The sequence below is a fragment of the Cavia porcellus genome, unplaced genomic scaffold, assembly GCF_034190915.1.
Source record: "Cavia porcellus strain 051 isolate PalLab524CR breed Dunkin Hartley unplaced genomic scaffold, mCavPor4.1 scaffold_2, whole genome shotgun sequence".
NCBI classification, from domain to species: Eukaryota; Metazoa; Chordata; class Mammalia; order Rodentia; family Caviidae; genus Cavia; species Cavia porcellus.
Genome location: NW_026947485.1, coordinates 22,840,892 through 22,901,839, shown reverse-complemented (window position 1 = coordinate 22,901,839; position 60,948 = coordinate 22,840,892). Strand labels below are relative to the sequence as shown.

The 60,948-nt window shown below is 36.0% G+C and overlaps 1 protein-coding gene across 1 annotated transcript; it reads left to right on the top strand.

Moving 5' to 3' along the window:
• Nucleotides 1-1,479: 1,479 nt before the first annotated feature.
• Polr1f (RNA polymerase I subunit F) lies at nucleotides 1,480-11,249 on the top strand. The gene is made up of 4 exons (XM_003469829.5): nucleotides 1,480-1,778; nucleotides 4,569-4,710; nucleotides 7,090-7,298; nucleotides 7,731-11,249. The coding sequence occupies exons 1-4, from the start codon at nucleotides 1,525-1,527 to the stop codon at nucleotides 8,140-8,142; spliced, it is 1,017 nt and encodes a 338-aa protein (XP_003469877.1). The 5' UTR covers nucleotides 1,480-1,524; the 3' UTR covers nucleotides 8,143-11,249.
• The last annotated feature ends 49,699 nt before the right edge of the window (nucleotides 11,250-60,948 follow it).

The following is a 60,948-nucleotide window of genomic DNA, read 5'->3' as shown; positions in this document are numbered from 1 at the left end:
CTGGGGGATAGTTTGTTACACAGTAAAAGCCACCTGATACTATGGCAATTTCATGTAGACTAATCTTCATAGAAAACATGTAAAGCGTTATGCAGTTCTTAATTCCAGTGCTTCACCAAATTCCACTGTAATACTTTCAGGTTTTTAAAAATTTTAAAAATCATCTAATGGACACATGAAGGATAACAAAACCACTTCAAGGTGCTCAAAATAATTCTTTGCTCAAAATAATTACTGGAGTAAATCTTTTGCTACCATTGTTGAACTGTCCAGCCTGATTTTTGCTGAATTGCATTTTAACAATGTTTTTGTTTAAATCATCTGCAGCCCATTCATATCCATCTTACCTGAAGGGTGTAGTCAGTGACCAAGAGATGACTTATGTAATTGTCTTTGTGGAGGAAAACAATGTGAAATCGATCTAAAAAATAACATGAATTGAATTTACCCATATAAGAGAAGCTGCTTTAGACTCTTATAGAAGGAAAAGCACAAGACTAGAGGCTGGAAGAGAGTTTGTGTTTGTGAGAGTTTAAAGTGGACACACAGCAAGAGTGGCATGCAGATAATCTTGATTGTGATAAATCTAGGAAAGCAGTGGAGGTGCATCATGCAATGGCCTAGTGATTTAGGAGCCACCACAAGGAGTGCAGATTACCCTAAGGAACATGTGCTTTACACAGGGCACTTTATGATCATATTTTTCTTCAGATATCAGGTTGCAGTGATTTTTGATTCTTAAACTGGCCTTCTACAGGCAGAAAAGAAGGCTCGTAGCTTTGGCAGTAAAAACAGAGAGGTGTCCAAATGGAGCAATGTTTCCGCTTTGAGTGGCACAGGCCTTAGGGCTGATCAGATGCTTAGGGGCAAGACAAAAGCCCTGAGAAAACAGCTGGGCTGAGCCACTTGGAAAGCAGTGATAAAATTCTCTGATTTAGCCATTGCAGAATGAGAAGAAAATCTGAATGTGAGATATCAAACTGTTGCATTTGAGGCAGGCATGTGGGTTGTTGCATAGGATTGTATTAAATATACTACACAGTTGTTGTTGTTGTTGTTGTTGTTGTTGTTGTATAGTCCATGCTTTCACAATTTCAGCAAAGCACATTACTGCTGGACATGGTCAAAGTAAGCAGCTCATCACCAACATACTAAATGTAGTGAGGTCGTTTGTGAAAACACACATTTGTCCTCCCCTAAAGAAACGACGCAATATGAGCATGTACCAACTTCTCATGTTGAATGTATTTATTGCGTATCGTAAATATGTACTAAAAAATAAAACAAAGGGGAAAAAGTAAGGGGGGGGGGAATTGGTATTGACGCATGCTCAGTACATAGCACAAATTCTCTCCAAACCCGAAAAAGCAGTTGCCCTCTTCTGGTCAAAGCTACACAACGCAGCGAAAGGAGATAAAATTCCTAGGGGCGTGGTCGCTGCTGCTTGACGTAGCGCCCGGCGCCAGAGAAGACGCGCTTGTGCTTACGTCACTGGAGCGCGCCGGAGGAAGCTGCCTCAGCCTCATGGCTGCTGGGTCCTCGGCGGTCCAGCCGCCAAAGGCGGCCTCTGAAGGGATAGTGGCAGGACCGGCTGGCGTCCTACCTTGTCTCGAGCTGCCGACCTACGCCGCTGCTTGTGCGCTGGTGAACAGCCGCTACTCGTGCCTCGTGGCTGGGCCGCACCGAAGACACATCGCCTTGTCGCCCCGCTACCTTAACAGGAAACGCACCGGCATCCGGGAGCAGCTAGATGCCGAGCTCCTTCGCTATTCCGAAAGGTACCGGTCTCTGCCTTTTCATTCTCCGAGCTGGCGACGCCGGGGCGTAACCTGACGCTTTCTCTAAGCACGGGAAAGTGGAGCGATTGCACGTGTTAATGGTTCAGTGAAAAGCCACACCAGCCACCCGGACCTTCAGTCCAGGTTTGAGTCCAGGTAGCCCAGCGAAGCCGTGCTGCCCAGGCCCAGGGGTCCCTTTTTATAGGCAGGAAAGAAAATTTAAAGGTGACGTGTAAGTGGCGTCGGCGGGAATGTGGAAGCTCGCTTAGGGAGGAAAATGAGTATAAACTAGGTTCAGGAGACCTGTTAGGCCGAGATCGGGTTGGCATTTAACTTTTTATTTAGCTCCTTCGGGGTGATGTTATCTCATTAGACGGGGAAATTTTGGTACTTGTACTTGAAAAATCTCTCATTCCGTAGACGACTACATGTAAGCACCCGTGGAATTGTTTCATTTTAAAACAAGATAGGCAGTTGTTTGGCGCTGATAATACCTGGGTTCTCTTCCCTTGGACATGGTTGAGGATGAAAGTAATATTTTTAAAAAGAGTTTATCCGGTCTAATTGGTGAGCTTGTTGGTCTTGGGAATGAGGAAAAAAAAGGTGCATTATATTAAGTCCTACGAAAGTAAGTTGAAATTACAAGTGGATATGTGTCTTACTATTCCTATGAACTACTGTGGCTTAATAGAAGAGTTCAGAAAATAGGGCAAATAGATTCCCCGAAGATTCATTGCTGGTCCTTAATTCTATGAACCCTCAGATATTGCAGGAATTTCCTTTGAATTTGTTAAGCAAATTACGTAAAGCTTTCACCTCTTTCTCAGTGGATCTTGCCCTGAATTCCCCAAGCATGTGTAGAATATACAGCACAGCAAACATTTGTTTTATATCTATATTACGTACTAGGGACTTGGGGCATAAAAACAAAATAGTGTCTTCATTTTAAGGAGCTTTAAGCTGTGGTGGAGTTACTCACGTAAGAAATCCAGTGAATTTTTAAAATTTGACAAATCTAAAGTTACGATAAGAAAATAATGAATGGGATCTTGTGACCTTCTTTGATAGATATAACTACTTACACAATTTACAGGAAAATTTGGTGCTCTAATACAGTATAGTAAACTTCAACGTGATGCTCAACATGGCTGTCTGGGAAGACTAAAGAAGTTAGGTTCTTTCTGCACCACTACATGTGAAGCATTGTGAATATGGCAGTAAAATGTGGATTGATGTGGACAGTTGACATCCACGACTCAAAACAGTTTCCCAAGTCATCAATGCTCTTTTTAAATAATTGAGTGGTTCTTGCGAAAGTCTTATAGAGAGTATCTTTGAATTTACGTAGTAATCCATCTAAAAATTTTTAATATATGCCAAGATGACTTAGTGTTGATATATTTACTTTTAAAAAGTTAAATTCTTTACCCCAGCTATTTATTAATGCATTTGTCCCCATATTCAAAAAATTGGGCAGAGGTAAGACTTTTCCATCATTGTACAAAACTGTCCTGTGTATATAGCAGACTTCCTTCCCTGGCTTTTGCAATTTTTTTTGTTTTTTTGGTTTACTTGTTTTTTTGTACCAGGGATTGAACCCAGACTTTGCATTTGCCAAGCAGGCACTTATGCCCAGAGCTAAACCTCCAGCTCTTGCAATGTTTTTAACAAACATGAATAGCTCCACAAATTTCCAACTACCTTCTAAGAAAAAAGCAAGGATCCCTCCACTTCAGAATTACTGATAGTAAAGAAGTCTTTGATTAGAGAAAATGATACAATTTTTTTCAGTCAGTTTTAGCAATTACTTGCGCTCATCCTCTTCCTCCTGTTTCCAGTGCCTAAGATTTTCTCAGTGAGAGGATAGTTTCTGTTCAGGAAAGCCACAAAGGAAAGTAACAACTCAAGAGTGCTTTCAATTATAAACTAAATTTATAATTTCCTTTATAATAAGTTATTACAGTTCCTTTCCTTTGGCTATTTTGGTATAGTAAAAGCTACTAGGGATAAATTCTTTCTTTTATTCTGTGTGTTTCATGCTAGAAATTTGAATTCAATAAAAAAGTACTCTCTGTAAGGAGCCTGAGATTTGTGTGTGGAATCCAAACATACACAGTGAATTGGACAGACCTAGATTTAGAACAGTGATACATTTATACGTAAAGTAGAAGAGTGATTTTAACTTTTAGCTTTGGTTTGGAGAGTCAGGGAAATTTTCCCAAGTAAGTAATATGGTAGTGAAGCCAACAGTTCTTTGGCCTGCATAGTTAAATGATACTTAGAAATAATAGTAGTTTGCTCATTCTGAGTATGAAATACTAAAACATTAAAGTCAGTTCTCAATAAATCATGTAGTTGTATGTCTTGACATTTCCATTTATAAGCAAGAGTTGCAATTTGGGATTTTTGTTTATTCATTAGCAATAGTAATGCTTCCTTTGATATGCTATCAAATACAGAAATCCAGTAATGGTGGAAAATATGAAAATCGTGTGTGTGCAGTAATATAGATATTTTCCTTATCCAAGTTACTTTGTTTCCCTAGCACAACTAATTCAAATGAGGAAAAAGGATCAGTTTATTTCAGTCAACATATTAGAAACATTTGTTGAAGACAAACTGCTAAAGCTGTTACAGATGAGGCATACAGTATATGTTTTTGATATGACTGATCATTTAGCTGATGTATATTTTTTGGACTCTTAGACTGTGTCTAATTAGTATGAATTGGCCTAGTTTAAAAAAAGATATAAGGTATCAGGAATTATTTTCTTTTTTCTTTTTTAACAGCCTTTTAGGTGTCCCTATTGCATATGATAATATCAAAGTTGTGGGTGAACTGGGAGATATTTATGATGATCAAGGACACATTCATCTTAACATTGAAGCAGATTTTGTAGTTTTCTGCCCTGAACCAGGGCAAAAGCTTATGGTATGTATATTATTTTTCCCTAGCTTCTTCTCTGTAATTATATAACTTAGAAAACTTGAAGAGACCATACACACACAGATATAATTTCTCTCTCTCTCTCTCTCTCTCTCTCTCTATATATATATATATATATATATATATATATACACATATGTACAGAAAAGATGTGTAGATAAAGATATATAGAGAGAGGGAGATTCAAATTTTGTAAATACATAAAAATTTTCTGTGAATCTGTTTGCTTGGGTACAAGTATAGGTACCCTTTGCTTTTGAGTATCATATACAAGGAATTTCATTTTCCATATTTTTACCATGTGTCTTCATGTGTCATTACAGGTGAGATGACTTTCTTATAGGCAGTATATTGGTGTATTGTTGGGTTGCCAGTTGATGTCTTTAATAAGAGAAGTAAGTCTCTTTGCAATTTGAGTAACTATTGAAAGTTCTTGAAATTTTATTTTCTTCTAGTAGTTCTGAGTATTCTTTGTTCATGTCTTCCTCCTCTATCTTTTTGGTTTGATGGGTTTGCTTTTGATAATGCTTGATTCCTCCTTTTTAGTATATCTGCTCTTTTAGTGGGAGTTATTTTTTATGCTCTTGTGATGGTATCTTTCTTCTACTTCTGAGTGTTAGATTCACTTAATATTTTTGTAAGGTTGATCTGGTTGTATGAATTCCTTTCAATTATACTTATCTTGGAAAGTTTTCCTCTTTTACTTCTGAAAGATAGTCTTGTTGAGTGTGGTAATCTTGGTGGACAATTCTTTTCTTTCAGTACATGAGGTACATTGTTTTGTCTATGCTCTGTGCCTTCCTAACCTTTAAGGGATCTAATGAGTTCCTTTAAATGCGGCACTTACCTCTTGCAGAATTTTACACTCTTCTTTCCTATAATTTTGATAATTTGACAATGTGGAAGAACTATTTTCAGTTGTTTCTAGGTTGGGTTCTAGAATCTTTGTATGCCTGGATGTTCATGTCTTTAAAATGATTTGGGAAATTTTCTACTGCTACTTCACTGAATGGTTTTCTGTGCTGTGCTGGTGACCTGTGATTGTTGACTTGACTGGATTGACTCAGTTAACAAACTCCTAGCTTTGGTTTGCCACATCTTTAAACTGTGTTTCTGCTTTGGAGCCAACCATGCACTGAGCCCTCAGGAATTATGAGCCAAAATAAAACTCATTTGCTTTGAATTGCAAGTTTCAAGTATTATAATAGTGGAAAAACTGACCAATCTATATCCCTTTTTTACCTTTATCTCTTCTTCAGATTGTGAGTTATGCAGATCTTTGATTTTTTTTTCAATGATGTTCCCAACTCAAATGATCCATTCTTTTTTGTATATCTTATTGTTTAATATATCAATGTAATTATTATTTTTAATTGTTTTCTAGCGCCCATACTAAAGGTATGAATGGTTTAACCATCATGCTTAAAAATATCAGAGTGTTCTGAATTTGTTTTTAATATTTCAAAGGACCTGTATTGAAGCCCCAGTAGTCAGGGCAAACTCAAAACAACAGGTCTCTTCTGCTGCTGACATGGCAGGGTGCTGGTTTCTGTGCAGATAGAGATTTTTGGGACTCCCTCATTATCACCTTGTGGGAGGGAAAGTCTACTCATGGGGCCAGTTAATGGGTGCTAGTGTGTTTTGTTTCCATTGCTATGCTGTTATACTGGGCCTAAAAATCTTGTAAAACACACCTTGGTTTCATTGTTTTTGTGATTTAGCTAAAACGCCATCCTCAATATGTATACACATAATGGGTAAACAGTCTCTTAATAAAGACTGCTTGTATCATGCTAAATTGAATCACTGAAGAATGTATTTCTAAGCTTTAAAATGTAGCCTGCATCCAGAAATGTAATGTGGATCCCAGTGATAAAAAGCATATTCTTTTTATCTTGAGATCTTCTTACATGTAGGTTGTATTACAGTATTTTCTGCTTTGTTTATAATCTGTGGTTGTATTACAGTATTTTCTGCTTTGTTTATAATCTGTGGTTATAGATTAATCTAGTTCCAAGGAGGTCTTCTTAGGGTTTTTTTGTTTGAATCAGGCCTGTTTGAACCAAAGTGACTTAGTTTGAACCAGAGTGATTACCTGTTGTTTATCTAATTAAACAATTGACATAAAATTACCTCATAAAGTTTGAGCTTTCTAAAAATTCTGTAGTATGCCAAAGTTATGTTTTGGTATGGCATATGGTAAGTTGTAATTGAGTTAAACTTTTTTCATATTAAATAATGCTATTAAGTGGATGTATTCATAAAGGTTAATTTGAATGTTACAAAGTTTTATTCACTCATTAATTCTTTGGATTTCTTCTTGCTGTTTTTTGTTTTTGTTTTTGTTTTTCTCTTTCTTCCCAGGGTATAGTCAATAAAGTATCTTCTAGCCATATTGGCTGTCTCGTACATGGATGTTTTAATGCCTCCATCCCAAAGCCTGAGCAGATGTCTACTGAGCAGTGGCATACTGTGGAGATAAACGTGGGTGATGAACTGGAATTTGAAGTATTTCGTTTAGACTCAGATGCTGCTGGAGTGTTTTGCATTCGAGGAAAACTAAATATCGCTAGGTAGGTTCATCATATTTGAAAGGAGGATTAAAGTAGTAGCCAAAAAACTCCTTTGCATTAATATATATAGAAATTGTGTTTCTTATCAGATTTTCTGTATTTGGTTTATAAGCCTGAATTTAATGTTTAGTGACAAATTTTTCTGAACCAAGCCAAAACTTAGAAATCATGTTTTGACTTCTTGAGAAATACCTTGGAAGCACAATTTAACATTTAATGTTAAATTTACCATTGAATTTAATGGTTCAGTAGCCCATAGATGTATTGATAGGTGAAAGATAACAGGATAGAATATGTGAAATTATGTCATTGTTTTGGATCTTATAGTGTTATTTAGAAAATTTTTGTATATTGACTATTCCTCCTCTCATTTTTTCCATTATTTTTCCTTGTTACTGTTAATATAACTGATTTTTTTTTTTTTTTTTGCAGTTTACAATCTAAGTGCATTGGAATGTCAGAAGAAGTAGCAGAAACTGTCACAGATGAAGCTGTTGAAAAAATTTTGAAGAAGAAAAAGAAAAAAAAGAAAGCCCCAGAAACAGATGAAGTGGATGTTAGCATCACAGAGCTCACAGATTTAGAAGATGTGACTCCAAAGGAAGAGGCAGACCTGCAGATTAGTAATCCTGTGAATGATCTCTGTGAAGAAGAGCCAAAGAAGAAAAAGAAGAAGAAGAAAAAGCAGCAGGAGTATCAGGATCAGGACCCTGTTCTCCAAGGTAGTGACTCCAGTGGTTACCAAAGTGACCATAAAAAGAAAAAAAAGAAAAGAAAACACAGTGAAGAGGCTGAACTCTCCCCAGTTCTGGAATGCTCACCTAAAAAGAAAAGAAAAAAGTAATTTTATTTAGGACTTTTTAAATATGATAACATTTGTCAAGACTATACAAAAAAGAGAAATAAATATTTGGAATGATATGAAATGCTTATGTGTGCCAATAGTTTATAAAACAGGGAATACTCAGGTAGTAGTTGGAAAGTTTTTGTGCTGGGTAATGCCAGTATTAAAAGTACCATTTTATTGTGTATAGAAAGTGATAAATGTTGCTCTCATTCTTGATTCTTAGAGATGTTGCAATATAAAATTGTTTTTATACCCTCAACAGTAGCAAAAAAAGCATATTTTTTTTTTCCTGGTAATGAGTTTTACCTTTAGCCAAACACTGTTTTTAGTTTGCTTTAAAAAAAAAAAAAAAAAAAACTCAGTACATTTTTCAGTTTTTAGTTTTCTTTTATCATAGCTACAGTGTTGCTGTTGTTTTTAACATAAAATCAATTGCCAAAGGAACCCCTGGAGTTTAGATTTCTTAAGTACTATGTCGCTGTTGAATGTCCAGTGAGAGATAGTATTCACTATTATATCCTTCCGTCTTTGTATATTTTAATTCTTGACAGATGGATATAAACAGTTCTTGTAATGAAAGTTGTACTTCTTTCTTTTATGGAGTGCAATATTAAAGGAAGAGCATACATATATACATACATACAATACAAATATGGAAATACAGATAATTAATAATTGTGGCATGTGCCATGAAGAAAATGATCAACCACTCCAGTTACCTACATTAGTATTGGCAGATAGATGAATGATTGCCACTTTTGGTGCCGTTCTATCTAATACAGACAAAGCACTAGTCTCAAAGTTTAATGTTTGATACCGAGCAAATTCTGCTAGTGGTATACTTGGTCTAATCTGTAAGAATATGAGGAAGACTTCTAAGGTGTTTGACGGTTCACAGCATTGGTCTACAAGGAGATGTGTCAGACACTAGAAATATGCTAGCTAGTGTCTTTCATTACAGTTGAATTTTTGAAATGACTTGTCCAAATTAAGATGTTATTAAGTATAAAGTACTATAAGGTTTTCAAGATACACAAAAAAGATATACAAAAAATGATTTACAAGATACGCTTTTTAATTCAATTTTTATACTGATGAAATCATAACTATTTTTGTATAGGGCGTTAAGTAATATACTAATTGCAGTCTGTTTTCAGTTCATTTTTCTACAAAGGTTAAAGATTGTATAAGAGTCCTCATTATCTTTCTTAGAAGTGTTACTTAGAACAAAATGAGTGTTGAAAATGGGTTGAAACAAAGTAAGTTACCAAGATTTAATGTAGTGAAATACCCACAAAATGTTCACTTTAAATTTTATAATTGAGATTGTTGGACAATATGGGAAGTAAGTGAAATAATTCTAAATATTCCATGCATATCAAGAAAAATAGCAAATTAATGGTACTTATGGAAAGAAACATTGCAATTTAGCAAAAAAAAAAAACCAAATCCCATTGTTTTTATTTTGCTTCGGGTATTGTTTCTGCTGTGTTTTACTTAAAAAAAAAAAAAAAATGCCACTTTGAAGAAAGAAGGGTGGCACCTGAGATTTATTATCTTAATCCTCATGATTAAGGATTCAAATTTTTCCTCTGTGTCTATTATGTTATGTGGGTACAAAGTTTTAAACACAGAGGAATCCAGGTGGACCTAATGCAATCACATGGCGCTCTTTAATACCAGAAAATTTTCTACAGCTGATGACAGATGAGGAAGTGAGAAAGTTCTGGAATGTGGAAAACATGATAGAAGGTAGGCGCTTTCTAACTGAAGATGAGGAGCTATGTGGCATGGGCCTGATTAACTGAGAAGTACCCCTGGTGAACAGCCAGCAGCAAAATTATACTACATACAACAGAGTTCTGCCAGTTATAAAAATAGTCCAAGAAGTAGATTTTTTTCCTCAGATTCTCCAGGTAAGAATTTAGTTATTAACAAGTTAGTATCAGTCGTATGAAATTGCAGGTAGAGAATCTACCCCAAGCCTGTTAGACTTCTGACTGATACAACTTCAAACTGCACAGTAGTTGTTCTTTTAAGCCATAAGTCTGGTGATTTTTTTTTTAAGAGAATAAAACCAAACAAAACAGAATAAAGCCAAGGAAAACAAAACAGTGAAAGCCATACAGGACTTCAAAACAAAATAATAGGAGATTAACAATGGCTGCCATAATGTCTCTTGTTACCTTCAAAATAGCTGCCCATACCATCGGACCTAATAAAATCAAATAAAGAACCAATCAAAACAAAACCGAAAGTGATACAGGATTTTAAAACAATAGGAAATTGACATTGGTACCATGATACATCATGTTATGTTCAAAATAGCAGCCCATGCCATCAGAAAAAACCAAACAAGACAGAGTAAGGCCAATCAAAACATAGTAATGAAAGTGATACAAGACCTCAAAATAATAGGAAATTAACAGTGACTACCATCTTCTCTTTTTAGATGTTTCCTCCCCTTTCACTCTCACAATGTCTATTGTACATTTTGGATTCCACTAACTCCTTTAGCTTTTTATACTAGGGAGACAATATGATGTTCAACTGTGTGAATCCAAACCATTTCACCCAAGAGCACAATCACAAGTTGTATCCATTTACCTGCAAGAGCTTCATGTTTACTTTTCTTAATGGCTGAGTAGGTTTCCATTGTAAAAAAGTGCTGTATCTTTCTTATTCATTCTGTAATGATTTGTCACAGACACATAATCAACTAATACAGTTGTGTGATATATAATAGTTCAGTCAGTGACTGACCACATTTCTGAGGGAAGCTATGCCGGATAGCTTAGGTGTGAAGAAGGCTGTGCCACTTACCTTTCCGTAAGTGTATTTGCATAAGTACCCAACAATGAAATAAACACATTTCTCAGAATGTATTTCAGTTGTTAAACAATATATGACTAAAACAGCCTTATGATACAGTTTGATACCTAGTTACATTGTGTACTTACAAAATTGTATTGATTAATCTTTATATATGTCTTTTGGATGCATGAAAAAATTGATTTTATCTCAAAAATGCTTTGGGGCCGTATCCAATGGCAGTACAACCGTATTCTGTAGTTTTCCTCACCAATAAAAATGTTAAGTTCTTAGTCAAGTCTGTTGAGTCCTTCAGTAAGATTGAGTTTTACTCTTTTCAAGTTCTTTATATGTCTTCCCAGAATTTTACAGTATTACTTGTTTTTATCAGTGAGGTTTTCTGGCATATGTCATAGCTAATTCTCATAGGACAAAAGCTGATTTCATATACTAACCTGTCTGATCAGACATGATAAAGTTTTGTGTTTGATAGACCTTATCAAATCATCCCAGATGTTCTGGTTTTCTTCTGTTTGTCATTAATTCCTAGTCTTTATAGACTATATAAATCCTGTATATAGTGGATTCCCTCCCCCCACCTTGGCTTCTTAAGTTGCTAGTTACTATTTAGTTTCAAGTGTTCTTGGTATTACAAGCATTTGCTTTAACATTTCCTCTCTGATTTTTATATAGACTGAAAGTATTCATCATGCAGTGAGTGTTCTTATTTCTGTCTAGATACTCTAATATTTCACATTGGGATTCTTTCTCCTAGGATTAATTTATAGCTATATTTTAAAATTTCCCACAAATACATAAGTTTCTATTTTAGTTGCTATCTTTTACTTGTTTGTTTCTTGCTTTCTTGCACATTGTTGTCTTCAAAGATGTTCTTTTGGAAGCTGAAATCTTTTTGGTGCAAGTACACATTGCATTTTTTAAAAAATTCTTAGGCACTTAATGTATTTTTTAAAAACTGCAAAGCACTATCTTAGACATTATAGACTGTGTCAGGAAAAAAATTGAAAACTAATAGATAATTCTGTAGTTGGTGTAACTCTTGGCATATCTCTTGGACAACTAATGAAAAGTTCAACAGATATATATCATTGGCTCCCCTTCCAAAAACAAAATGGAAAGACATTGGTCTAAATTGTATTTTTTCTGAAACTTCTACCTTGGCAGGAATAGCACAGATTTGTCTGTTATGTTACTGTTTTGTCTTCTACTTTTTTTTTTTTTTTTCTTTTATCGGTACCAGGGATCGAACTCATGACCACCTGCTTGCAAGGCAGGTGCTTATGCCTCTGAGCTAAATCCCCAGCCCCATGTCTTCTACTTCTTTCAAATAAATATTTGGTACACTGGATTATCTTAAAGCTAGATAAGTTGTCATGAATGTTTGAAAAAACTTAGTAAAGCAAAAATTGGGTAAGTTATAAAATTGGAATAATTAAGAATAGAACTAGAATCAACAAACATAAATATGTGCCCAGGATTTCAATAACAAGCTTTAGTCTATCAAGTTGTGGATAATTAGTTCCATATTCTTTAGATATAATTAGAAAATGTTCCGCTATTTACTGACTCAAGGAAAAACTAGGACAAGTGAAATCCATGCCAATTCTTAGTAACACTGGAAAGACAAGGTAAAAGATTTATCATAGAGGACTGTAAATTAGAATTTAAAATTAGATTGTTACAGTAAATCAAATGACAGAGTTTTATGAGATTATGAGGAAGATAGGAGAAGTAAATGTGCCGAATATAATAGAAATCCCTATTCATTCTGCATCCCACCCCAGATAATGGTTGATGAAGCTGATTAACTCCAGGTTCTTGGATATAACAAAGAATTGCAAGTGCACAGTACAATGGCAAGTGAAAAGCAGCTGCATTTATTGAAGATCATAGGAATGTGTGCTCCAGGCAAATCTGTGCTGATCACAACGTGGCATGAATAGCAAAGTGCTGGGACAACAGGAAAGCAAAAAGTACATAACACACGGATAAAAAGGCTTTTAGATCTTGAAGGATGTGCACCCCAGCCCGGGTCTTTAGGCAAGACTGATAGGAATGATTAACAGGGTGTTGAGTCATTTATCTCAGGTCCTTCAACCCAATGCTTGTTTCAGAATTCACTCTGATCTGAATTACATAGATGAGATGTATTTATGAATCCCTATTAAGTTTCAAATAGGATAAATGTGACTCAAGATCAGTCCAGGGGGTCCAGCATGCAATTGCTCTCAGAACTACAAAGATTTTCTGATTATTTGTTACACCCCTTAGGACAGTGGAAGGAGGTGCCGTCCAAACTAACAAGTTTAGGAGAGTGATTTCCTAAGCTCTCTTCTACCTGTATTAGTTGTGTATGGACCAAATCAGCAGTTCAAATTATATAGGTATGAAAAACACCTTTTATCTGTCAGTGTATTTATAATTATATGCAAGAAACCTGAAAAAATACTAACTCTAAATTAATTACCAAAGTATTTCTGTGCTCATTCTAAAATTCATATCTAATTCTTTATTCATTGCTTTCAATGCCACAGTTTCATGGATACTAACATAAAAGATACAACTACTAAGTCAAGGACAAAAACTTTGTTGTACATTATGAAACATGAACTTCATATTTATTCCACTTCCATTTGACCTATGTCAGATGACAAACCTTTTAGACACTAAATGCCAAACTGCAACCCAAAACCCACTTATTTATTGCAAAGTGCCAACACTATGATGAACTCACATACTAAACTTGGTTTGTTGGCATCGGTGGATGGAGGTGCTATTTTTATTTTCCAAGGCTTTATTAAATATCCTTGAAAGGTTGGTTTGGAACAAAATCCAATTCTAGTTATTTTATGGACTTTGTGGAAAATTAATCTTCAAGTTATTCATTTATATAGGTGCCAGAAAGGTATGCCTGTTCACTGTAAGTAGTTACCCTGTTGCACACAGTCATGCTTTTTTATTTATATGTTTGTACACTCACAACATAATAGTATCTGGCAATTTTCCCAACATCATTTCTGTAAACTTATTTACCGCATGGTTTCACATGGGCTTGTGAAATCACTGGACCCAATCTTTGGCTCCTTTGCGACCCCATCCCATGAATCATGTGTTCTGAAATAGCCAAGTGATTAAACATGGATACCGGTGGCAGCTTTGGGAATAGTGATTTTGATCCTGTAGGAGAGTGAGCTGTGTTCTTACCTCTTGGATCATTTAACTGCTGTGAGAATGAATCCCACAAATGTTCAAACAGGGAAGTTAATTAGCTTTGGGCTGCACTTTGAAATCCATCACCACATCTGCACAAGGCCATACTTCCTACTGCCGTAACCAGCCAGTGCACACAAGCAACACAGATATGAAGACAGTCTTGTTCTGAGAGACAGGCCTCTTCTGGTGACTGACATGACTTGAAGATTCCCAAGGGTCCTGCACCAAGGTTTCTGTAGATTGCTTAGCAACCTGGAATTCTTCCAACTACTTACCTACCCTTCCCTCTGCATTTCCTTCGGGATCAGAAGCTTATCCTGTCTAGTTCCCTTCACATTTTTCTTCAGGCATTTTACCTAATAAAATTGCATTTTAAATTATGCTTCAGTGTCTGCTTCTAACAAATGAACTAGTAAAGTTCAGTGATTCCTGGTAGGATCCAGAGATGATTACTTTGGCCATTGTATGTAATAAGCCTGGAGAATCAGGAAGGCACAGGCACAACAGAGCCAGAGAGATAGAGTGAACTAATAATTATTTTTTCTGATCAACTGGAAGCCATAACTATCTCCATAGATTTCTGTAGTTCATAACCCAAGAACTCCCTTCCTCTTCTCCATGAGAACAGGAGCTCAATTGATCTAATTGACTCTGAATCTATAGTACCCATATAGTGTTAGTCACGGTAGGCAATCAATACCTATTTGTTGAATGAAATTTTAAACACTTACTTTTCTCCTTGTGACCTCTAACTATTTGAAGACTGCAGTATTATGTAGATACATGGAGCCAGTGTACTTTACTCCAGAAGATCAAGTAGAAAGAACAAAGATTCTTTCTACTTGATTAAATTAAAGCAGACTATCAAAGTAATCCATTCTCAGAATAGAGCTGATTAAATCTACTTTAAAATTAGAAAAAAATTATTTCCTCTCAAGCCACATGCCAGTAACACACACCACTACTTTTTTGTTTTGCATTCTTTTTCAGAAAAGCAAAGAAAGGCATTGTTTTCACCCAGCCAGATTTTAGAGACACTACACTGTATTCTACCAGTCCACATGTGAGATACAGCAAAAGAAATATTAAAATACTATGTGCTTACAGCTTAAATGGGACTTCTTTGTTAACTTTCCACATTTGAATTTAATTTCCAGTTATGAAAAACCTGCAATGCCATCCTCTGAACCTTTGAGAGACAACACATTTAAACAAATAATGAAAACATTTTGTTCTCCAAAATGAATACTTTTAGAGCAGAGTTGGAATACATGTGACAGGAGATGAAGAGGAATGAGGAAAGACTGACCTTTATTTTTAATATTTTGGTGTTTGTTTTGAATATAATTATGTAGTGAGATCTACATTTTAAAAATATATTTTCTTTGTACATATTTTTCTCATGTTTCAAAATATATTTCCTATGTATATGTTTCTTTATTCTACCAGCCATATGATTTAAAGAAAGAAGATGGACATATTATGCTCCTCCACTATTCCAAAGTTCTGAAGTGTTTGCAAGTAGATTTCATAGAGTAAAATGATTTATCAGTATGGAGGGACCCACAATTGCAATACATTGTGTCAACCTGAGAAATTTAGAAGCTTAACTAAGCAACTCAGCAGGGATACAGGGTCCTTATTTGTAAATATCCTCAGCTTGTGCAAGAGGAGAGCAAGAAGTGAGTAATACACCCACCCTGGGGTTGGTAGCCTACTTAAAATATAAGGGAGGATAAGAGGCTTGTTGTCTCCCTTTTTTGCTCTTGCTGTCTTTTATATTCTCTACTGCCTTGAAATATTGCCCCTGTGCTGTGTAACCCTGTCTTGGAGCCAGCTGATTATTGGCTGAAACCTCCACGAACTGTGAGCTAAATAAACCTTTCTCCCTTAATTTTTCTTGCTTGGTATTTTGTCTCAGCAATGAGAGAAAAGTAACCAAGACAAAATACCAGATAAGTGAGGTCATTGTTGTGACTATACCTGATCTTGTGGTTTAAGAGTCTTTGGAACAGCTTGTGGAAAGAGTTTGGAAAGGTTCAGAGATGTCACCTGGAAGAGTACAGCTGAAACACTTTAGGCTGTTCTGTAGAGGAGATTCTAGTCAGAGCTCAGAAGATCAGAAAGCTGATAGAAACTCTGCTTGGGAGATTTTTGCTGGGAACAGGGACTGCATTGGTTGTTGGATTCAAGATGATATGTGTTACAGCTTGGCAGAAAGTTTTTCTAAAATTTGCATGTTTCCTGATATTTTGCCTGAGACTGAGATTAAGGATGGTGGGCTAATTAATCTGGCAAAAGAAATTTCAAGGCAGTCAAATGTTGAGGTAGTGGCATGCCTATTGTTGGAGTCTTTTAGCCTGATTTACAATGAGAATCAAGAGCAAAAAGCCCAGCAGGGTGATTTAAAATATTGTGAGTTTGATAAGTAAAGGAGCTCCAATAAAGCTGTAGACTGCAAAGACAGAGCTGGGGAATCTCAATTGTCAGCAAGGAAGGAACAGAAGAATAAAAAAGATGGCTTGAAGGCATCACAAAAAGAAGCAAGTATCAACCCTTTGCAGCTTTAGAACTGCAAAAGTAAAAGACTTTGCTTTGAGGAGAAAGCTGCAGAAAACCATGTTCCAGAATGGTGACTAAAAATTTGTTCCTCAGAACTGGATTCAGAGTACCTAGTAATCCAGGCTCTTGACTCCTACAGTCCAGAGAAAGGAAAGCCCTGACTACTGCTCCACCTGGCAGCAGATCACAACATCATCCATATGGTGTTGGTTTTAGGTTTATGTAGAATTCAACAGTTAAGGGGTTTAAAAGACTTACATCTTGATTTCAGAAGGCCTAGGTCATCAGGTAGTGTGCCCCTCAGAGGACAGTGTGTGAGCTGTGAGCATGAAGTTGAAGGGGCAGTGGAGACCCCAGAAGTTAGAAAAGCAGCAAACATAAATCATCTAAGGAAACTTGCAAGGAGGGAGCAACACCTCAAGTCCATAGTGATGAAATCACTTAAGCTCATCAGATCTCACAATTAGCCACAGATTGCTTCAGATGCTGGACATAGGACTATAGGATTTAATGTTTGCCCTGCTGGATTTTGTACTTGTTTTGGTCTTAATCCTTTGTATCCCCTGTTTTTAACTTTTGGAATAAAAACATTTATCTTGGGCTGGGAATTTAGCTCAGCAGCACAAGTGCCTTTCTGGCAAGTTGTGAATTTGATCCCTGGTACAAAAAATTTTATCTTGTGCTATTGAATGTTGGAAGTGTTTAACTTTATTTTCATTTATACAGGGGGTTGTAGCTAAGAGAGTACCTTATATCTTGGAGGACACTTGGGACTCATACTTTTCAGGAATGTTTTAACTGCTAGAACTTCAGCAACTTGTAGAGATGGAGTAAATGCCTTTTACATAAAGGAATGTGCATGAGTGTTTGGGGAGCCAAGTGCAAAATGTTATGATTCTAATGTAATATGTTGACAGACTTAATGCTGTTTCTTAAGGATTGTTAAACCTTGTCAACTTGGTGACCAGTCCCTTTTCTTTAAGCCAGTTTTCAGATGCAAACACATGTTTATTATTATCATTTCATAATTTAGAACATTGTAACACAGCTTTAACAATGCTTAAGGACCAGCATTAAGTCTATCAACATTATATTACAGTAGCACCATAATATTTTGCCCCTGTACCCTCAAAGAATCATTTGCATCCCTTTATGAAAAAGGCATAGTATGGCTAGGGATTTAGCTCAACGTCATAAGCATCTGCCTGGAAAGTGTGAGGTCATGAGTTTAATACCTGGTACCAAAAAAAAAAAAGGCTTAGTATTATAATAAGGACATAGCATAAGGCAATGAGTATATAATTCAGAATCTAGATCACAGGTGAATGGTAAGAAAAATATGTTTTCCATTGCTACAACAAAATATCTAAGAAAATAAACTTAAAGGTGAGGGAAGGTTTATTTTGGCTTCTGATCTCAGAGGATTAATTCCAAAATTAGTTGGCTCCATAATTTAAGGGTCTTTTTCAAGACACAGCATCATGATAGATGGCTGTGATGTAGCAAAGCTGCTCTCCTCACAAGGAAGCAAAGAGGGTGAAACAAAGGTTTAGGATCCTAATAATCCTTTGGACGAAACACCCCAGTGACACAACTTCCTTCCTTCCACTTCCTAAGGATTCTGTCAGTGCAACAAGATGGCAAATGAGCTTTTAGCCTATGAGCCGTGAAAGACATTTAAGATCCAAACCATGGCATTCTACCTGAAAGCCCCTAAAGGCACATGTCTATCTCACAATGAAAAATGCTATCAGTCCATTTCCAAGAGTCCCCCAAAATTCTTCCAGCATTACTGAAAAGTCCTAAGCCCAAAGTATCTTTTGAAACCCGAGGCAAACTCCTGCTCTGAGCCCCTGTAACAAACGAGAGCCCCTGTAACAAACGAGAAAACGAGAGACTTCCAAGATACAATGGCATAGAAGAAGCTCATGTTCCAAATAGGAAGAAAGGGACAGAGAAAGGAAAGACTGAGCCAAAGCAACACTGAAATTCAGCAGGGCAAACATTAAATCTAACAGTCTCCTGGGCACATGGTTGCTGAACATGACTTCTAAAAGGCTTGGACACTTCATCTCTATGACTTAATGGCTGCAACCCACATTGGCTACTCCCTTGAGTGGTCTCTGCTAACTGCTGAGAGCTTCCTCCAGCAGGTTCCCTGTTCTTGACATCTCTAACACCCTGGGGTCCTACATCATCCTGCCATCACCTTTGCGGGAATTCTGTCTGGCCTTTCAGACTTCCTTTTGAAATCTAAGAGGAAGCCTGCTTGGCTGTAACTTGTACATTCTGCTTGCCTGTAAAACCAGCAGAACAGGTGATGTCAAAAATTTCTGCCAGTAGAATCTAAAACTTGGAGCTACAGGCTAAAAGATGGTTTTTATTTTGTTTTGTTTTGTTTTGTTTTGTAGTGAGGGGGTATAAGGCCATTATGGCTCAACTCTATACATGCTTCCTCACAGAAAAAACAAAACGAACAAACAAACAAAAACTGCTGCCAACTCCAGCTGTATCTGGCCCCACTGGAACCATGGCTGCAGTGCCCTCATACCTACATGGTTAAACAGTAGCAAATGAGTCCATAAGCAGCTTTGTGGCAGCACCATGAGGCTTTTCCCAGAAGAATGTGTTTGAAATGAGTTCATACTTTTACACCCTTGAGCCTGGAGTGAGTGGCATCTTCCTAATTAGTAATATGCCCCCAAAGAAATCTTTCCTATTATCATCATGTGAAGAATTCGGTTTTCCTTTGGTGGTACTAATGCTTGTGCCACCTTCATGTTCAACTTTAAACACGTCTGAAGCTTTTTCAAACTGGAGACTTTTTCATTTTGCCTTTTGCTTTCATTTTCATAGTAAATGTGGAACAGGTGTTATCAAAATACACGGGTTAAAGTTTAAATTCTAAAAAAATTGGTTACAGTAAAAGACATTGCCATTAATCTCCCTCAAAATTCTCCTTCTTCTTTCAAACATACTCTTGTATCTTTTAATCAAAACTGGTCAGTGCTGCTCTTAAGTACAATTCCCTCACCCCCAAAATTACAGCGTGTCCCTATCTACCTTGTTGACTGGACCTGGCACTGTGCTACATCTGACACTTCTGCCAAAAGATGACTATGAAAGGTAAATGTTTTTCATCAACTCAGGACATTTGAGGCAGCCATAGCAGTGCAGCTAAAGACATGAAAAACTTACAGATCTGCTTCAGAAAGTGGCGAGAATAATAGAGTGTGTTCAAACCAAGAGTATTTTCAGATTGATAGCAATGTATCTTTTACTATAATATTTTCTTAATTATTCCAATTATACCTTGAACTCACGTCAAAGTCTGAATACCATGTTGCCTTGAAATTTTCTTTGCCAAATAAACCTTTAAAATCAGCCTCATAAAAGGTCTCAGAGCATGATCAATTAGTAGACAAATTCTTTGCTAAAGTGTAACCTTAGTGGTTTCTAATCTAATTCCTAGCAGTCTTCATTTCCACCTGAAGGAAAACTTACCGGCAGCTTTACTGACCGCACTCCTTAAGCATTTGGATCTTCTGAGATCACACTATAACTGCCCTGTAGTTCCATTTACCATATCGTAGACTTTCTCTAACTGGCATCTCCAAATGTCTCTAGATCCCTCCACAGTCACCCCATTTCTCAGTACCAATTTTCTGTGTTAGTCAGCTTTATCTTGCTTTGCCTCAGTACCTCAGATAATCACTTTAAAGGAAGAGTTTATTTTGGCTCACAGTTTCAGAGATTTCAGTCCATGCTTGGTTTGCTCCATTCTTTTTAGGCCAGTGAGAAGGCTGAAAATCTAAGAGTGTGTATTGGAATAGATCTGCTCATTTCATGGTAGCCATGAAACAGAAAATGAGACAGGAAAGAACTGGGGTCCCCATTTCCCTTTCAAGGACACACCCTTAATGATCTAATTTCTTTCCAACTGGCCCTGCATTCTAAGTACTCCATTACTTCCCAATAGTGGTACAGACAGACTACCAAGGCTCTAACACATGGCCCTTTAGAAGATATTGAAGATCCAAACCATAACAATTCGGAACCATAAACTATAGGTTCCACAAAAGTCTTTTTCTCTTTTTTTATAAATATCCTATTAACATGAGCCATTTTTTTCAGCCAAAGAATGCTTTAATATAGTTAGGGATAGAGATAGTAAAGATATACTTTATGTTAGTAAAGATATAGTTTATGTTAGTAGGCTTATTGAATTTTTTAAGCCGGCTTTAAAATATTTTTTAAATATGGTAGGCAGTCCCTCAGATTTCTGCTGTATGTCTACAGTTGAAATAGGGATGTTTGTACTGATTTTCTCATTTGCATGATGTTGAGTTTATTGACTACGCAGTTGCATTTGAGCACTGGAGAGATATACTGGTGAGTATGTAGCATATTCAATATTTGGGGAAATATATAGACTTACACTTATCTTCATCTTAATGTGTCTACATGTGAATGGATCTCGTTTTTCAGTAATATAAACATATAGCATCTTTCCTCCTATGTCATTTTCCCCTTTTATCCCAACTTTATGATTACTGAGTGATCAAGGTGTATGGAGAATACTCATAAGAGAAATATTTTGTACTACAATTTTATTTTTAAAACTAAAAAGCAGTACAGTAAGTGTTTACAGTTAGCAGGTTTCCTGTTAAGTACTAAGCATGCTACAGATGTGATTATTAGATAGTAAATGTTTGCACTGTGATACCCTTATTATATAGAGGAACTTTCTGAACTACAGAAAATTTTTCCAGAACAATGGGCCACATTCTCTATTGTGTTATTTCAGCTCAAATTTTCTTCACCAGGATGACCAAATTATGCAAAACAGTTAACTTTCCTTTATGGGAGAGCCTTCATCTTAAGACCGCTCATTATATCATGTTTCTCACAAAAAGGCAAGGTTTTATAGGATAAATTAGGAAGTCATTTTAACATTACTGCCATAAAATGTTTAATAAATCTTTCAAAGAAGCTCAGAATGTCTTCATTCAATAATAAGAATGGTTAGTCTTTTAAAAACCGAAGGTAAATCTTGGATGTACAGGTAATAGAATGGATGAATAATATCTTCAATCATCAGTCAAACAAAAATTGCATTGGTAAATGATGCTACAGAAATACTATTTGCTTTCTGAAGTGGGAGATAAATTAATCTGTAAGAGTAACAATATTTGCATTTATATTCACCTTTCTACTCTATTAAGTGCTATAGAAGAGTTAGTTCATACCCTTAATATAATTGAGTCTTAATATTTTGTTACTAAGTTTCCAGTTTTATGAATAATGAATATAATGAATATGAAATAGAGATATTTTGGCAAAGGTTTTGGTAATTGTATTTTTGTATATGGTTTTTCTAATGTAAGCTTTCTTTAAATTTTATGGAGATCTTAAAAACTTAAAAAGAATTTTATAATTGCAAGCTATAAAAGCTATGTTGTTATGCTAAAAGGCATAATGCCATATCTCAAAGATATAAATATAGATAACAAATTTAAACTATTTTGAGTAGAGAAATAAAGACTAGAGAAATTTAAGAAAGATAAAAATAATAACTCAATGATAAGACTTAACTATTGTTACATGAATTAAAAAGTAATCACTAAAATAACTTGAACATGTAAAAAGATAGATGTAAAGTGAATTACAATAGTTGAATATTAGACCAAAATTTCCATGTATTAGGTAAAAACACAGTGCTATATTTCATCTGACAGACATTGCCTCCCATAAGAAATTTTTCTATCTATACAAAGGTAATTGCATTTTTGACAATTTTAGAATTTGAAATAAACTTAGTAAGTCTTCATACAATTTTCTGGAAGAAATTAGGAATTACATTTTAAAAATTGATGTTTTCTAAGACTAGAATTAAGCTATTAAAAGGGAAGTATGATGGGGTCCTCCCAATGATATTAAAGAAATTTAATTTCTGATCTTTTATTTAGTAAAATGGATTCCATGATTTTATTTTAATGTTTGCAGCTATAGAGAATTAAACATCCCAGTTCTACAATGAACGAGGTATTCTTGTGTCTTGTTGCTGCCTTTGGGTCAGCTCCTCTTACTTTCTCAAACTCTTTCACTGATCCTTTGTTTTGAGGTGGAGGTGGTCCCAGCAACTTCTGCACGTTCCTCTTCCACCATTTTCCCATCATATCATGATGCCTATATCTTTCTGTTTTTTAGACAGGATCTCCCTATATAGTTCAGGCTGGTCTTGAACTCACTATGTAGCTCACGCTGGCCTCAAACTCATAATAATCCTCTTGGCTCAGTTTTCTGAATGATAGAATTACAGTTATATGACATCACATCTGTTTGCCTGTAGCTTTTGAATACTGGAAATGATCATTACTATTTTGCTAGTTTCTGAGACGTACCTTAGAAAAATCAAAACAGAAGGAATGATTTATTTTGACTCATGGTTTCAATCTATGGTCAAGTGGTCACCTTGCTTCTTGGCCTGTGGAACACCATAGCAGGCAGGCATGGGAGAGGAGGTCTGTTTACCTCACGGTAGCCAGAAGGCCAAGAGTGAAATATCTCAGTATCCCCTTCAAGGTAACAACCTTGATGTCCTAATCTCCCCCATAGATCTCAACAACACCATAGAATGGAGACCAGTGTTTTAGCATATGAGCCTTTAGGGGAACATTTAAGATGCGAGCCATAAAATTTCATCCCAATATCCCATAGCTTCATGTGTATCTCACCATGAAAAATACTTTCACGAAATACTGGCTGCAACTCAAATACCCACTTCCTTGGGCTACCCTTGCAACTGATTATGGCTTCCTTTAACAAGTGTTCTATGTTCTTGGCATCTCTAATTTCCTAAGGTCTCCAGTGAAACTTCAGCTTCAGCTATTCACTTCATGCATTACCTTGTCAAAGGCTTGTTAAAAAAATTGCAAAACCTGCTATGCAACCTGCCCTCCCAAGCTTTCCTTTGAAACCTCCTTATCTTGGTGGAAACCTCCATGACACCATAACTCTTGCATTATGTATGCCAATGTTAGCTTGCTGCCACTGTGGCAAAATAGCTGAAAAAAAAGGGAGAAATATTTATTTTGACTCATGTTTGTACAGATTTCAGCCCATATCAGTTGGTACTATGACAAAACTGCTCACCACATTGTAATCAGGAAGAAAACAGAAAGAAGGGACTGGGGAAAAATACCTCTTTCAAGGGGACCCACCCCCACCCATAACTTACTTGCTCCACCATGCCTCTTTTTCTAAAGTTTCTACTATTTCTGAATGGTATCATCAGTCAGGGACCAAACCTTCAGTTTACAAAGAGTTTAGTTAGTATTGCATTTGGAAGTGGGAAGTACAAAGTAAGTGACAAAATGTTACATAACTGGCTACATGCATTGAGTCATGTATCAACAGACAGACTGGTCTTAAACAGATTCATTGAAACAAAGGAATTGTTTATCATAATACAGAAACATTCCAGGAATAAGGGAATTGGACCCTCACAGGGTGAGCACAGTTAAAAGTGTCTTTGACTGGCCCAGTGTTTCTTAAGGCATAGACTTTGACAGTGTCTGAAGCAGATCAACAGACCTCTGGTAAGCACTGAGTCAAAGTCAACTGAATTCAGCAGAAGCAGCCGAACCTTGGTCTCAATTGCTCTCTAGTTTGTATCATGAAATACCTATAAGTTTGCTATTTTATAAATGTGTTTTTACATTATAATTGTGCCCCCAACACTTTCCCTAGATGGTTTTCTCTAGTCCACATGTCTAAATTTTTAAAATTCAACCCAGGCACCAATGCCAAAGTTTTCTAAACCACATCATCAGGTATAATCAGAGCAATGACCTCTTTTCTCAGTACCAGTTTTCTCTGTCACTGTCACAGAAGAACTAAGAAAAATTAAAGGAGAAGAGGCATATTTCATTTCATAATTTCAGAAGTTTCAGTTTGTGGTTTCTTGGCCTCTTCGTCTTTAGCCATTTGGTGGGGCAAAACCTTGTGGCAGGCATTCGTGATATGAAATTGATGCATTTCATTGTGTCTGAGAAGCAAAGACTGAGATGCACAAAGGGACCAGGGTCCTAATATCCCCTTTGATGGCAAATTCTTCATGACCTAAGTGTCTCCAACTCAACTAGATCATGGAGTAACAGACAGAGATGCACAAAGGGACCAGGGTCCTAATATCCCCTTCAATGGCAAATTCTTCGTGACCTAAGTCTCTCCAACTAGATCATGGAGTCACAGACAGTGTAGCATCATTATGGATGCCATCCTGGAATGTGTGACCAAGGAGACAGGAGAATCCCAGCCCAGTGGTGGAGCCTGTTCCTTATTCAGCCCTCCAGTTTGAGCATTCTCAAGGATAACATGATAGAAAAGCCAAAATTGCAAATACTGAGATCCACACAGGGTACAAAACCCATGACATGGAGACAACTCAGGCGACTCACACTGTTGAAGCAATGGGGCCTCCCACCAACTCCTAAAAACATTCGTCTTGCTATGACGGCCATCATAGCCTGTACGCTGCTTCAACTGCTGTAATTACAAAAACAGAAAGGGGGAGAATGCTGGGGACACTATTATAAACTGAATCTAGAGACATCCAAGTTTCTCTTTGCCCTGCCCGTTTGGGCCAGATTAGAACATGGAAACGTCCTGCTGTTTTTGAGGCACAGCTGAAGGCCTTGGGCTAATGCCTGCTATGGCACTCACAGGACAAGGTAAGGTAGGACCTAAAGGTAAGGTAAGGTAAGACCTAAAGAGGGCAAGGTGCCTAGGGAAACTGTCATCCTTGTCTTCGTCCTTCTCACTGTAAGAGTGTTTTGATCTTTCTAGGCTACTGTAGTCACATTACTGTACCCAGAAACACCCGCTGCCATTTGCCTATTGTTCCTGACTCAGATGTCCTGAATAAATACCACCAGTCTCGGTGCCTCACGGCATTCTGTTCCTAGAGAGTAACTGGTGGTCCTGCACCCCCTCCTGAACCCCTATTTCATCCCTTGCTCTTTCTTTCCTTTCCTGCTGTGTGCCATAACCTGGGTAGAAGACTGGAAACCTAGTGAAGGGGTTGCCAATAGAGGACAGTTATTTCATTGACTTTCAACAAGCCAGCTTTGGCTTTATTTTGTATGTTTTAAACTTATGTTTTAACACGATAGTGTGATCTCATCTCCTGTATTCACTGGACTGGGCACTGTGTGTGTTCAGGTTATTCTCCAAAATCAAAAAGACAAGGAGAAGTAAAGTGTTTGAATGAATTCAGAACACTGAGGCAAGCACAACAGCACAACCAAAGACGATTATTCACTTTTGTTACTTATTTTCTTTTGTTTATATTAGGCTCAGTTTGTTGTTTTAGTTTCTTATAGTGAAAGTTTGCTTAATTTTATTTTTAAAATATAATTCATTGTATAAATTTGTCTTTGCACTACACTCATCGTTCCCTACAAATTTTGTCCATTCACTTTCAAGTAATTTGAATTATTTTTTTCAGTTATTGGTGTCTCCAACACTTCTTTTTGAAAAAATTCGTTATTTAGAAGTATATTGTTGAGTGGCTCATTTTATAGTCTACACAAAATTTCTGCATAAGTGGAGAATAATATGTATTCTGTCATTAATGGAATATCCTATAATTGTTGATTATATTAAGTTGCTCAACAGTTCTGTTCAGTTTTCTATTTGTTCTGTGTGTCACCTTTGCACTCATCAACTAATGATAGAAAAACCCACTATTGTAACTAGAGGTTTCAATTCTAATTTCATTTCTGTACATTTTGCATGACTTATTTTGTTTACACACATGTGCAGAATTATTACATCTCTCACAAAGTTGATTCATTGGTTATAATGCAAGACAACCTCTACTGCCAATAGACATCCTTGTTCTGAAGTAAAATTAACTTGGCCTAAAGCTGAGTTGCATTCGTTTTCTGAGTAGTGGTAGCATGATACACACCTCCTCTTCATGTCCACTTTGACAAATATGTCTCACAATGGGTGAGTTGAGTCTATCCACTGATTCATTGTATTTGTCACTTAATGTTTTGATTCCTATTTACTGCTTTCCCTGATTTTAACCATAAATTTTATATTAACGTACTTTATCTTTAATATATCAATTAAACTATTTCAAAACATAGCAATTTTCCCAGGATTTTAATAACATTTTTAATTAACCTATACCTGCATTTTCAAGCACAGCAATCTCCCTCTTAAAATCCAGTTTCATTTTTTATGATTTCAACAACCCAGATTCAATGTGGTACTGAAAACATGAAATGAAATATTACATAAATATAAAATTTAGAAGTTTTAAATAACTTATTACAATATATTGTCACAATTATTTTATCACGAATTTTTACTGTTAATCTGTCATTATAAATAATACGTAAATTAAATTTTATTGTAGGTATATATATTCAGGACAATCAGTACCTATCCAAAGTTACAGTGCTTTATTTACACTGTGTCCACTAGGAGCCTTGGGATGTGTCCCCATGGAAGAGAATGGAACTATTGTGTTAATCACCTTTCCCATCATTGTGACAAAATACTTTGAAGAAGCAATTTAAAAGGAAAAAAAGATGGAACTTTGCTCATGATTTCAGAGGTAAGAGACTGTTTGTTCTTCAATTTATTCATCTTTGTTTTCACCTTATGTAAAATCTGGCCCATCCTTTTTAAAACGGCTACTTTAACCTGACCTATGGCAAAAACTACCTTTTATCTTGACACTGTAAGACTTACATTGTCTAACTCACACATTTATAAATATGTCCTGATTAAGTATATTGACACTCCACCTGAAGCGGTGCAGGGAAAAATGAGACAGATAAGGATGCAAAGCAGGAGGCCTTTAACGTGGCCATGGGAGAGCTGCACAGAGCAGGGGGTGCAGAGGTTCTCAAAGGAGAACAAAGAACTGGAACTACTTTTACCAGTTTTGGCCGGGGGAGGAGTTTGGGAGGTGGTCAAAATGACGTATTAACTACTGATTTAGAGGAGCATCATTCTGTATAAAACAGGAGACAAAGATTTCCTGTGGACTGGAGGTGGAGGCTTGCGTGGTTGTGGAGTGTTGGGATTGGAAAGGGTTCAGCACATCTGCACAACGAGAGCTGGAAGTTTATCTGTGGAATGAGAAAGAACATAGAAGTTATTCTTGGGGGGATACGTTGTTTCTCTGGGTCCGGTACCAAGTTGGGAAGATGTAGCTAAATCCCAGACTAGCAGAACCTATCATGTATCACGTACGATGAAGCAATACAGTGAATGTTCAAATGTTTAAAGATGTATTACAGTGAAACAAAACTTTCTCATTAATTCCCATCAAAATACTCTCTTGCAATTGTTTCCTTCAAACAGACCTATTGTCAGGAGTGGCTAAGATAGACGTGGATCCCACTGCGAGGCTGGAGCAAGGCTGGACCAGAGAACAAAGAGCACCAGATGTAAGCCATGTGCTTCAGACCACAGAACATCAAGCCTTAGGCTGCTATGCATGCAGGTTACTAGGCAACAGGGTGTCACGTGACACGAATTGGCGAATGTGTGAATAAACTCGCTGCATTGGTTGAGCAGCTCCTTTCCTCTCATCAGAAGACAGAGTTCCTCCTGGTCGCAGCTTTCTGTGTCTTGTCTTTATTTCTTCACCTTCTCAGCGCCCATCACAGTCCTCATCCCGGGAAGGTCCAGAGCCGCTGATGGGGCATGGCAGCCCTGCCTACCAATCTTGCCACTTTCTGAAGCAGTTTTGGAAATCCTTGGTTGTGGCTTTAGTGGTGCTGTCATGGCTGCCTTAATATCCTGAGTCAACTTGAAATGTTAACTTTGCATGGTCATTTGCTTTGGGAAAGAACCAGAAGTCAGGAATGATGGGATACGTGTGTAGAATGCGACTGGGAGTATTTAATGTTGTTTTTAAAATTAATTTTATTGGCAAAATTTTGATATACATAAATATCACAATTAACATAGCACATTAGTGCCTGTACATAACACATCTTGATTTTTCTCTCCCATTTTCTCCCCTTCCTTTAACTCTTCTCTCCCTCCTTCTATGCAAAAGCCTTATTTCCATGTTTCCCTTCTATTTTCCCCTTTTCCTTTCCTTCTCCCCCACCACACCCCAGTTGCCTTTCCCATGTGAACATTTTCTTTCTACTTTCCAGTACCTGTCATCCATTTTGGTCTTTATTTGGGCTCTCATTTGCTCAAGAGAAACAATGCAGTATTTTCATGTGTGTCCAATGTATTTCACTTAAAAATATGGTCTCCAGGTGCATCCACTTACCTAAAAATGTCTCAAGTTTATCTTTCTTTACGGTAGGGTAGTGCTCTACTATATATAAAACTATGTTCTCTCCATCCATCCGATGATGGGCATCTCGGCTGTCTCTTTAATATTTAGCTATTACAAATTGCACTGTTATGAACCTGGATGTGCATATATCATTGTGCTATGATGCTTTTATTAATTAATTCATTAATTAATTTACTTATTTTGGTACCAGGTATTGAACTCACAACCTCACACTTACCAGGTAAGCTCTTGAACTGCTTAGCTAAATATGCAGCTCCCGGTGCTTTAAACTGTTTTGAGAAAGTAACAAAAAGGGACTAGCTGAGTCAAATGGAGCTAGTTTCAGTGTTTTGAGAAATCACTATAATGACCTCCACTGTGGTCATAACAGTTTAGCAGGGTGAATGATAGAAATGTGTCTTTCATCATAATCATTATTTTAAACATTCATCATATATTTTGATTAGTCCTATTCATATATGATCCAAGTTTTTTTTTTAATTTTATTTAAAAGGAAAAAGAAAAAAACACAAAACAAAACAAAGCGGTATAAGGGTACAAGTAATACAGAACTACAAAAAAAAAAAAAAAAAAAAAAAAAAAAAGCACTAACAAATCACCAGTCAATAGACCACACACTATCATCCCAGAGACAGTTGCTCAAATCACAGCATCAAAGCATACAAAGTGGACACTCAAACAGCGAGACTGCAAACAGTTGTGTTCAATGATCCAACCAAAAACATCAATATGGTCAACTATTTAACACCCCTAAACACACTTGCTGTTGTATCTTTTAGAGCTCTTTTTTTCCCTCTCTTTTTTACAACAAAACCTACATACCTTGGGCTCTATCACTCCTTAGTTCTCATTACTTTGTTTGGGGGGAGAGAACAAAGTCAAACATGGCAAAACAAAGCTGTCAGTCAAAACCAAGAATAGACATAGCACACGATGCAAAACAGAGTACAAGGTTATCAACAATGGTTATCAACAATGTCTCCTGTTTCCTTAAAAAGAATTGTCCATCCCACCAGATACCATAAAGTTGAACGAAACAGTAGAGAACAAGACCAACAAAACCCAAGCACTGTAAACACTACAGGACTTCCAAAGGAGACAATAGTCAAACCAGAACGGGCATCCCAGGGAATACCACTGCCCTCAAAGTAGTTGCCCACACCCTCAAACTTGACACTATCATACAGAATGGAATAGAGTCTAATCAGTCAAAACAAGATCGTGGGAGTATTACAGGACTTCAAAACAAGTTAATAGGAAATCAAAAAAAGTTACTATTATATATCCTGCTAATTTTTTTAAATTTTTCCCCTTAATTAAAACAAACATAAGAAATAACTAAATAATTTTTTTAAAGAATAAGGGAGAGATTGAGATAAAACAGGACATAACAATATAACAATACAGGTCAAAGCATGACTGTTTCAGCAACCTAGTGCTTCACCACCAAATAACCCGACTTAATAGTAGTTACCATAGTGTCTGTCTTTTTCCTTGAAATATTTGAATAAAACTTCATATACTATAGCTTCAAATATTTCCATATCAAGAAGCCCAGAATAAAGCCTTTCCAATTAATAAGTGAAAACTTTATAAGGCTTCAAAGCCATATAATGGGGAATCATGATTACCACATATTTTTATATATTTGAATCATTACTTACATTAGGGAAACTATTCGGTATTCATACATGCGAGATTGATTTATTTCACTTATGAGTATGGTCTCAAGCTGCGCCCATTTATTGATAAATATCTCAATGTGATCCTTCTTTATAGCTGAATAATACTCCATTGTATAGAAATACCACAGCTTTTTTATCCATTCCTCAGTTGATGGACACTTGAGTTGTTTCCAAGATCTGGCGATTACAAATTGTGCTGCTATAAACATAGGTGCGCATATATCACTGTGGTACGATGCTTTCAGTTCTTCTGGGAATATGCCTAGAAGTGGAATAGCTGGAATAAATAGGACTTCCAATCCCAGCTTTTTGAGAAATCTCCAGACTGACCTCCACAAAGGCTGCACCAGTCTACACTCCCACCAACAGTGCAGAAGAGTTCCTTTTTCCCCACAAGCCTCTCCAGCATTTGTTGTTGTTGGTTTTCTTGATCCTGGCCATTCTTTCAGGAGTGAGATGGTATTCAGTGTGGTTTTAATTTGCATTTCTCTAATGACCAATGATGATGAACATTTTTTCATGTATTTATTTGCCATTTGCATTTCTTCATCTGAGAAGTGCGTATTCATCTCAGATGCCCATTTTTGGATTGGATCTTTGAATTTTGGGGGTCTGAGTTTTTTTAATTCTTTATATGTTTTAGACAAGAATCCCTTGTCTGAGAGAGTTCACTAAATCTTTTCCCAGTTTGTGGGTTTTCTTTTCACTATGCTGGAAATTTCTTTTGACATGCAGAAACTTTTTAATAAGAAGTGGTCCCAGTTATTGATTCTGGGAAGTATTTCCTGTGTGGTTTGAGTCCTGTTCATGAATTCTCTACCTACTCCTATGTCTCCAAGGTTTCTACCCAATTTGTCTTCCAATAGATTTAGTGTTTCTCTTTTAATATTCAGATCTTTGACCCATTTAGATCTTAATTTAGTACATGGTGATAGACATGGGTCTAGTTTTAGTTTTCGGCAAATGGAGAGCCAGTTTTTCCAGCACCATTTATTAAAGAGACTGTCGTTCTTCCAGTGAACCTGCTTGGCTCCTTTATCAAAGATAAGGTGGTTGAGTGTGTTTGTAGTTGTGGTTGTATCTTCTGATCTATTCCATTGATCTTCGGCTCTGTTTTGATTCCAATACCATGTTGATTTTACTACTGTTGCTTTGTAGTATAACTTCAAGTCAGGGATTGTGATGCCTCCTGCTTTGTCTTTGCTGCTTAGAATTGCCTTTGATATTCTAGGTCTCTTCTGGTTCCAGATGAAATTTAGGAGTGATTTCTCTAGATCTATAAGGTATGTTGACGGTATTTTTATTGGGATTGCATTGAATCTGTATAACAGTTTTGGGAGAATGGCCATTTTATGATCCAAGTTTGGTAAATCTTTCTGACAGTAGCAATATTTCCTTAAGTATTAATTTTTGATAAATTTAATGCTCTTTCTTATTTTTGTAAAATATGTTCTCACCTACTTTGTGAAATTTGCTTTTATAAATGAGGCACTTTGCTGCAACAGAAATGCTGTATAAGGGAGTGAGCATATATGAACTTAGATTTCAGTTAATTCTCTGATCATAGTGCTTACTCTGGGCCTGTTTTCTCATCTCTCAACTAGGCACAATAATGTTTGTCTTGTAGAATGTTAAAGTTTTAAAGATGGCATGAGACAAGCAGGTGACACTGGCTGGCAACAGCTGGCCTACAATTAATGCTTATAATTTAAAGCACCATAACTTTTAAAAAATTTTATTTAAAGAGAAAAAAACGAAAAAGTGTAGAAATAATACATAATTTCAAAAAAGTAAGAAATCACTAGTTGATAAATTACATATTGTCCTCTTAGAAATAGTTATTCAAGTTACAAAAGTGAAGCATACAAAGTGAACATTCAAACAGCGAGACTGCAAACAGCTCTGTTCAACAATCCAAAAAACCCCTAGTTATATGGTGAGAAATCATACACACTTAAACATACATGCAGTTAGAACACTTTCTTTTCCTCTCTTTACAATAGCAATTACACATTTGGGGTTTTATTGCTCCTACATTTCTTATTACTTTTTACAGTAGAGACACAATGTGATATTTATAAATATGATTCTTATTTATTGCATTAATGAGGATAGCCTCAAGTTGTCTCCATTTACCTATGAAGGCCTAAAGATCATCCTTTTTATAGCTGAGTAATATTCCATTGTATAACAATACCACATCTTTTTCATCCACTCTGTAGTTGATGGGCATCTTGGTTGTTTCCAAGATTTAGCTATTACAAATTGTAAAGCACCATAACTTTTGCAACCCACAAACTCTTTTTTTTTTCCTAAAACAGAGCTCTTCATAGATATTCATTGCTCTAGAATACTGCTATGGTTTAGATCTTGACTATCTCTTAAAAGTCCATAACTCTTAAAGGCTTAAAGGCTTTGTCCACAGCATGATACTACGGTATAACTTAAGAGGCGAGGCTTAGCTGATTTTGCAACACAGATTTTGCAATCTGTTAGGGGCCCTCTCCCTAACAGATGTGAGGTCCTTATCTCTTCATCTTTCTTTCATCTCCTTGCATAAGGTGAACAACTTCGCTAACCCATACACTCCCACCAGTGTGTGTCACCAGATGGGACCAATGGATCCTAGATTGTGAACTCCAAACCTTGAGCCAAAATAAACCTTTTTCTTTTTATAAGATGATTTATCTCAGATATTTATTGCACTCACAGAATGTTGCCTAACACATACTTTATAGATTTCTTGTTTAAAAATTAAAAATTGTCATATTGAAAAATTTGGAAACAATCAAAATGCCCATCAACCAAGGAATGGATAAAAAAGATGGATGAAAAGATTTGGTCTTTTTATATATGGCATACCACTCAGTCATAAAGAAGAATAAACCAGAGATTTTTGTAGGAAGATGGATACAATTTGAGACCATATTCATAAGTGAAATAAATCAGACTCATGAATAAACATTGTATTGTCTCCCTAGTGTGAGTAACTGAAAGAGTAAATAAGATCCAAAATGTACCATAGATACTGTGAAATGGGAAGAAACCGTTCAAAAGGAAAGAAAAACTGAAATGGGGAAAGGTGAAGAGAAGGGAAAAGGAAAAAAATATACATATATATTAGTTAAGATCATTATGCTCCTAATTTCTTTTAGTTTATTAAAAAGAATCGTTTGTGCTTGTACTGTTTGATCAATTTTTCATGCCTATCTCTTGTAGTCTGAGCAACTACTTGGAAGATAACAATCTGAAATGTATTAACCATGGTTATTCTCCTATTATCTTGTTTTGAAATTTTGTGTCATTGTTTTTATTGCTTTTGTCTTTAAAATTAAAGCCCATAAGCTCAAATTTTAATATAAAATATTTTAATGTTAAATTTCACAATGATTAAGGTCATATTTTAAATTGAATACTATAATGACTATAAGCCATTTTAATAACATTTTTCCATTTTTCCTTGAAATATTAAATCCTTTTCACTCTAAATATAATGCTTTATTATCAAGCATGTTTTCTCTTTTGGCATATAAAATCATTTATATCATAATATATACTGATATTAATTTTAAATTTTATTTAACTTCTCTCATATTTCATCAAGTCTACGCCTTATTTTTTGGCTAGGGAAGCCAATGCAATACTTATATTTTAAAGTTAAAAACATTTTAATCAAAATAAGCATATTAAAATTAGTTACTAACATCACTTAGAGAGTTTTAGTTTTCCAAAGAGTTCCTTTTCTCTGAATTTCATGGAAATTTTACTTTCACTGGATCACTTACTTGAAAATACATTTTCTATCATTTTTCTTCAAAGACAAAGTCAGTTTTAAAATTGACTACATATATAAACATTTTAGATTTATAAACTGTTGGAGGAATTTCTATGCATTTCTCATTTTTTACCACAGGGCGGAGTATTGCTTTAAAAATGAAACTCATACTGCACATTGCTAACCATCAGTTCTACTTTATAGGTAAAGATTGAACTAAAGTTTCGGTGAATGTTGGAATGTGCATATATCATTGTGCTACAATGCTTTATTTCACATTTTAGTAATTATAGGGCTCATCTAAATTATTACTTGGACATAATTAAGAACAAATATTAAATATAAATATTTCAATTTTGCCAATAGAAGAAAGTAATGATGTTTATTCCATTCATGTGAAGATTTTATGACATAGAATCATGAAATGATATTTATCATTTGATTGTGTACTTTTCCTCACAGACAGGAGTCATGACATGACAGTTTTCATTTTGTTTATATTTTGCACATGTGCATTATGATAATGTACAATATGAATTTAACAATATTCTGAATTTCATTGAGCTATTTTGAAAATATGGCCATGTTTCTCAATGGCTTTGTAATTACCATGCTGAGAAATGAACTTACTCCAACAAAATTTGTTTATTGACATTGAGTAATTCCTAGCTGAGGTAAAGTCAAAGTGAACTCTTTTTCAATTATTGAGTGTTCATTTTGATTCCAAGCAGGCACAAATGCTGTCTCCAGAAGCTAAGACTGTTTGAGAGAATGTCTTGATAAACTTATATCTCCATGACACTTCTCAGCCTGATACTTTGTTTGTTCCTCAGTAGGCTTATGTTAGAAAGTAAGACAGAGCCATAACAAATATATAACACGGACACCTATACCAATTAATTAGGAAAATGAAGGATACTAAACTTAAATAGTAGCTTTGGCTCATTTCTGAGAACCGTGAAGCACAAAAATGTTTGAAGTGCTGTATGTGACTTATACACCAAAAATTTTTCAGATTTCTCATCTGGATGCATCTATTCTGTTAAAAGTTTCTAATTTTGAGTATTGGATGAAGAAGTAACAAAGCAAAAGTCTTTACAGCTCCCTATCTCACTCCAAGCATGGTTGTAGAATTAAAATTATGATAATAATGAATAACACACTCATATTTTTAAAAGTCCATTATTAAAGCCCCATTATTTCAGAATCAAGAAGTTCACTTTTGTTTACAGCAGCACAGGTTGTACTGACTAGGTCTTGGAGGGAGCAAGATCGCCCATCAACTGAGGAATGGGAAGAACAAAAACCAGATGCGCTTTGGTGTGATGTGGTGCTGCTTGGCTACGGAGTGAGACAGACTTAGAGCTTTTATGGGTGGATGGATGCTACTGCAGACAGTGCTTATAGGTGAATTGGATCAGACTCACGTGGAAACATCATATTGTCTCCCTCATGTGAAAAACTGAAAGACTAAGTGAAGTCCAAAACATACCACAGATACTGTAAAGGGAATGAAACTGCTGAGATAACTATAGAATTGATCCTGTTAGTTCAGGGAAAGAAAATGGGACTGCATCTAATGTCTGATCTCTTTCTCATGCCCGTTTCTTGTAATGTGAGCAACTATTTTGAAGACAACAATATGTGGTACAGTGACTTGTTAATTTCCTATCAGCTTGTTTTGAAATCTTATATAGTTTCTACAGTTTGGTTTTGTTTTTATTGTTTTGTTTTCACCTCCTTAAAGTCACAAAATTAAAGACTTTTTTCTACTTGTAATTATTGAGTTGTAAAAACTAAACATTTATGGAGTTAGCCTACCATTTTACTTTCTGAGTGTAATTCATGTAACATACTATCCATCTTTCTAAAGTGTGTAACACAATTACATTTAATGCCCTCACAATGCTGTGCAACCACAAATCTCAAATTAAAAAAACTTTTTACTATGCTACAACACAATTTATAGTAGTAACAATTCCCCCCCCCCTTCCTCACAGTCCTGCCCCAAAAGCAGTAATTTGCTTTCTATCTCTGTATATTTAGCTGTTCTGGATATTTTATTATGAAGTCAACAAACAGTATATGACCTTCTAAATCAGGCTTCTTTCATTCAGTGCGTTTGCAAGGTTCATGCACGTAGTAGAACATGAGAATTTAACTTCTTTTTAAGACTAATGATGTTCTGTTGTATGAATGTGTTGCATTTTGTTTACTCATTCACCTGCCAATGGACACTTGGATTGTGTCCACCATTTTTCTGTTGTACAAAATATTATGATGAATATTAGCATAGAAGAAACTATCTAAGGTCTTTTCATATCCTTGTTGCTGTTCATCTTTCTTAAAAAAAATCCATTCTTGCACCTAGGAAGTAGTACCTCACAGTTGCAATTTCATAATGACTAATTATGTGGATCATCTTTTCATGTGTTATTGAGCTTGATATATCTTCCTTGGGGGAATGTCTGTTCAAGATCTTTGTCCATTTTTAATTACATAATTTTTCATCTGTTATTGGCTATTAAGACTAAAATCTACTATGGATGTTAAAGCCTTATAAGTTACATGATTTGCACATATTTTCTGCAATTCTATAGTCTTTTGACTTTCTTGATAATGTCCTTTGATGTAAAAATTTATAATTTTTATGAAGCCTACTTTTATTTTATTGCTTGTATTTTTGTGTCACATCTATAGATTTATTGTCAATATGAGGTGATTGAGAATCATTATAGCTAATGTTTCTTACTAGTTTTGTAGTTTTGTGTTAGTATTACATTTTGAGTTAAAAAATTCAGTAATGTAGAATATTATCCTCTATGCAGTTATTTGATTGTCCCTGCACCTAATGGTAAGGAACTACTGTTTTCCTCGCTGCATGATCTTCGTGTTGCAGTTGAAAATCATTGTCCTTATGCAAATACTATATGTTTTGAATATGTAACTTTATATTAAGTTTTAAAGTCAGGAAGTGTGAACTCTCCAGGATTGTTTTTCCCTTTCAATACCATTTAGTCTATTTATGTTCCCTGGGTGTTTTAGGATTTCTTTTCCATTTCTGCAAAAATAAAATCTGTTGAGATTTTGGTAGACATTGCAGTTAATCTGTAGGTTGCTTTGGAAAATATTGCCATCTGAACAATATGTCTTTCACCCATGAACATAAAATGACTTTCTGGTTACTGAGGCATTTAATTGTTAAGCACTGTTTTGTAAGTCAGTAGTCTTCTAGTTTTTAATAATGAAGTTACGGACAAAAACTACAGCATTTATTTTTACATTTTATTATGTGCTACTTTACCAATGTTATTTCTACATACAGCTTGAAATTATCATGTAGTGTTCATTTATTTTATTCTGAAGGATTCCTATTAGCATTTTTCACAGGGCAACTCTTTGTAGCAAACTTTTTTGTCTCATTTAACTAGGAATGTATTGATTTCTCTTTAATTTTAAAGAATAGTTTGCCATATGTAGAATTTTTGTAGTTTTTTTTTTTTCTTTCAGCATTTAAAAATATTGTCTCATGGTTTTCTGACCACCATTGTTCTAATGGTAAATTCACTGTTGGTCTTATCAAGATCCCTTCTACATGTGACACTTCTCTGTCACTGTTTTGAATTTTTATCTTTGAATTTGAAAGTGATTATTATCTATAGTCATCTAGTGGATTTAGCTCTTTAATTTTGTCTCTTTTGGTTAACTGAATTTTGTAGATGTATGGATTCATCTCTTTCACCAAATTTGTGAAACTTTTTACTGTTATTTTAAAATATTTTTTTCTGTTTCTCTCTTTCTTGGTTAATCCTATGATGTATACTTTGGTATATTTATTGATATATCATGTATCTCTTAGGCTTTATTTTATTGACTGTTTTCATGAAGCCTACTTTTGCTTTATCTAATTTCATGAAATTTGAGGTTCCTGAACAATTAATGGAGCAGGACAGATAAGTAAAATTATTAGTAAAAAAAAGCCCACTTGCATAAAATATTTGAATTTATATATAAGCAGAGTACACTGAGTGTTAGATAAAAATGCGTCACTTGGGCACCAGACTATTTTAGTTAGAGAGAGAAGGACTTTGTATCAGACGTCTTCATAGCAATATTTTCTACCACAAGGAAACACTGATATTTCTTTAGTTACTCAAAAAAAAGAAAAGAAAAAAAAAAACTAGGAGTGAAGAAAAACAATCTAGAAATAATTATCAAGAACTCAAGATACTGCTCCCATAACCACTTTTGGATAATCTGGGGAAATTATTTGAAAAACACATGAGAAAAATTGGAAAAACTTCAGAATAAATTCAGATGGATTTCATTGACCTTCACTACAAAAAGCACAATTTAAATAGGGGTGAGGGGGCCAAGCATGGTGGTTCACGCCTGTAATTCCAGCACTTGGGAAACTGAGGGCGCGGGATTGCCATGAGTTCAAGGTCAGCCTGGGCTTACAAAAAGAGTTCAAGGTCAGCCTGAACTATGTAACAAGAGCCTTTTGGAAAAAATTAATAGGGATGAGGGAACGGATAGGTATACAATGCTTTGTATTTTAGAAAGCACATTCATATATGGTATTCCATTTTATCTTCATAATAATTTTGAGAAGGAAGTAAAATATTACTCTCTCCATTTCACAGGGTAATCAAGGATAACTGACTCTCAAAGGTTCATATAGCCAGGAAATGGCAAAAGAGGTTTGATTGTGACTCTTCTATCTGATAAGTTGTAAAAATAAGATTGAAAAGTGAGCTCACAAAGAATGTGGAATCATTTTGCCAGTAAGTAAGGGTGACCTACGTAGAATGTAAAAAAACTATTTTCAAAAAGCATATTGAACCCACCTATTTGGGCCTTTAACAACTTGGAAAGGTTCAAAAATATCTAAGCAAAGAAGTGATACTGTTGGGCAGGGGATATAGCTCAGTGGCACAGCATCTGCTTGGCAAGGGCAAGGTCTCAAGTTTGGTTCCTGGTACCAGAAAATTTAAGAAGTGATATTGTTATAGGAATATCGAGCAAGATAGTTTCTAAATGTTGCAGAAATAAATGAACAAGGGCCCATAGTGGTGGGGACTATTTAGAGGATGATTCACTGGCTCTATCTAGAGTCGTCATTTTCTGGGCTAAAACCTGCAGTGAAAATGAAAGGATAGACATAATAACTAAGTCTTTACAGCTCACTTCAACGTGAACTTACTAAATCTTTAGCAAAATAACTACCAACTCTGTGCCAGATAATCTGTGGACCCAAGAGTGAGACATGGAAGAAATGACTTTGGATAGACGTGGTCCTGATAAATGCCAACTGTGAGAATCCACAAACTTTATGCTCTGGCAGGAGTAATTAATAAGTTTGATGACCATTGGACACAAAGCAAGAAAACATACAGGATCAAGATGGTTCTAACTGTTAAAATTTAGGAGACTTTAAACTGGAGAAATCAGAATCTCTTTGTCACTGTCTTCATTATCAAAGACAGCAATTTCTCTTGTGTTAAATTTAAAATTCAGCAAAATCCACCTATATAAAACTACATAGATATTATAATGCATGTCATAGTTACACTTTAAACATAGTTCTTATCAAAATTCAAGATGAGGCATGAAAACTTAGGAAACGTATGAAAGTAATTTATATATACACGAATGGATAGTTAATTTCTAAAACCAATTGCAATTTGAAAATATATATGTATACACACACACACACACATATATATATATATGTATATATACATATATATTTCCAGAAAACAATAAGAAAAAAAGAAAGAAAAAAGATACAGTATTTAAAGATACAATGGTCATAAATTCTCAGGATTAGAGAAAGACATGGATTTATATATATGTATCATATATATATATATACATATATATTTCCAGAAAACAATAAGAAAAAAAGAAAGAAAAAAGATACAGTATTTAAAGATACAATGGTCATAAATTCTCAGGATTAGAGAAAGACATGGATTTATATATATGTATCATATATATATATATATATATATATATATATATATGATACAATGAGTGAATATTTCTAATCTGTGTATAATTTCCCAACTATATTTCCATTTTTAGAGTTTAAGTATTTTTATTTTTTCAAGGTACATAATATTGACATATTATTGTCCTTTTGTTATTTTTTGAAGAGAAAATGAAACCAAGTATATGAATGTGTTGTGAATTATAAAGCACTATACTTATATTAGTTCCTTTATTATTATTTTAAACATGTTTTTAATTCTTTCTGTTACAAGACATAGATGAGTTTTAGAAAGATCATAGCAGTCACCCTGTGTTCAGTTTAGAGTCTGCTTTTTTTTTTGTATTGGGGATTGAACTCATGACCTTGCGTTTGCCAAGCAGGTACTTACACTGCCTAGCTAAATCCCTGGGCCTAGAGTCTGTTTTATCTTAATAGAAATCATCAGATCCTTTTTCACTGATGCATATTTCTATGTATAATATAAAAATGAAAAAGTAAAAATGGATGATTAATTTTTAAAATCAATTACACTTTGTAATTACAACTATTGTATTCTTACTTAACAAATAAAGGCATAATGGTATTTAATCTTATTACTCCTTCCCCTGGGAAAAAATAGCTCATAAGTATTCAATATTTGCAAGCTTAATTGACTTTCTTCTTCTACTCTTACATTTGTCCTATTAAAAAAAGATATAGGACTTATTGTCTTTGTTCAAACTGCAGGTGGCATGGATTAATTTAATTCATCACCTCTCTCTTGGTTACTCTTTCTTAACCGGGAAGCACACAGAATACAACACACCATGAATCATGCTGAAGGAAAAGCCTGATAAATGTATCCTTTGATTCAACACTCTCATGTGGGAAACTGTTTTCTTTTTATCTATTGTACTTTTAGGAATCTAGCCAGAACCACATCTGCTTAATTTATTTGATATATCTTAGTGTTTAGTATGGTGACGTGACCAGGTAGATATTTGATAAATGCCACATCATGATATTTGTAGCCCTCATTATTTAGGGGAGTTATGGAACCTATTCAAAGGTTTTGATGTCATGATTTCATGGTATGATGTATTTTTATCTATGAATTTCTCCTTTAATAAAAGGTCTAATATACTGTATTTGTTTAAACAGTCAGAGAGTTACAGGAAGGAATCACAGAGGTCAGCTGGTCTATATGTTATTTTACACACGGAGAATTTGAAGAACAGGTTAGATTGGCTTGTTCAGTATAAACTGTGCAGTTCCAGATCTAGAACTAAGAATTAGGTCTTTTCACCTAAGTTGCCTATTATAATAAACCTGAGGGTTTGTCTTGCACTTACACAATGATAATTTATAGCTTTTACTCAAAATCATGTTTTAGAATTATGCTTTAGAATTCACAGTAGAATATAAAGAATAGAAAAATGAAAATAATTTAATATATTCCTCCACCGTTTGGAGATTTTGACAGAGTAGGTGCACCCACCTCATTTTATCAGGTATTATTGAACAGTAATAAAATCCAGAGCTAAGAGAATATAACCTAAGCAAGTCTAATTGGCTAGCCAGGTTCAACTACAGTTGACAAAAGAACCTGAATTCAAATGAAGAGAATTTCAGGTTTTCTATAAAGTTTTAATATGAAAAAATTTTAAAATTTAAAATTTAAAAAATTTAAAAATTTAAAATCCCTGGAGAAATGGCCTGGGTTGAAAGTGAATCTCCTTTATGATGATTCAAGTACAAGTTTCTTTTGGGGTACAAGGAACAATTGGGCATTTCCTAACCATCATAGTACATGTATACTGACATTAATGATTTTCATCATCTGAGGGAAAGATGCATTATGAGATATAAATCGAAACATCCCAAAGTAGTATTGTTGCAAAATGCAGGCACCATGAGAAACCTCCAAAGACATTTATTCATTTGGTTAATTTTGTAGCCAAATGTTTTATTTCGTTATTCTGGAAGTCAACCAGCTCCCTGCTCCTTTACTACATTTTAACACTGAATAAATACTATGCTGGATTTGGCCCACTGAAAACGACCTGCTGTCACTCATGCAGGCAAAGTCACAGGTTCTGAATGGATCTGGGCCTCCTCCTGGATATGGTAGGGAAAATAAACGGACACAGTGACTTATGACTGTTTCTTCAGGTGACTTGCACCTTGGCTGACTTGATTTGCGCCAGTGGGACCACAGAGGGGCCTTCATCTGCTTCCCAGCATCCAAAGGTCAAGCTCTTGTCATGCTTTACTGTCTCGCTTTCCTTCCTTCTGGGATTGGCGCTGTTCTTTCAGGCTTTATATTATTGTCACATCTACATTTTTAAAGCCCACTTTCACTATTTTGTTATTGCAGGTCCTTTTGAAGTATAGTATAAACCTCTTTAATTATTTTTCAGGAGAATTATTGCTATGTAAAGCCTTCCCACGGTACCAGCCAAGCTGAATCCTTTACTATCCTCCAAAGTTCTGAGACTTCTTTCTTGTTTTACTTTTGTATAGGCTTCTTTGCTTGCTTAAAATTTCCATTTTTCTGTGCCAGAAGCACCTTTTAAATCACCCTTAAAGATCCATCTGAAAAATCACATCCTCCAGCAAACTTTTTCTATCCACTGGATCTGTACTAGGTGCCACTACATTGTAGGTGCAAAGTAACTACTGTCGTGGCTCATCATCCCAGTCCCTATATTATAGAGTTAGTGCCATTTTGTTGATCTCACATAATCACCACCACTCCATAAAGCAACTCAGAGAAATCAATGATTTCTTTTTCTTTCAATTGTCTCTGTGCAGTACAGAGCATGAAACACAATAGGTACATGTTATGTTTTATATCCAAATGTCCCCCCAAAGCTTCATGTAATTATGGAGGGAAGACGTTTTGGAGACCACTGAATGCAGGGTTTGTAATTGATTCATGGTTCAGTGCTAGGATTAAGGGCTCTGGGATTGAGGATAAAAGGTAATAGATGAATCAGTCCACTGATTGAATTGGCACCACCCTAATCATAATAGGGACAGAAAGAGGCTTGTCTCTTCTCCTGTCTCAGGTGTTGATTTTGATGGCTTCTGGTGCAGTGAATGGATGCCTCTCTGCCATGTGCCAGCCTGCCACGGTGCCAGCCAGTTATGGAATGAAACTTCTACAAACTGTGAGCTAAATAAACTTTTCCTCCCTTTAACTTTGGTGGTTGGATATTTTGTCTCAGCAACAAGAGAACAGTGACTAAGACAGTACATAACACATGATAGTTTGATAAGTAATGGACATTTAGAATAAGACTCAGCTCTTTAATCAGTTAAATTAAAATATACATCTTACATAAAATGCTTGACATTATGGAAGAATATTTGAGCTTGACTCATGACCTGACAGATATGACCTAAACAAGGATCTTAACTCTCTCTCTCTTTCAGTTCACTATGATGTATAACAAAACTATACTAAGTGATTTCTAATGATACAAACAATTCTTAGAATTATATTACATTTTTAATCTAAGATAAAATGAAGTTTCACAAGTAATAATCAATCCAGTGATTTTGTATTGAGCTTATAATATGTATCACTCACAGTATAAAATCTTCATAACACTTTTAAGAAAACATTCTCACCTGAAGTAATATGTAAATATTTGTACCTTTATAGAACCTGTTCAGAAGGGACTACAAATTCAAATGACAACATACATAGTAAAAGGAAGCAACAACTCAGAACGTTTGTGAAAAATGATGTTGTAGGAAAGAAATTTGACAAGTTAAGGGACGAGGATTGACAAAAAATGGTAGAACTTTAAAAGTGGGTTGAGTACTTCAATTTGCCATGCCCTTTTGCTATTCTGTTTTTGCCTTTGAGCCAGCCAACAATGGACTGAAATTGTGAGTGAAAATAAATCTCTCCTCCTTTAAATTGCCAGGAAATATGTCCCAGCAACAGGAAAGGAAGTAACACAGATTTTTGATAGTAGATAAGTAGGATCATTGCTATGTCTTTGACCATTTAGTTTAGAAACCCTTGGAACTGGCTCATGGGAGGAGTTTGAAAAGGTTTAGCTAGAAAAGCCATGGAATAGTTTAAGCTAAGCTCAATGGGAGATTCTATGTGGAACCTAAAAGACCAGTATGTTGATAGAAATGTAGACAATAAAGGCCAGACTCCCTAGGTTTCAGTTGAGAACAAAGACTCCATTGGCAGGTGGACTAGAAGCTATGGGTATTATCTTGTAGTAGCAGAAATTTTGTCTAAACTTTGCCCAATTCCTAAGAGATATTAGAAGAAAATATTAGAGCCAAAATATATGAGAAGTTTGTAATTTCAACAAAAAAGAAGCACCCAAAGTTGACACTATGGACAACTTGGTTGCTGGAAAGATTTGCATTAAATGGATGTCAAATACTTTGCATCAAGACAGGAGTAAAAATGTCTTGAAGGCATCTCTAGAAGCAGCAATATCCCACCTTTTGCTGGCTGGAGACTGAAACTCTAGGCTGAGGATGTACCTGAGTGATAGAATGCCTGCCTTGCCAGGTAAAGCCTTAAGTGGGATCCCCAGTGTCTACCTGACCCCTACCCCTAAAATAGTGAAAGCTACGAAGTTTTCATTTGAAAAAAAATCCTTGGGTGCCCTGTTCTTTCAAGGGAACAGAAGGAAATATTTCCCTGAGTTCAGCCATCCAGGTGCTCAGAGGTCCCTGCAGCTGTAATCCAAGTGGGTCTAGCTACTACTCAAGCTGATGGCAGACCTTAGTGTCATCTGTGTGACTCTGGTTTTACAGGCATGAAGAATTCAAGAATTATATAGCCACGGAAGACTGATTGCACTCTGATTTCAGAAGATGTCCTGAAAGATTAGCAGACCACCAAGTATGAAACTGTGAGAATGAAGCTGGAAGTTCTGTCGTGAACACAGGAAGCTGAAGATGCTATGAACATGGAGCCTCTGATAAGAAAAACTGCAGGCAATGAGCAGGAACAAGTCCAAGAGACTAGCAAAGCTGTGGAGTGGGACCGGTCAAATCTTTGTAGGTCACATGGCCACTAGGCCTGGTTGTTGGACAGGAAATAATGGGATTTAATATTTGCCCTGCTGGGTTTGGATTTTATCTTATCCTGATTCCTTTAGATCCCTTTATCTCCCTTTTGGAATAGGCATGTTTACCCTGTGATAGCATATACTGGAAGTATTTAACTTTATTTTTGATTTTTGCAAGGGTTTACAATTAAGTGTTTGAGTTGAGTATCAGAGGGTACTTTTGACTTGGCTCTTTTTTTAGCAATACTGAAAATATTAAATTATGGTGACTCAGCGATGGACTAAATTCAATATAGTTTAGATCTAGAATGTTCCTCAAAGTCTCATGTGTTCAGATGTGGGGCTTTGGGAAGGTGGGTGGAGTATGGATCCTACTATGACAAGGAGCCTAGGTGGAAATGGGTCCATTAGGGGCATTACCTGGAAGGGGGTCATCTTTCTTCTCCCTTCTCTCCCTTCCCTTTTCTTCTCTTTCTCCTTACACCATGGGTTGAGCACCTTTTCTTCTGTCATGCCCTTCTGCCACTGTGTTTATGTCTTGGAGCAAGCCAACCATGGACTAAAACTGTAAGCAAAAATAAAACTTCTTTAATTCGTGGGTGTTCAGTGTTGTCTTCCAGTGACAGAAAAACAACTGAAGTATATTTACTGATGCGTGGATACTTGTAGAGCAAAAATTATATAGCGTATAAAAGAATGTTCTTCTGTCTAACCTTTGGAATCTCTGAAACATGACTTGTGGAAGCTTATCATCTCTTCTATAACAGTATATTAATGTTGTGTTTCAGATAGTTACAGAAGCCCAGTTATGTGAACCTCTGCTTTTACCTGCTAAGATCATCTCAAATACTTAAAATTTATTTTCAATTCCCCTAAATCTTTCACTAGGCTTATGCTTGACGGTTCCATACTGTTTCTTTTCCATATTACAAATTTTAATAGTTGGATCTTTCTTTTAAGATTTATGTTTTTGATACTGACTTTTATTAGATGATTTCAGGATCTCTACAAAAATGTAGATGGATGTTTTTGGTTTGGAGATTTGCTGCATTACGTGCTGGTTATGTAACTTTAGGGAACTTATTTAACATGTAAGAGCATCAAGTTATTTATTGGTGTAATATATAATAATTTATAACTAGTGCATATGATTTGTGAGGCTAATGTATAAGTATAGTGCTTTGACATATCATTCACGCAAATGTACTTCATGTATTCAATATAAGAGTAATTCATAACCTCCTATGGGACATGCATTATGCTGGAAATGTGAAGAAAAATAAATATGAAGCCTGCATTCCAATAGTTATGAATTAATGATGTAGAATGACAAGTAGGCAGATAAATTTTGATATGGCCTAGCAAGTGTGTGATTTGATGGAATTATAAATTAACGTTCATCCTGAGGCTACAGTAAATAACACGATTAAAATGAATGGTTATTGCAATATGAGTTCTTGGTTCTTTTGGACAGAGAATTATTTATTTATTTGGTATCTGGAATCAAACTTATGACCCCACACTTGCCAGGCAGACACCTGAGCTAAACCTCCAGCCCCAGAAAGCATAATTTATAAACTGTTTGGTAAATTAATATATTTTCCTCTCACTTCTGAGGCTTTAAAACTACTCAAGAGCGTTCTTCCTGCCTTCCCTTTATTGATGCACACGTTTTTTTCTTGCCCAACTCTTGCTTTCACTTCTATCATTGCTTTTCCTTCAAAACTGCTCGTGAGGTCATAACCAAAGGCAAAGTCATGAGTGAGGGCACGGTCAGATTTCAGATGAATATATCACAGGTTACCCGTGTGCAGAGAAAAGTTCGGCACAAATATGCTTGTGGAAGGAGGATAAGGTGTTGTCTTCAAGAAATATGTCACTGACCTGGAACTACTGCAAGTGGGAGAGGTTTCATTTAGTTAATTGAGATTATTGGTGCATTTTAGTATATATAATGATCACATTCATCATAGGAAATCTGTAGCTATACATGATATAAATTGATTCCTTTTTTCCCATTTCATACTTTCTCAGCCCTTCTCTCCTTCCATATTTACCAGTTTATTTCAATTTTTTTTCCTTTCCTCCCTTCCTTCCTTCCTTACCCTCTCCCCCTCCCTAGTTCTCTTTCCCTGCTGAACATTTCCTTCATATTTGTTATACATTTTTGGCTTTATTTAGACTTATGCTGTCTCACACCAGAGAAACTATTTGGTATTTACACAATTGTGTCCAATTTATCTCACATAAGAGTATGTTCTCATGGTGCATCCATTTACCTAGAAATGTCACAAGTTTATACTTCTTTGTGGCTGAGTAGTACTCCGTTGAATTAAAAAAAACCTGCATCTTCTTTATCCACTTATCAGTTGATGGGCATTTGGGTTGTGTCCAAGATTAAAAATCATGATATATATATATATATATATATATATATATATATATATAGTATGAGGCCTTTAATTCTTTCAGGTTGATACCAAGAAAGGGATAGCTGGGTGAAATGGAGCCTCTAGATTTTTTTTTTTGAGGTAGCTTTGCATTGACTTTCATAATGGTTGTACCAGTCTACACTTCTACCTGCACCTTGCCAGCATTTGTTATTGGTTACTTTCTTGATGGCAGTCATTCTTTTTTTGGAGATAAAATCTCAGCATTGTTTTAATTTGCATCTCTCAAATGACAACTAATGCTGAACATTTTTTTCATGTATTTATTTACAGTTTCTACTTCTTCATTTGAGAAGTATCTATTCAGATACTCATTTTTGGATTAGGTCTTTAAATGCAGGATTCTAATTTTTTGAGTTCTTTATATATTCTAGATATTAGTCCTTTGTCTGAGGAACAGCTGGAAAAATTTTATCCCACTCTATGGGTTGTCTCTTCACTCTGTTGGTGTTTATTCATGTTGTGGAAGAGCTTTTTAATAAGATGAGATCCCAGATACTGATTCTTTGTGGTAGTTGCCGTACAAATGAGAATTTGTTCCTAACATCTTTGCCTTCACCAATGTCTTCAAGAGTTTTACCTATTCTAACTTCTAATAGATTTGTTGTATCTGTTTTAATGTTTAGAACTGCAATTCTATTCTATTCTAGTTTAGTATATCATGAAAGCTTTAGCCTTAGTATTATTACTCTTTAGCATATAGAATGCCAGCATTTTTAGCAGCACTTACTAAAAAGGCTACCTTTCTTCCAATATAACTGTTAGGCTCTTTCATCAAAGATAAGGTGGTTAAGTATGTCTGCATTTGTTTCTGCATCTTCTAATCTGTTCCATTGATTTTCTTTCTGTTTTCACCACAGTAGCCTTGTACTATAATTTTAAGCCAGGGGCTGCGATGTCCCCTACCTTGCCTTTGTTACCCATAATTGCCTTTTGTATTCTGATTCAGTGGTAGGCAACATGGGCAGAGTCCATATCCGTGTTGATTATTCCCAGCAAGCCTGCCATAACTTTACATTGAGGTCGCGAGTAATCCTAGCAAGCCTGCACCTTTAGTTCCACTAATGTTCAGGCTGACTTCTGACTGTGTGGCTGAAACCAGATTTATTCACCTTGCAACAGTCTGTGCCCCTCCTCCTGATTGAACTCCGCTCCCTACTGACTTGAACTTGGCTCCCTGACCTCCTGCTGACGTGAACTAGCAATCAGGATGGAGTTCACAGATGTTCTTAGTTCTGAACTCAGTTGGCCCCCCTGCAAGATGGCTACCAGTGAATCATACTCTCCTAGTGGAGGTCTGAACTCAAATAACTTACCAGTCACTGAATTTTATTGCATTCACTGTTCTGTTCCATTAGTACATTTCTCTGTGGAGGCCTCTGGTGTCACTATGTATCTGCAGGTTTGAGACGCCTTTTTCATGCACTGAGTCCTTGACACCTCCTTTTTTTCACTGCAGTCTCTCTCTTCTCTCTCCCCTTGAGCTTCAATTCTGACTTCAGATTCATTCTGGTCCCAGCGACCTACTTCTCTTCTTTTTCTCTTCCTCGGGTTGCTATATTCCAGTGTCTGGACACCAAATTGCAGAAAGGCTTTTGCTCTGCTACTCAGCAGTCTGCCATTTTCCCTGAAGTCTTTGTTTTTCTTTTGAGGTAGAGTCTTGCTGTGTAGCTCAAGCTGGACTTGAACTCACTGTGTAGCGGAGACTGGCCTCAGGTTCACAGCAGTCCTCATGTGTCAGCCTCCCAAGTGCTAGGACCACAGATGAATGTTACCCTCCTGGCTCTGGAGGAGTATCTAGGTCAAGAGTTCGGTGATAACATAATTCTCTTACCCTCTCACATCCCCAGTATTTCTGTGCCAATTTAATTCTCCCGAACTTCCTCCAAACCACTGAATCACTGTCACATGTTAGGTTTCAGGCTATTATGATACAGCAAGAGGTCTTTCTCTTGGTTTCTAGTTTTACAATCATAGAAAAAAAAATTAAATTCTCACTTGTGACCAGGAGCAATAAAATATAACCAGAGGATATAGGAATATTTTAGCTATTGTTCAGACATGTAGAAGGTGAAGAACACATTTGAGAAACAGAAAGAATGCCAGGGAAACCAGAACCAAGCATATGTGTATGATGGTATTTAGCAAAGGCTTATTGAGACCCTAATTTCTCAACTATACCCAATACTATCTCTGTAATCTATTTTTTATCCTGTGTAATTGTTAATTCATGATAAGGGAACCATAACCGGCTTATTTTCCTGCAAGTGGCACTATGATGCATAGTTCCAGTAACTATCAGTCCTGAGCCTTTTTGGCTAAGATCAAATGCATAATTCCAATGACTCATGAAAAAGCCATTTTGGTAGTTTAGGGGATCTATTAGGCTTAAAGTCTTAAAATACAGATAGATTCATAAATGAAGTCTTAGTTCTGGTAAAGATGGTGGATAGATAAGAGCAGATTACAGAGGCACTCCGAGACAGACCACTCAGATGCTGAAATAACATATCATGGGCTGTCCCAGACAGAGGGAGATGGATCCTCTCGACCCAGGAAGAAACTAAAGTGAGAAGAACCAGTCAAACATGCAGTCCTGGGGCTACCATTGAAGCAGTTAAGATTCCATGCTATTGCATGCCCGAATTTCTCCCACTTTGACTTGCTAGAACCACAGCCCACTGAAGTGCAGTCACACTGAAGTTGGAGGTCGTGAGCCCAATGGAGAATGGAGATGGCTAGGGACCTGCACTGACCTGCAGTAAGTGCCAGGAATACAACCCTTCCATGGGAAAGGGGCACCAATGGGATGACATTTTGGAATCAGGCAGGACTGGCAAGAACAAGGAACAGCAGTGACTTCAGTCAGTTGTTCCCTTCCCAGACCAGATTGGTGGGGTATGCTTGGCCTGGATCATGCCCCTGGCTGAGACCTAATAAGTTGTCCCAAACCAATTCCTTACACGCAGCACACACTACACAGTGATGGCCTCAGGAGGTTGACTGACCTGGAGGGGAGGAGCCAGCCTGTGCTGCCCCTGTTTGTACCTCAGTAACACACTGGAGTGGGCAGGATTACCTAGCCTAGTGCACTTCAGAAGAATCATAAGAAACAAGGAAAGGGACTGGGTCCTCCTCTATATGCCTGTATGGAAGAACATGAGAAGAGGAAGTACCAAGAAAAAGTCCCCAGCCCCCAACCCTGAGAACATTAATCCAGGAGAGGTAAATAAAAAAGAGATTGAGGATAGCAAATATGCAATATCAGACATAATATCACTGGACAAAAGAGATATCTTCAGGAACTCATAGACAAGTTCAAAAGTGAAATATTTAACCAAGCAAAGCAAGATAGAAGTAGATTAATAAAAGAAATGCTAAGCACCTCTCAAGAAGACACAGATAGAAGAATGGAAGAGCACAAAAAAGGAGAGGAACATTTGATGAAGAATATAAAGGAAACATAGGATACATGAAGCAGGTTCAAAGAGGTTACCAGGAAATAAATAACTCCGCTGAAAGCTGGCAAAACTGCTTGAAAGAAACTAAGGATAGATTATCCAAACTGGAAAACAGGTTTGCAATGTGTGATCATGAAAGGAAAAATTTCTTAGAATAACAAGGAAAACAGGCAGTAACAATACAAAGGCTAGAAGACAACAAGAGGATCTATAACTTAAGAATAAAGAATGTGAATGAAGAAGCAGGAGTACAAACAAAGGAACTACAAAGACAATTCACAGAAATAATTAAGGAAAACTTCCCAAGCATAGGAAAAGGAAATGATATTCAGATGTATGAAGCATACAGAATTCCAGCCACCTACAACCAAAACAGAGCTACATCCAGACATATAATAATCAAGATCCCAGAAATTCAATATAAGAACAGAATATTAAAAGCCATCAGAGAGAAGAAACAGATCACCTATAAAGGAAAACCGAAAATCATGGGAGACTTCTCAACACACAGCATCAAATCAAGAAGAGCTTGGAGTAAAGTAATGTAAGCCCTGAAAGAAAATAACCTCCAGCCCAGATTGATGTACCCTGAAAAACTGTCTCTAGAAGATAATGGAGAAACAAGATGCTTCTGAGACAAAGAGGAACTGGGGGAATTTTCAACCACCAATCCAATTCTACAGAGAATACTGATGGATATTCCAGAGAGAAAAGTACCAGGATTCCAGGAACAGTGGCAAAGAGGCCTCAATGAATGGAGCAGACAGTGGGAATGAAGAAGAAAAGCAGACAACTAATAGCAGAAAAAGAGCACAACAGAAATGAGCCGGAGAAGGTTGGCTATAATCTCTAATATAGATGGCCTTGATACACTAAAAAAAAAAAAAGAGAGAGAGAAACATAGGCAGAGTAAATCAGGAGGTAGGGTCCACTGAGATGCTCTTTATAGGGAATATAATTAACCTGAAAAGGGATTTATGGACCAAAAATCAAATATGAGAAAACAATGCTCTATGTAACAGGGAACCAGAGAATAATAGGGGCAACTCAACCAGTACTTGTAGATAGGTTGGAAAGACAGGCTTTAATAGGTAAAAGAATACAACTAGAGATCAAGTCCAGGAAGGAGAAGGTTTGGAACCACTTAGGTAAATAGCAGGTTGCTCTCCCCAGTCTAAAAACTGAGGGTGTTGGTGAGACCCAAAAATGTACACTGCACCCTGGAGAGTGAAAGGGGAGGAGTGTTCTTTAAAAAGATGGCAGAGGATATTGTTAGTAGTGTATCAGGATTTAAAACCCACATTACTCTCACTGCTTTGCTTAGGTAGATTTTATTTTGTCCCAGTTTGTCTACTTGCCCTAGATTTGAGTGCACAGACAGCTAAGCCAAAAATAACAGGATATAGTACAGTAATCATCTTTAATTTCCTATTAACTTAATCTGGAGCCCTGTATAACATACTGTTTTATCATGACTGATCTTAGTTGAATCTGGTTTGTTTGATTGCTGTTTGGTATCAACAGATTTTATTCAAAACAGTTATGATTGATAGTATCAAGCCTGAAAGTATAGGCAACTACACTTAAGATGACAAGATTCACTACAATACCCATTCTGGCTTGATTATTACCTGTTTTTGAAGTTTTACACTATATACAGAGTTGTGTTTTTATTAATATTGTTATGTACTGCTAAATTCAATTAGACTATGTCCAGTGATACAGACAATTATATTGAAGATAACAAGAGACAACTCAGTAACCATTGTAGAACTCCTTGTACAGTGGATTTATATATCTATTTCATTTCATCTGTTTATAGGAATATGTTTTGTTTTGTCTTGCTGTGTTTTGTTTCTCCCTCTAATATAGAAAAGATAGAAATACATTTAGAGACTCATGCATGCATAGAACCTATAAACAGTTTACGAGAACTGATCTTATAATGTATAATGAAATGAACAAATACTTTGAAGAAGAAGAGACACTATAGTACCGAGTGCTGATCCTGGACTGTCATGATGTGAAATTCAGCAATACCATTTTTCTTTGTTTAGAGTAATTTTAGCCTGCTTTGGTTTGTTTAATCTCAACATAAATAAAGATATGGATAACTGCATGTATGTTTAAGTGTATAGGATTGATAATCATATTACTAAGTTTTTGTTGGATAGTTGAACAGAACTGTTTTCAGTCTCACTGTTTGAATCCCCAATTTGTATGTTTCACTTCTGTATCTTGAACAACTATTTGTAAAAGGACAATATGTAATCATCAACTAGTGATTTCTTACTGTTTATTTTTTCTTTGAAAGTATGTATTATTTCCACCTGTTTTCTGTTTTGTTTAGTCTTTTTTAAATAAAATTAAAAAACATAAATGAAGTCTTGTTTTGTAACATTTTATTTAACTCTCCTACCTTTAAATTAGTCTCTTTTGCAGACTCAAGGATCATTTATTTTGTTTGTTTATTAGTACTTATATCTCCTGTAAGCTTGTCAGATGCCTCATTCATTTGTTTTAATTTAGTTATGTTGCCTTTGGTTTTGCCCCTTCAAGTCCCCATAGATCAGTTTTGGCAGAGTTTTTGCAGGCATTTTGTTGGCTTGTCTGCTAACGTGTTTGTATACATTGTATTTGTGTGTGGGATGTGTGTGTGTGTGTGTAAGTTAGAATCTTATTTTCTAGTATGGACATCATTTTAGTTAATGCCCATTATCAAGTTATCTAGGAATGGACCATAGTATTAATCCATATATTTATATTTCATGAAAATCAGTTAACATATTTCCACTGGCTAGAACCACCAATGGTCTGTGCATGACTAAACAAGTTGCTTGTACCAACTGAGGTCTCTGTCCTATGCTGCCCAAAGGGACAGGTATGCATGTACCACCGGTGATTCAAGCTGACTGAAATGTAACATTTTCAAATCAATCACCTGGCAGTGAGACATACGAATTACGGCCCTGTTATAAGCATGTTAATAGCAACAGATATGCCACCTTAGCTGTAGTAATAAAATCAGCATCAGTTATAACATCAAATACAAACTGAATATCGACAAAACCTATGGACCAATAAAGTACCATCCTGGTCCAGAAAAAATGGATCAACAGTTATACTATGAACACTAAGTCAAATAGTAAATATCTATAAATGGAACAAATTTACCTCTACTAGCAATAGTACGGTATTAACAGTGCAAATTAACTATCTTTCTAGAAATCCATAAAGCTTAGTAGTTATAGTAGAAATGGAGAGGGTAAGAACTACAGAGTTGATGAAGTAAAATTTGAAAATGGGATATAAAAAGGATCAGAGAAAAAATAAGATGAGGTTATTTAGGAACAAAATTAAATTAATGGTGATAGAGAACAGTTGCTGGAAAGAACAAATAAGAAAAAGGGAAAAGGTAAATGGCAAAAACAGATGAAAGAAAGAGAAAACAATATGAAAGGAGAGAAAAAGATAAAAGAGGGGAAAAAGGGAATAAAACCACAAAATTTAAAACAAAAAAGAAGCCAATAAAGGAAAGAGTTAAAAAAATACAAAACAGCAAATAAAGAAAAATCAAGTCAAAGAAAAATTCCTGTATTATTGAATTAACGGTTTGTTTCCAAGATCTGCAGTCTTAAAATCCAGCCAGTCACCATATTCTATGCCAAGTGTTAGGGACTGAGTTTCTGAGGCACCCTCCTTGCACTAGAGGCCCCTCTGTTCTCCCCCCACACACACCAATACCGTGGTCACCATCCAAGCCAAGGCTTGCTCTGCTTGGTAGATGGTGAATGCCAGCAGCACTCTGGTCTCTGCTGGATGTAGGCCACAGGGAGGGGCCTGAATGGCTGGTGGCCCCAGTGTCCTCAGTCATAGGAGCTGGCTGCTCCCTTTTCTCTTTGGTTATTGTCCTTGTCCAGGACAATCAGTTGGTTATTCATTGCCTCCTCTGTCCTGTGCCGTGCTCCTCTCCTCCAGCACAGGTCAGCTTGCGTCCTTTGGGCAGCCACCACTCCTGCAGTGCAGCTCTGTATGCTTAAGAAAATGATTATGCTTAAAAACATATTTAGAGGATGAATTCAAGAAACGATTTTTTGTTGTTTCAATTCATCAAGTGCAAGCACAGGAGGACAATGATGAAATGATATTTTTAACTCTTTGGTCAAATAGACTGTTAGTTATATATCTTAGCAGTATCTTCTGTGTTGGTTATAAATCTTTTGCTAATTCCGAAGATGTTTTACTCCAAATTTTAAGGGTAAAAATGGCATTGTTAAAAGCAACAGGTTACTCTTCCTGGTTTAGTCACTGGACTTGGCTATTCAGAGTTCTTCAGAGAAATGATCGCTGGGCACCCCTAGATAGTTTCTTCAAAGCCATTAAACTTCTTACTATTCATTTGGTAAAGGCTGCATCTTGCCAAGCTGTCATCATTCTGTCAACTTAAGCCACTGAAATACAAAAGAAAAGCTCTTGCTGAGGTGGCCTGGAAAGAAATACAAAATTGTAAAAGTGCTTCAGCAAATTAGGGGTTTGGCCAGCGGTCAATCAGCATGCATTTGTGTAAAAGTCAATGCACTTCTAAACCCTCTGCTGGCTTCTCCTGAGTTGGCTACAACTTTCTAGCTAGGAAAATGCAAAATATAAACAAATGGAAAGAGCCAGGTGGCATGGGGATTTGGTAAAGCAACTTTCACTTCTGGAAGTCTGTGTAGAATATAATGCCAAAATCAAAATCCAGAAGTTTTGGGTGGAGTGAACCTAATCTATGCATACTTGACTGTACAAATTCAAAAGCCCCAAGCCTTCTAGCCAAGAGTGGTATGATTGTCAGTTCACAGAAAGGGCTCGGATGAAAATAGCAGGCACGTCAATCAGGGCTGAGGTGAGGGAAGAGGAATGCTTGTTTCCCTGGAGAAAGACTGTGGAAATAGGAGAGAGGAGAAATGCTATTTTTAGCACTCAGGAGATTTCTGGTTTCAGCATATCATACTGAGTAAAGGATAATGTGCATTTGGCAATAGAAATGAAACTTAATGTCTTATTAGTTGAGGTAAATGTGATTCCTCTTGAAAGAATTGTCTCTCAGGTTTCAGACATGAGTAGTTACACATGTCAAGAATCAACTTATTTAATTAGAAAGCAGAATGAGGATGAGGCTGAACACTAGAAAAATAAAATTAATGATGAAATTGTTTTAGAACAATATCTTAGTACGTAGGCAGAGATGGTAATTTGTTAAATTCTAGGGCTGGGGATTTAGCTCAGCGGCATAAGCGCCTGCCTTGCAAGCAGGCAGTCATGAGTTCGATCCCCAGTACCGATAAAAAAGAAAAAGACAAAAAAAAATTTTTTTTGATAAATTCTGAGTAGAATAGTTGACAAGTATGTGATAGAAACATGGCCCTATTGGAGTGATTTCTACTTTATCAGAGTTGGTGTTTGATCCAGTGACTCATATAGCAGGCAGTTCCAAAGTTAAAAGAAAGTACAGATGAACACAGATGCATGAAATATCCATCAGAATTCATGTTTCAACCCTGAACCCCTAACATGTAGTTATGCAATGCAAATGTCTAGGAAATCCAGTTAGATCCGCAGTACCAGAATTTGATGGCCTAGACACAGCGACTTATTCCACAATTCTGACTTTCACTCTATATATGCTCAATCTTTGAAATGTGAAAGTCATGATGAAGTCTGGTGTAAACCTGGGGCCAGCAAGACATATTATAGATGTGTTATGGAAAAGTTAAGGAAGGTTGGAGAGACGAAAAGAGGGAGGAAGGTACAGAAGGAGACAAGCAGCTGGCTAATGTTACAAATACATGCTGTGATGGGTCAGATTGAGACTGGCCTCCCGAAGCCTCATGCACCCAGGGGCAGGCCTTTTGGAAGGTGATTGGTTCACGGGTTCTGTACTCGTTGGTGGATTCATCCACTGATGAGCTCAGTGGCTGAGTGTGCCGTTGGGACATGGGGCCTAGTTGGAAATGGTGGGCTACTGGAGGAATGACTGGGTGGGCCTGTCACTCTCCCGGGCTCCCTTATCACTCTGCTTCTTGAATGCCATGACATGCTCATTTTTCCTCTACTTTTATCTTGGAGCTAGTCAACCATGGACTGAAAATGAGAGCAAAATATTCCTTTCGATGTTGTTCTTTAAGTCCTTGGTGTCTGGTAGTTTACTCAGTAACAAAAAAACTTACCATAATACATACCTACCACTAATGACATGCAACTATGTATTATTTAGGGAAGTTAAAGTATTATGCCTCACATATTCCCAGAAGAACTGAAAACATCATACCACAGTGATATATGTGCACCCATGTTTATAGCAGCACAATTTGTAATAGCCAGATCATGGAAACAACCTAAGTGTCCCTCAACTGAGGAATGGATAAAAAAGTTGTGGTATTTTTATACAATGGAGTACTACTCAGCTATAAAGAATGATCACATTGAGATATTTATAAATAAATGGACATAAATTGAGACCATACTCATAAACGAAATAAATCAAACTCACATGTATCAATACAGAATAGTTTCCCTAGTGTAAGAAAAGATAAAAATACATAAAAGTATGTAGTAATCATGATTCCCCATTATATTGCTTTGAAGCCTTATAATGTTTTCATTCATTAATTAGAATGGTTTTATTCTGAGTTGTTTGATTTTATTGTCTGTGATGGTATGAACAGCTAATTTGAAGAAAACAAGACATTATAATAGCTAGTGATGATTTAATATCATCTTGTTTTGAAGTCCCATCAAGCTTTTGTTCTTCTGTCTCCATCGGTTTTATCATGTTGTAACTTACTGGATCTTATTATATGTGATAGGATAAACAAAAATTTTTATAGACAAGGAGATAATATAGAAACCATTGTTCATTTTCTATTAGTTTGTTCTGAATACCCTGTAATATTTTCATTCTCTTGAATGGTTTTACACTGTTTTGTTATGTTTGATACTATAGTATATGAAAGTATACTCAAATATTTCAAGGAAAGAGACACTACTGTAGCTACTGTTACGTCTGATTGTCTTGTGGTGAAACACTATGTTGCTTAAATTGTTCTGTTCTGACCTGTACTGTTCTGTCCTCTTTTATCTTAATCTGTTTTTAATAAAAAAGTATTATGCCTCAGATAATTATAGGTCATAATAATAGACTGACAATCAAGATTCCCAACAATAAGTAGATGTAGATATAAATATAGATGCAGATACAGATATACATATATTCCACATTGTTGGAAAATGAGATGTGTTTTTTCTTAGCATTATCACCCCATTAGCCAATCATGTTGTGGCATGCAGAGTATTCTTTTTTCATTTCTCTTCTTTTTCTCTTTGTATAGAGATTTACCTGGTATACACATTGACCCACTGGCTGGTGTTCGGTGACTTAGACTCTGTTCATATTTTTCATCTTTTTCCTTTCTGTTCCTCACACTCATAATTTCTATTGTTCTTTATCCAAATTCATATATTCTCTTCTCTGCTCTAATCTGTTAGCACCCTGATAATGATTTTTGTTGCTTCAGTTGTTTTACTTTTAAACTCCAACCTTTCTCTTTGTTTTCTTTTTGTATTCAACTTTCCACTACTGGAACAAAACACCTGACACTCAAAATCTATATGAGAAACAATTTGTTTTGGCTCACAAGTTTAGAGATTTCAGTCTGTGATTGTCTTCTTCCAAGGAAGAAGCATCATGGAGGAAGGATGTGGGAGACCAAAGTAGCTGAATGGATGACACTGGCAAAGTGGAGAGTAGAGAGAGCTCAAAAAGAAGGATCAGGAGTCAGATATACCTCTCAGGATCATATGCCTGGACCACTTCCTCTTGTTAGGCCTCACATAATACTTAATGTGGTCTGCTGTGAATTCTTCAATTGATAAAAACATTCATGTAGCTACCACCTGCTCAATCCCATCACCTGTCCAGGAATTTATTAATCCATTCAAAGCTGACAATCATGATTAATAGGCATGTTTTTAGGTAGCATTTCATATTAATTTCTTGACTATTTCTATATCTTCCCTCAGTTTCTTGAACAGCATTAAGGAAGTTTTAAAATCTCTGACTACAATATTTGTCATCAGATAATTTTTTAGGGAAGTTTCTATTCATTTTTTCCCTTTGAATAGCTTATATCATTTCTTTGTACATGTTGTGATTTCTTTCCTTGAAAAGAGGACATTGGATTCTGATAATCTGCTCACTCTGATATATGATTCTCTGACCTCCCATGGCTTTCTGCTTTCCATTATTGATTTCTTTGTATTTTAGTGTGTGTCTGTAGCAAAAGTCAGCATGAGATGTGAACTTAAGGTTTTCGCAGACCATCTCAGATGCTGTGTTTGCCCCTATGCGTGCATAACCACTTCCATTTTCTCCTACAGATGTAGATTCTTTTGTAAACCTTCTTCAGAAAGTTACAAATTTTCAGTTGGCTCCAGTGTTTGAAAATAATGGTGTTGGTACAATTGCTGTCTAGGCGCAGAGAGAGATTCATGATGGACCCTTCTGTGCTGTCTTCTCCAAATCATCTTTGACCACCTTTTTTTTAGAAAAAGACAATCATCTGCAAATTTCAATTCATTTTTAGTATCATGTTCCTTACACTTGGAACCAATATCAGTGATAAAGTATCCTAAATATGAATGCACAAAATCCCCAAATCCATCAGATTCTCCAGTGGCAGGGCAGGGGGAATTCCTTGTGACCTTTGGATGGGTGTGGAAGATAAGGTTCTTCTTGATCTTCACCATCGCTGGATTAGGGACGATTCATCACTAGCTGCTGGGAATCAATGTCCCAGTTCCCTGCTTGAGTTCTCTTGATAAAGCACCACAGCTAGAAAAGTAGGATGCCTCGTGATAGCCTCAAGGAAGTGAGTTTTAGGATGGTAGGGAATGAAATGCTGCCACAGCATTTTATGTAATTTCTGTGTAGAATTAATATTATTAAAATGCTTTCTGTCTTAGATCACAAAATGTTAATGCTTAGAGAAATGTTAGAAATCACATGATCCAATCTTTTCGTTTACATGCAAGGTCTAGAGAAATTTAACATACTGACTACCTCTGATCATAATTTCTAGTTAGTTTCAGATATGGAATTAAAACACAAGACTAGATTCCTACTTCAGTTATGTTTCTCTTTTATTCTGTATAGCCATGATTAGTTCAAAAGATGAAAGAATCTCACCTTAAATACAATGAAATCACCTTGCATTTTTAGAAAGCTGTATATTCATAAATGCAATGATAAAAACACACATTTTGCTTTATTTAATAGTAAATGTAGTATCGCAGAAAAGTTTCAAAGCCTCTACGACTTTAGTGTCAATAACGATCAGAGTATTCATATATTACATCTATTTTCTCTTACACATTCCTTCAACACTTCTATGAAATTTACTCCTAAAAT

Excerpts from the sequence above, each read along its gene's own strand:
- Polr1f (XM_003469829.5), top strand. The coding sequence starts at position 1,525 with ATGGCTGCTGGGTCCTCGGCGGTCCAGCCGCCAAAGGCGGCCTCTGAA. Across the intron at positions 1,779-4,568 it reads CTCCTTCGCTATTCCGAAAG|CCTTTTAGGTGTCCCTATTG; the intron begins GTACCGGTCTCT and ends CTTTTTTAACAG. Across the intron at positions 4,711-7,089 it reads AACCAGGGCAAAAGCTTATG|GGTATAGTCAATAAAGTATC; the intron begins GTATGTATATTA and ends CTTTCTTCCCAG.